General features: G+C 35.8%; 2 protein-coding genes and 1 long non-coding RNA gene across 13 annotated transcripts; 2 read left to right on the top strand and 1 right to left on the bottom strand.

Annotated features, from left to right (window-relative positions):
• Positions 1-21,341: 21,341 nt before the first annotated feature.
• Positions 21,342-26,420, bottom strand: LOC136232871 (uncharacterized). 3 transcript variants are annotated; one of them, XM_066022325.1, is made up of 17 exons: positions 26,154-26,420; positions 25,949-26,061; positions 25,757-25,865; positions 25,571-25,635; positions 24,856-24,894; positions 24,422-24,518; positions 24,242-24,338; positions 24,029-24,092; positions 23,878-23,954; positions 23,716-23,797; positions 23,550-23,629; positions 23,380-23,464; positions 23,204-23,272; positions 23,058-23,125; positions 22,925-22,970; positions 21,800-22,214; positions 21,342-21,652 (listed from the first exon to the last, which is right to left on the bottom strand). In XM_066022325.1, the coding sequence occupies exons 1-16, from the start codon at positions 26,203-26,205 to the stop codon at positions 21,837-21,839; spliced, it is 1,521 nt and encodes a 506-aa protein (XP_065878397.1). In that variant the 5' UTR covers positions 26,206-26,420; the 3' UTR covers positions 21,342-21,652; positions 21,800-21,836. The 3 variants fall into 3 exon arrangements, with proteins under 3 accessions (XP_065878397.1, XP_065878396.1, XP_065878395.1); XM_066022324.1 differs by having other exon boundaries at positions 21,343-21,652; positions 21,742-22,214; XM_066022323.1 differs by having other exon boundaries at positions 21,344-21,652; positions 21,742-22,214; positions 25,949-26,058.
• Positions 26,421-31,373: 4,953 nt separating this feature from the next.
• On the top strand, positions 31,374-34,686 carry LOC136232801 (uncharacterized). Of its 9 annotated transcripts, none has more exons than XR_010690622.1 (9): positions 31,375-31,607; positions 31,691-31,725; positions 31,823-31,881; positions 31,974-32,031; positions 32,121-32,287; positions 32,458-32,565; positions 32,740-32,844; positions 34,190-34,371; positions 34,454-34,686. It is a non-coding gene; the product is annotated as an uncharacterized lncRNA (long non-coding RNA). The 9 variants fall into 9 exon arrangements; XR_010690624.1 differs by having other exon boundaries at positions 31,376-31,607; positions 32,154-32,287; XR_010690625.1 differs by having other exon boundaries at positions 31,376-31,607; positions 32,190-32,287.
• Positions 34,687-65,062: 30,376 nt separating this feature from the next.
• On the top strand, positions 65,063-71,149 carry LOC136232925 (pescadillo homolog). The gene is made up of 13 exons (XM_066022409.1): positions 65,063-65,229; positions 65,338-65,423; positions 66,158-66,406; positions 66,531-66,656; positions 66,815-66,899; positions 66,983-67,093; positions 67,399-67,492; positions 67,612-67,898; positions 69,150-69,257; positions 69,422-69,543; positions 69,635-69,854; positions 70,192-70,407; positions 70,891-71,149. Exons 1-13 carry the CDS (start codon positions 65,197-65,199, stop codon positions 70,975-70,977), a joined length of 1,824 nt encoding a protein of 607 aa, XP_065878481.1. The 5' UTR covers positions 65,063-65,196; the 3' UTR covers positions 70,978-71,149.
• Positions 71,150-72,089: the final 940 nt, after the last annotated feature.

Here is a 72,089-nt window from a genome sequence, read left to right on the forward strand (position 1 = left end):
TGAAAGTAAAAAAACAAACTTAAATCTTAATTAAATTCTAAATTATACAAAATTATAAAACATTAAAAATATCTATATTGTTAGGCTGAACATGTTTTATTTTTTTAGCCTCAAAAACTTGATTAGCCTATCCAAAAGCTTGATTAACCTCTCTGAATGATTAGTCTATCCAAAAGTTTGATTAAATAGTCCCATAAAAATATCTAGATAGTCTTAAAATATAATAGTCTTTAAAGTCGGTGTAAAACAAAATAAGTTAAATATAAAAAACGTATTATGCATCTTAAAAAAATAAAACAAATAAAACGATAAAAATCAGTTTCAATATTAAAAAACGACAAGTTTTATATTCTTTATTCTTATTAAAAAAGACAAATTTTATATTCTTTTTAATCTATTCTTCAATCAGTTCAAATATTAAAAAAGACTTTAATATTCTTTATCACTTCAAATATTATCAATCTATTCTTGGAATTATTTTAGAAAGCAAATTTTATTTTCTTCAATCTAAAGTGATCAAATTGATTGCATTTTAAGTTCAGAAAGTGAACATTTAATGATAGACAGGAAACCAATCAAGGTTTTTTTTCCTAATGCCTAGTTCTATGCATGTGATGTGATTATTAGGGTGGATTTTTGAAGTCTTGAAAATTGGGCCATATGAAAAAACTAACCCCCTAGAGGCCTAGGATTAATCCTTTAATGGGGGTAATTTTTTAAAATAATTACCTCATTCCTGTCCACAACACTGCCCACAATTTTTTTAATAATTTTTTTAAATTCAATATTATAGAAATAAAAACAAGATTATATTATTGAAATATAAAATTTAAATGTGATTTTATTTGAAAATGTTAGAGCTAAATTTGCATAATTTTATATGTTAATATTAAATCTACACTTCGTTTAAAACGTTGAGGTTAAATTTTTAGTGCATTAAGCGTTTCAAGCGAAGTACAAATTTATCCCTAATGTATGAAATTGCACAAATTTATCCTAACGTTTTAAACGAAGTACAGATTTAGGCCTAATGTATGAAATTGTGTAAATTTAACCCTAATATTTCCAAACAAAATCAATTTTAACCACGTGCTACCGAAAATTTGAAAATACTTGTTTGGCTGTTATTTAACTATATCGAATCTTCTAAACCAGTTTGTCGATAAATTGAAGCAGTTTCATACTTTTTTTTTGTAACTATATTAATAACACAGTAAATTATTTTTGACAGTCCCAAAATTGTTAGTAATACACTAAATATTAAATATTTAACCTTAACGTTTCAAATGAAGTGCAGATTTAACCCTAACGTATAAAATTATGTAAATTTATGGGATTAGTCCCTTGTTTAACTGTTATTTAGCCACATCAGAATTTCTAAACCAGTTTTTTTTATAAATAACAGTAAACAAGTCTTTTCAAATTTTCGGTAACTTATGATTAAAATTGATCTTGCTTTGAAACTTTAAGGTTAAATATTTAATGCATTACTAATAAAAAAAATAGTGCATTAATAATACAATAAAATATTTTTAATAATTTTTTAAAAATTATAGTTTTTTTTTTAACTATCTAAAATATTTTACTGTGTTATTAATATAGTTATTAAAAAAAAAGGTATGAAACTGCTTCAATTTATCAATAAACTGGTTTAGAATGTCCAATGTAGGATTTAATAACAGTCAAACAAGTATTTTCAAATTTTCAATAGCACGTGGTTAAAATTGATTTTGTTTAAAAACATTAAGGTTAAATTTAGATAATTCTATACATTAGAGTTAAATCTATAGAGCTAAATCTGCACTTCACTTAAAACGATAAAATTAAATTTGTACAATTTCATATGTTAGCTTAAAACATTAGGGTTAAATTTACACAAATTTCTAACGTTAGTTATGCAGTAAATATTAATCTCAATGTTTCAAACAACAGTTTTGATCGTATGGACTTTAATAATCATGAAATTCAATTCTAACGTATAAAATTATACAAATTCAATCCTAACATCTCCAAATAAAATCAAATTTAAAATTTAAATAAAATTCTGTAAAACAATAATTTTATAATATAATTTTATTTTTATTTTTATAATATTAAATTTTAAAAAATTATTAAAAAAAATTGTGGGCAGTGGCGGATTCCTGTCAACAACATGCCCATATCCATTACATCGCCAATAGCACCGTAAAGGGTAATAAATTAATAAAAAAATGGTTTTCTTAACTCTGGTTGGGAAATAACCCTTGTTTTTTCAAAATTACCAAAAATAAGGGATTAATCCAGAGGCCTAAGGCTAAAATGAGATCCTCTCCCCTATCTTTCTGGGTGCGCTTGATCGTGGATCATGGTGTCACATTGAAGGTTTAGTGTGTGTGGCCTGAATCATTGCTATTTAGTTTCGTTAATTGTGGGTGTAGCATCAGCCTGAACTGTTGAATAGAAAAACAACAGGGTTTGGTGATGAGACATTTCCATTTTATTTTGTTGGTTGCTTTAAAAACATAAGTATATGTGAGAGTTTGATCGTGGTTAGAAAGAGTAGAATATAACTTGTTCCTTAATTAAAGTTAAAAAAAAGTTGGTACATGAAATGAAAAAGTAAGGCTTTATTGATGCGACTTCCTCTGGATTTCCTGTCCCACTTAGGCAGCCATATCCTGCATGCAAAAGAAGGAGAGGTGTAGGTTTAAGTGGCTTAGTTCATTGCTTATCTGGGAACCAGAAATGTCTCTTATTACCCCCCATCCTCAAACTAGAACTAGGCTGGGTAAATGTTGAGTTTGCTAACCAGAAAACTGTCTTATTACCCCAGGAGAGGGATGCCAAGCCAGTCAAGGCAAAAGCCCCAGAAACCAAAAAGGCCATAAGTGCAAGGCCAAGAAGAAAGGCAGCAGGGACAAGAATGGGGCTAAAGATGAAAAAAACAGGGGTTGAAATAGCCAAGCCAATAAGAGTAGCAACCAAGGTTATGGCTGCAAGAGCAACAAGTGTAACCCCCACCGGAAGTAGGGTGATCACAGCTACCACTTTTCCTGTTGAGGGTCCCTTCTGTTCGCCCTCATAGCGTTGTGTGTGGACTTGAACCTGCTGCGGTTGTGACTTATCAGCCATCTTTTAATTTTTCAAGACAAGAGATGAGAGTATGGTTAGAGTATTTGGTGTTTTAAAGGGGAAGTGGGAGCTCTAATATGATGACACCTAAGTTTTTTAGATGGTGAGTAAGGGCTTTGCATGACAAACAAGTTTCAACTCTCTCTCTCTCTCTTGCCACATATTCTTCTATTTTATCACCTTAATCTCAACCATTTTTAACTAAATTTACTCAAAACAAAACAATTTTAATCAAATCACATTTCGTATCCATAATAACATAAATACTCTTTTAATTCACTAATGTATCATCTTAACTTCATCTCCACCCTTCATTTAATTCCACGGCTAATATTTTAATTTTATAAATAAATCTTTTTTAATATTACTCTTACCCCTCTATTACATCGCCTATTGTGTTTATCCCAAACTCATCTCTTATTTTTTAACATGCACAACTTTTATGACACGACCATTAGGGGGTTTCGGATGTCCCAAGCAAAATCGGGGTCATTGGTTAGAGCAGGATGATTTCAAAAGGACACACTCCCAAAAAAACATTTGCAGCCCCTTAAAATTTGGGTAGAGACTGCGCAGTTCGCACCTTGGGTCAACGACCCACGCTTGTGTTGGGCGTAAATTTTTCAGCACTTGGTTGAAGCTCTCTTGCTTCTAGATTTGAAAATTATCGTGTTAATCTATTTTAGGTTAGTGTAGATTTCGCGTCATGTTTTCGGTTTCCATATAATTTTGTTATGCATATATATTAATGATAATTTTAAAAAATATAAAAAAAACATTGTTCTACTTTTAAATACTTTATGTCATTTTTAGAATAGTATGATAATACTAACCATAAAAAAAAAGTCCGCTAATATCATGTTAGAGGATCATGTAATGTGTTTATAAGGCTCGAATTATATTTGCAAGTAATAATCATAATTTTATTATATTTATTAATAATGTTACATGTAAAAACACGAGAGAATACGACAATAATTTTAAATATTCATATCATTTCGTGTCGTTTTTGGGTTAGCATATTGATGCTGGAACAAACATAACGTTATTCCTAGAGAGCAAGTGCACTCTATCGCATCTCATAATACAATTCGGAAGAACCGGTCGATCCCACTCATTTGTAACTTCTAAACTTTTATTGGTATCAAATGCTTCTTCAATTGCATCATTGATTGTTCATGAGTTAGAAGATGAGAGATTATTTTTTTCATAACCATTACACTTTGCCTCGTTAATTTATGACACTGTATGCGTAGTTCGTTCGACAGGGAAGGCGATACGCGTTTTATGTATACGTGCATGTGAAGGCAAGTGTACCTTAATCGTGTATCAAGTAATAAAGTGAAAGCAGAGTATCGTTCCCACGAGGATAATGATTATAAATACTAATCTCTTTGCTCACTATCTATTGTTTAAACAATCGAAAGGTAAAGTTTGTTGGACAACCAAGTTAAGACTTAAGCAAGAAATGAAATTATACAAATTAGGTGAGAGATTGCTTATATTGAAAGAAACTAAGACTTCTAGTTTCACTTAACCTCTTTCCTTGGTAATAACATTTAACCCCTTTTAAGTTGTTTTATCATTTTTAAGATGACCATTTTCCTTATTAACTAATAGATTCTCGAGATTGGCTCTAAACTCTTGATTAATTACTTTCTCTTGGTCCGGCTCAAGTAATTAATCTAGAGAAGCATTAAGTTTTATTAATCTAAACCTTTTTAAGCTACTTTACCTTGGTCCGGCTAAAGTGATTACTTAAAATTCAAGAAAAACCGTTCGAGTAATTAGTTCTAAACTTTCGATTAATTACTTTTCTTTGGTCCGGCTCAAGTAATTAATCCAAAGAAGCATTAAATTTTCTTAGTTCCAAATCTTCAATTTATTACTTTCCCTTGACCCATCTCAAGTAATAAATCTAAGATTTGTAATAAGATTCATGAAAAACCTTGAAAAACAATAAGCCACACTAAATGGTCATTAGGTCCAACTTATGAATTTTGATTAATCAATTTAATCACGATCAATATAAATGATTAATTATATTCAAGTAGGAATTTGATCCATCTCCTACAAGCATTAAGAATCATAAGTTAGTTCTAAAAAATGATAAACATAAGTTAAATAGGTTAAACGTAATTACCACATAATTAAGGTTAAGATCCGCTTTTAGCCTTAGTTAAGGGGGCTTTAGCCCATGATTAGATTAAAACACACCTTAGAAAGATAGATAATAGAGTTCATATTAATAAAAGAGATTAAAGTTTAGAATAAATCGTAATGATGATTGCCGAACGAACTTCTTCGGTAACTTGAAACTCACTTTTTATTGGATGAACTTTTGCACAAACAACACTTTGAGAACAATAACAACAATTGCAACAACAAGAACAACTGATTCTTGAAGAGAAGAATCCGCAAAATAACATTATAGAGGGAAGAATTAAGCCTAAGCTTGGTGTGTCTTCAAATGGCTCCCAATGTCTCCTTTTATAGTAAAATGGCACAAATGCTTTCAAAGACCAAGTCTCCTCATGTCCCATAACTCCTTAATCTTCCATACTTAGCTTTAAAGAGGGTGGTGGAAGACTTTCACAATTTAGGAGTTGAAATGAGCAAAGGTGGGAAAGGAATCATAGGCTTCAACATGTTCATCAACTTAGGATAATTTTTCTGAGCCTGTTACAGTTCGAATTTGGAGATGATTATTATTAGTCATTTGTACATCTTTCTCTTAGCTTTCCAATGCATTTTGAATCGCCTCAATCCGAGTCCGTATGAGGGAGATACATTGAAAATACAAAAATGTGTCAAATCTATCCTAGTGTGAACAATTGGACCTGTAATCTGTCAGCTCCATCTCGACGAGATGCATGCTAAATGTCACTGAAACTCATTTTTTTACTCGATTTTACTTCTGAGTTCTTGCCTTAAGCCCCGACTATGGTTATTTGTGCCGAAACCTTGCGAACGTGCCTGAAAAACACACGAAAATGACTTAGATACATAAAATGAAGAAAATATACAAAAAACCATTATTAAAACTTATGAAAATATAACTAAAAATGTATTAACTAAGTACGGAAAATGCTATAAATCACGATGATAATAGAAGGCAATGTTCACTCGGAAGATGAAAAGAATGTTTCGAAAGAGTGATCAATACAAAAAGCCATACAGAAGGTCTGAGAGACCAAGAGAACAAGCTGAAGGCAAAACTCGGTAGGACTCTTCAAAACCTCTCACCTGTTATGAGTGCCATCAACCTGGACACATCAAAACAAATTTTCCAGAGGTGAAGAAGGATAAGAAGTTTCAAAAGAAGGCTATAGTAGCCACCTGGAGCGACACCGATGAGTCCTCTTCCTCAAAAACAGAGGCTACTGAGACAGCACATGTATGCCTTATGGCAAATGAGACAGAGGAGAAAAGTGCAGACGAAGGAGAACCATGAATTACCTCTGAGAATGAAACTCAGAATCTTGAGGTAACTACTCTTCCTGTCTTTAGAAAGGAAATGATTAATGCCCTCTGTAATGTCTATACACTTGTCAAAAAGTGTAATAATGAAACCAAGGCACTTAACAGAAGATGTGATGAGATTGAGAAAGTCAAACTCTCTGACATCCGATATCTCCTTCAAGACAACACTAGGCAAGATGAGAATTTAAAAATCATACATAAGTTTGTCTCTGAAGTTCAGAAGGACTTTAAAAGCCTTCAGAGTGATATCACATTGATTCAGAGTCATCTGACTTCGAATCTGTATAGTCACCATTGCAAGTACTATGTGATATAGTGTATAATGAAGTTGGACCTCAAGTAGTTCTCAAAGGCCCATTAACCATACTTTTGGGCAGGCCCATCTAGGGTCCCCAAAGGTATGTGGAAGAAATAGAAGGAGTAATGACTTCGGATCTTAATTACACGCTAAAGCCATTTGGAACGGGAATGTAGATTCCGGACCAATATGGTGGTGACACGTGTATCTAAGCCTAAGCTCAAGTGTCTATAAATAGGAGCTTAATTGAAAGAGGAAGGTACTCAATTCTATACACTCAAACTTAATTGATATTCTCTAAGCTTGGTATTCCCATACTAACTTAGGCATCAGAGAGGGTTCGTCGGTCTCCAATCCCCTGTCTAATTGTATTCTGTTTTACAGGTCTTAAGGAGCTGTATTCCGGCATTCTGAGGATATTCCGATATCACTATTGAAGTAACTCTTCCAATAGGAAAGGATGGAAGCCATAGAAGACTGTCCAATGTGACTTCTGTGGGAAGTATGGTCACACCGCCAAGGCTTGTTGGCACAAAAATGACTATACCAAACATGAAGATATCAAACTAGTGAAAACTAACTCCAAAGGACCCAAAAAGACTTGGGTACCTAAAAAACCTTGATATTTATGCAGGTTGGCCTGAGATGTGCACAACGGTCAAAATTTTCGTATATTGATAGCGCATACTCCAAGCATATGATTGGTGATGAAACTCAATTCATCACATTCGAACATAAAAGAGGAGGTACTGTAAGTTTTGGAGATGAAAATAAAGGGAGGATAGTAGGCTCTGGATCCATCGGAACTAATACTACTATTGATGAAGTCTCCCTAGTTAAAGGCCTGAAGTTCAACCTACTGAGCGTGGCTCAACTCTGTGATGAAGACAGAAGGGTTATCCTCGATGCCTTTGGATGTCAAATTGTAAACAGTAAGACAAACTCTCTTATCCTTACTTCTCCTAGGATAGACAATGTTTTCATGTTGAATTTAGAAAAAAAAATTTCAAAAGAAATATGTCTTGTCTCAGAGGAAGAAAATTCATGGCTATGGCATAGAAGACTTTGTCATATGAGGATGGACCTTCTGGCCAAATTAGCAAGAAAGCAATTAGTTGAAGGATTGCCAACTCAAAAATTTGAAAAGAATCAATTGTGCAATACTTGTCAAGCTGGAAAACAGACTAGGAAATATTTTAAAAACAAAAACCTCGTGTCAACCAAACGTCATCTAGAACTACTACACTTAAATCTTTTTGGGCCTCCTCCGAGCTTGGGCGCAAGAAGATTTACACTTGTAGTAGTAGATGATTTTTCTTGGTATACATAGGTTATCTTGCTCAGTAGTAAGGATGATACATTTGAGAATTTTTCAAACCTCTATAAAAGGATTGAAAATGAAAATGACTTAAAAATCGCTCATATCAGAAGTGATAATGGTGGAGAATTCAAAAACTAAATGTTTAATGAATTCTGTGATACCAGAGGCACTAACCAGGACTTTTCTACTCCTAGAACTCCTCAACAAAAATGGGTAGTTAAAAGGAAGAATAGAACGTTAGTTGAAATAGCCAGAACAATGCTGAGTGAAAATAAGCTTCTGAAGTATTTTTAGGGAGAAGTTGTTAACATTGCATGTTACATTCTCAATAGGGCTCTAGTTAGACCTATACTGAAGAAAACTCCCTATGAACTATGAAAAGGGCAAAAATCTAAGATAGGGTACTTCCGAGCTTTTGGTTGCAAATGTTTTATTTTAAATACTAAAGATAATCTTGTAAAGTTTGATTCAAAGGTTGATGAAGCTTTGGTTCTACTGACGAGACACTCTGTAGAGAATTTAGCAAACAAATGCAAATAGAATTTGAAATGTCCATGATGGAAGAACATAGCTTCTTTCTGGGACTTCAAATTAAGCAATGCAAGAATGGAATCTTTATTATCTAAACCAAGTGTGCCAAGGAGATATTGAAGAAGTATGACATGGTAAATTGCAAGTCAATTTCCACACCTATGAGTACTGACAAAGTGCTTTCAGTAGATGAGTCTGGTAAGTCGCTTGACAGCAAATTGTACAGAGGTATGATTGGCTCCTTACTCTATCTCACTGCTAGCAGGCTAGATATTCAATTCTTTGTATGCTATTTTGCTAGATATCAATCTAATCCTAAGGAATCTCACTACATAGCACTAAAAATAAGCTTTAGATATTTGCAAGGTTCTGTGAATGTAAGTCTATGGTATCCTATTACCTCTGAGTTCACTCTTATGAGATATAGGGATGCTCACTATGGACGGGATAAGCTTGAGCAAAAAATTACTTTCGGAGGATGTCAATTTCGCAGAAGCAGCTTGGTATCCTGGTTCAGCAAGAAGCAATCCTCTGTAGCCTTGTCAACCACAGAAGCTGAGTACATTGTTGTTGGAAGTTGTGTTGCCCAAGTCCTCTGGATCAAGTAGCAGCTAGAAGATTTTGGATTGAAGATGAAGACTATTGATGCCATGTGTGACAATAAGAGTGCTATTGATGCCATGTGTGACAGCAAGAGTGTGACAACAAGAATCCAATCCAGCATAGCAGGATGAAACATGTCAGCATAAAACATCACGTCACCAGAGATCATGTACTTAAGGGAGAAATTAAATTGATCTATGTACCCTCAAAAGAACAATTTGTTGATATCTTCACTAAGCCTCTGGCATGAGAACAATTTTGTGCTCTGAGAGAATTAATAGGTATGTTCAATCCTCTTTAATAAATCTGAGTTATGTGCATGCCTCTGAATGATAACTTGTTTACATGCTATGTGTCGCCTCTATATAACATGCCACGTCATCTAGGGTTAGCATGCATAGTTAACTTAGTGACTAGTATGACATCACCTTAATCATTAACATTGGCTAAAACACATGCGCAGTCAGATAATAGGCTATTAATGGGTCTAGTACAGACTTTTCAAATTATGACCTTTCATCTGCCCTAACCTTACCTATAAAAAGAGGCCAAATCTCCTCTTCTTCTTTTTACGCCTAAAGAATTCTGCTCTTATTCTCTCTCTCTCTCTCTTTCTAAATATCTGAAGCTCAAATTCTTCATCATTCTAAGTTCTTCAAAAGTTTTTTTTAACGACAATGTCAATCGAAGAACTTTCCTCAAGCAATTCTAAGGAACTTTCCTCTAAACAAAGCTCTTCATCTAGTGAGGATAATCATGAGGTTACTCCTCAAATTCAAATCATCAAACAATCCACTAAGGTTAATGAAGAACATGCCCAAAAAAATCAAAGGCCAAGCACCTCAGTCACTTGTTCCACAGTTTATCCTGGACTATATAAAGTGAAGAATCATGTGATTCATAAATCACGGTATTTCTCTGCTTCCTTCCTAAAAAGTGTTGAGCCCTTCTATAGATGGATATCTCAGCAACAATGGGACAAATTCTTTGCTCTTCCAAGCATAATTTACCCAAACCTTGTGCAAGAATTTTGCGTGAATCTCAAGGTTGCTGAAGACGATTGTGATTATCTCATCAGCTCTGTTAACAAACTGGAGATAATCATATGTCTAAAGCTATTGGTCAAGCTTCTGGATTTAAAGAATAAAGGCTCAGAACTTCGAAACATTAGCAACGAGAGAAACATCAAAGCCTTTCTAGGAGACTTCTGCAAGCCTAAAGGATATGTTGGTGAACTTCGTGCCACCTTCATGACTCAGTCCCATCGACAATATCACTATCTTATAACAAATTACCTATTCCCTAAGAAGAGCTCTATCAACTCAGTATCTAAGTTCGAGTAGTGCATCATCTGGCATATAACTAAAAACAAGCCTCTGAATCTCCCAATCTTCTTGATTGGAGCTCTTTAAAGGTGCTCTGTGCAGTACGTCCATGGCGCCCTCATCACACAAATCCTTAAACACTACAAGATCAGATTTGGTGAAAAGGAGTCAGTCGCTGGAAGTGAAATAACTGTAGATGTGCTGAATGGCTTGGTACATAGCAAGGTACAAGAACCTGCTGAAGGAGCTACAGAAGAAGAAGATTATGATGTACACCAGCAGAAAGGAAAAGGGAGGAAACGCAAGGTTGCTGAGCAAAAGTTGACCAGAACCTCTGAATCTCTAAATCCCTCTAAGAGAATTGGTTCTGAGATTTCATCTAACGAACAGCCCCTCACCAAGAAATACACAACAGTAAGGCTCAAGCCGCTTAGTGATGTTGTTGGGGTTTATGTCCTATAGACAATTATTTTAGGATATAAATATTAATGAATAAATTGTTTATTTAATCATTTGTTTAATCATATATATAGCATTAAAATGTAACTATATATAAAGGCACAAATCTTTCATAAAGAAAGTAACCCTAAGTTTATTTAAGTAGTTATAAAGTGTTCATACAAGCATGAAGAGAGACTGTACTTTATAATAGACCAATAGACTTAAAGTAAACCCAAGTCAAGTAATATGTTATAAGGGTTGGCATATTACTGTTGAGACTTGCATGTAACAGTGTCTTCTGTCGAGACAGAAAGCTGATCTCACAAGCTTTAGATATTCAGATATCTAGACAGTTACATGGATTCGGTGAAGGAGTTCATTAGGATTGGGACCCGACTTGAGATAACAAAATGGATTGATTTATCAATCTGTCAACTGTTCATCTCATAGTCCTCAGACTCAAACATTCGTTAATTAATGATTCTGGATTATGGAGTCTGATACTTTGATTCTGTGAGAGCATGATCCAACAGGTGAGAGCCTAGGGTGTGTGAGAGCAGGGTTGGGTATCACACGAAGTAATTGCAGAATAGTTAATGTCAGATTGAGCATTCGTCACTCCCGATAAGTGGGAGATATATCCAAATGGCCGCTTGTGGTGAATTGACTGAAATCCTTGCAAGGTGATAAAGTTAAGAGTAGAAATGAACATTTCACTTAACTTATCTTTCAGAGTGAATTCAACCTGTACAAGTAAAACTGGACTCTTTGTTATATGTAACCTTGACACGTTCCATGGTTATAAGGAATTGACCGACAGGATATAGTTGATGAAGGATCGTATTATACTGTACCTAATGCAGAAAGGTTAACGTCAGTTATCAACCTGACTTCTTAATTGCTCTGGGTTAATATCATAGGTTATGCTAGTAACAGCTCGCGACGGTATTCCGTTATATATATGTTGGAATTAATCATAATGAATTAATTTCAAAGGATATATACGACTAGTGGTAATAAAGGACCTAATGGGTCGCATATGGGACTTGGAATCGGAGGACGAAAGTGTAAATTAATGAGACACAATATATGGGCCGAAATTCATTAATTAAATAGGGATATTAATTTGATTTAATAATTATAATTAAATTATGATTATAAATTAAATTAAAGTATTATCTGATAATATTAATTAGAAGTTTTTATGTGATTGAAACTCTAATTAATTATCCCTAACAATAATTAAATTATTAATTTGATTAATAATATTATCTAGATATAATTAGTTATTATTTAGATAATAATAAAGTGTTTATTTAATTATCTAATTAGTAATCCTATTTCGAATAAGATTCTAATTAATTAATTACCTAACACAACTAGGATTAGGGTTTTGAGAAGTCTATAAATAGACTCCCTAGCCTACATATTTCGCCTAACACAATAAGAAATGAGGGGGAACCGTTTCGTCTTCGTCTCGGCTAATCTACATTATTTCTTACTCTCTCTTTGATCTCCTATCGATTTCTGTTAGAGGCAATCATTGCGATTGCTATTATTAAGGTTGATTACTGATTAGTTATTCTTTTCTGTGTTATTTGTTTTGTTGTTCTCATGAAAGAAGAAAAGACAAACAAAAGGAGAAATTCGTTTTGCTCCTCCTACATCAGGTCAGTTCACATTTTCGCGGATTTCCGGAGATTGAACCGTCGGATCGTCACGATTTTTGGACAGGAGCTTCTAGACATATTCTTCCTTGTTTTCACCGTTGAGATTTTCATTCAGAGGTCTGGAAGGTCTGTTCGGGTAGGGGGCAGATTCTTTGACAGATTCTATTCTTTTGAAGTTGTGGGCACTTCGTTTGCAACGGTAGATAGATCGTCATAAAGGTATTTCGTTCTATTCCTCTTTATATGAAATAACAATTAACAGATCTTGGAAAAGGGAAATAGATAAAATAGATAAAAATTTATTATTCCGCTGCGTCTAAGCTTGTCTATTTTCCTACAGATGCCCCTCTGAGAATTGCTGAAGCAACTCCAGCAACCTCTAAGAACAAAGGGAAGGGGAAGAAGTATGATGAAACTCTTGAAGGAAAATAGGCAATCATAGGGCAGTTGAAATACAAAATTTTTTACCTATTTCCTTAAACCAAGATCCGTTAATCGTTATTTCATACAAAGAATGATAGAATGAAATACTTTATTTGACGTACTATCTACCGTTGCTAACGAAGTGCCCTCAACTCTAGTTCCGAGTTCACGAGCACAAAGAAAAACACAAGAACAAATCAGTCAGAATCTCAACCAAAAGAAAACAATCACTAAAGATTGTCTCTAACAAATCAACACAAGATCAAAGATAAAAATGAAGAGATAGAATTAATCGGATGGGAGCAAACGGAACGATTTCTTCCTCTACGGTAGGGGGGTCGAAATTCTCTCTCTCCGGTGGATTAGGGTTGGCCGAAATTCTCCTATAAAGGGGATATAAATAGCCTCTTGTATCTAAACCCTAGTTAGATAGAATTAGGTTACTTATTTAGAGTTTTATTCTAAATAATACTCTATAAATATTATCTATAATTATATCTAAATATAAAGATAATATTTAGTTGTTTGATAGAATAATAATTAGAAGAAATATAATCACATTAAACCTTCTAATTTAATTATCTTATAATTAATTTAACCACAATTATAATCTAATCATAATTGTCTAAATAAATTAATTCCCACATGTATTTAATACATGTAATTTTCGTCCCCCCTCATTATTGGGTCTTAATGGACTATATTGGGCTTCCATCTATTAATTACTATTCATTCCTCTTTTGGTTCTAAGTATTATGTATGACCCACTAGGTTCTTATTACTACTAGCCATATATAACCATTAAATTAATTTCCCAAAATTACATTTAATCTTTGTATGACGGAATGAGTGCAAGGACTGTGAATAGCAGAACCATAAACATTTCCCCAAAGTTATAAGAAGATAGGTTGATTCCGTTGTTGACCTTTCCGTATTAGTTACAGTATAATTCGATCCTTTATCAACTACATCCTTGAACTGAATCTTATGACTATAGATTATGTCAAGTCATATATAGTGAGACGTTCGTTTTACTTGTACAGGCCGAGTTAACTCCGAATAGATAGGTTAAGTGAAATCTCTATTTCAATTCTTCAGCTATCACCTTGCAAGGATTTAGAGTCAAGTCTTCCACAAGCGATCCTTGGACATATCTCCCATTTATCAGGAGTGACAAATGCTCGATCCAATGTTAACTATTCTGCAATTACTTCCTGTGATACCCAACGCCTGCCTGCACACACCCTAGAGTCATCTCTGTTATGGATCGTGTTTGAACAGAGTCAAAGTATCACATTCCATAATCCAGAATCACTAATTAAAATTCCTTTGAGTCTGGGGATTACTTATACCTATTAATACCAATGTGATGAACAGGTGACATAGGATAAATCCATCCATCCTGTTATCTCAAGTCGGGTCCCCAATCCTAATGAACTCCTTCACTAGATCCATGTAACTGTCCAGATATCCATATATCTGAAGCTTATGAGATCAGCTCTCTGTCTCGATAGAAAACATTGTTACATGCAAGTCTCTACAGTATTATGTCAATCCTTATTCAAAACATATTACTTGACTTGGGGTGGTTTTAAGTTTATTAGTTTATTATTCATGCTTGTATGGACACTTTATAATCACTTTAAATAAACTTAGGGATTTCCTTTTATTAGACTTATTTAGTTCTTAAAACTAATTGTCTTTATATAGTTGAAAACCATATCTTATTAAAAGAAATGATATAAAAGAACAATTCATTTACAGCTGGTTTATTTCCTAGAACAATTGACTATAGGACACTAAACCCCAACAACTCTTGCTGAAGAAAAATTACCTGCAGAAGAGACTGCAGCTCTGAAAAAGATGCTCAATTTGAGCAAGGCTGATCTTCCCGATGCCTTTGTCAGTAACTCCTTTGGGCCAAACAACCAGCTCAATCAGGTCGATAGCATGTGGCCTTCACAGTTGCATAAGGTACCTTCATTTTATGGCACAAGGCAAGCAACTCCTCCACCTCCGACATCACCTACTCTCAAAATCAGCTTTGTTGAAGAAATCTCCTCCGATCAAGACTCTGAGCTTGATCCTGATTCTATAGAAATTCCTTTCCATTCTTTCCAAACTGATGAGCAACAAAAGGAAAATCAAGCCTCTATTCCTAACTCTGAGGAACAAGCCTGCTCTGAACACAACTTGGGCACAAATCCTCAAAATTCTGCCTCTTCTTAAAAGATTTCCCATCCTTCTAAGCAAGATTCTGACAAAAATGAGGCTCATGCCTCTAGTTTGGATACCTCTCCTAAAATTTCTCTACCATCCTCATCCAAATAGCCAGAACAAGTTAAGGCACCGGACTCTAAGACGGGCTCTAACCCAATCCAGACCCCCACCAACTACTGCCAACATCCAACACCTAGCCTTTTCTCCCTCATTTTTGAATGCAACCTCCGAAGGGAACAAGATATTGGAAGTTGCCTTTGCTTTGGTAGTAGATATGGCTAAGTCTCACGCTTCTGCCTCCTCAAACTCTGATCCTCCTGCTGAGTCAAATCCAGTCAGCGAGACAATGCAGCTGTTGAATGAGATGGCCAGCATCAAATCTCTTTTCAACACAATTGATGCTTTGACCTCTCAGCAAGGCTCTCACAACTTTTCTAATCAAATGGCAGCAATCCAACTCATGATGATCCGGCACATGGATCTTCTTGAAGCTAAAATTCAAGCTCTTCTAACCAATGTGCCATCTGTTGAAGACATCTCTAAAAGACTATCTTCTCAATTCCAGCATATGAACTCTGAGCTGATCAAGGCCCAATAGCAAATTGGTTCAGCCCCAACTACTGTTGTTGATCAACTTACTGAATCCATACGGCTTTTAACAATCAACAAAACTGCCATGAAAACTTTGGACCAGAAGACCTCTGCCATTTACAAGCAAAACGTCGATACTTTCCGACACGTGCAGACTCTGGCCAATCAATAGAGGAATCAGGATAGTGCCCTCCCGAACATCCACCAACAGTATAATACTGCTCTTGTTGATTGTGTTGTTTGGAGCACTGATAGGGGTCAAAACCCCCTATCTTTAGGTACGGTTTTTAGGTTAGTTTTTATTAGTTTTTATTCAATAAGCGAGCAATTCTCGCATTTTTATGCATGTGTGCGTGATTATTAGTTTTAGTATATGTTTTATTTACTTTTGTACTTTCTAGCCGTTTTTTATTGTTTTCAGGCGAAATATTGCCAAAATAGCACACACGTGAACTTCACTTCATTTATTTCGGCTAATTGATCCATCAAAGGTCACACTAAATGGAGTTTTCACTCAAATCTAACTACTGGTGGGTCAATTTAGCCTTTAGATTAACATTTTTTGGAGTTTGTGTGCATGTGCAGGTTAAAACTGGATCAATTTCGGGGGAAAATCGCGTCTCGGGGACCCCCGACAGTCGCTCAGCGAACAGGGCATTATCAGCCGCTGAACTGGCCTCTGCAGGCCAGCTTGGCGAGCTGGCCTGCGAGAATCAGTAAAAATATTAATTCCCGACCCCATGACTCCATGTTTGTGCCCCACTTCTTCCACCTGCATTGGGAAACAAGTTAGATTAGGTTTAGACACGAAATTATAACTATAAATAGGACATTGTATCTTTATTTTTAGATATTTCTTGACTTTGTAAAGAAACCCTAGCCTCCATCCTTGAAGAATCCTCTTTCTTCCTCTGTCTGCCATTGAAGAACACCAACCTCCGTGCTCTAGAGGATTATTCAAGGCTTCCATCCTTCAAGTCCTAGGAAGATGTCTGCATTAGTCGACAGGTTCCCTGAAAGGGATTTCTTTCTCTTTTACATTCTGTTTGCCTTTGATCCATTCTATGAATCCTAGGCGAAATGTATCATCATGACAATATTCTTCATCTTTAATATTAATTCAAGTTTTATTTTGTTCAATTGATTGTTATTATTATTCTGAGTCTTACGCTTTGCTTTGCTGGATTAACTCATTCATAAATCCAAACATTAGCTTGGCACATATTGCGAGCTGAATCTGACCTAGTCAGACCCTATAAGATTGACAACCTTATGGAAGAGTAAGCCCAAATTTTTTAGCCTTGGAGCTAGTTTCGGCCTTACAGGGGAATCACGCGCTAAGAACCATAGAAGGATAAGTAGGTTTAATCGCCTTAGGCACAAGTGACTCGGATTAGTTTTACAATTGTATGATAAAATAGGATTGAAATTGGTACTATCGTATCACCCTATATCATTCCAGGTTAATTTACATTGTTAAGTATCACTTAGGAGTAGGTTTAACTTAATTAGGAGTAACTTTAATCTAATTAGGAGTAGTTTAACTTACAAACCATCAATCTCAAACCCCCCATAGCCTAGATAACACTAAAAGCCTAGTAGTTTGGTACTTGCGGTATAAATCTGATGGATTTGATACCTGGACTTGTCCAGATTATTACTTGGTAACGACGGGATACACTTATCCCTTAGTGAGTCTCTTGGTAACGACAGGGCGCACCAGAGCCTTTTAATTCATCATCAGCATCACGTGTAACTCTAGTGATGTTCCTCCGGAGCAACTTCGCACTGATCCTTCTATCTTCAATGGTCTGACCCAAAGCTCTCAAAAGCTTCAGGCCTATACTGAGCAGCTTAACTCCCGAAGTGCTGGTAGTCATGCCTCTCTTTTTCGTTCTTTCCCCATCTCTGATGTTGGCAAAAAGGGGGAGAAAACTGAGGAAGAACTTAAAGCAAAACAAGATAAGGCTGCCATCTCTAGAAAAGCTGCAGTATTAACCCAGCAACATCCACCCAGACGTTAAACCTTAGTAGATATTGACTTGTATGTTTTGTGTTTGATATGCTTATAGACTGTTTAGTCTTATTTTATTATCTCTGTTTACTGAGTTATGTATATCTTACTTCTATCTTTTCCAATACTGCCTCTATGTGTTTAATGCTTCTAATTAGTATCTCTCACTCTAATCTTACATATTTGACTTTAACTAATCAACACTTAACCTAAAAATAAATCTAAGGACGCTACAACTAAACTCTGGGTATCATTATGCTACATTCTTGATATATATTTCACTCTGATTAGCATGCTTCTGACTCTGAATTTAATTTTTTACTATTGAACTTAAAATGTCTAACATTCTTTCTCTCTTAAGTAAAATTATTTTCAGTAGTTCAACCATTACGAGGGAGAATCTAGAAGCAATGTAAGTTCAACTATTATGGGGGAGTTTAACACTTTAATTCTTAACCTCTAAATTTTTGCCTACATCAAAATAGGGGAGTTTGTTGAAACACATTTCCACACTAATTTTGATTATGACAAAAATATTAAAGGAAATTAATATTCCCATAATAAGTAACACATTAAATTTAAATGTTGATTTATTTGGACTAATGTGTTTGTTAAATGTTTTATTAAATTAAAGTGTAAGATTAAAAGAAATAGTCAAAGGCCTTAGAAGATGGATCAAAGGTCCATGGATCAATTCTAGCCTTATAGCAAGAAGGATCCAGAAGCTCAAATACCATGCTTCAAGAGAAGACTTATTCAGAGGACAGAAGATCAAGGCGCAAAAGACAAGATCATACGTTGACTCTGTACGACTGACATTGTATAACTAAATAAGAAAAGTATTAGAAGCTCCAAACGGTGTGTCCCCTGGTCAACTTGAAAACTTTGCCTGGTTTGGTTGGACAAACAGATTGCCTCTGTCGAAGATCAGAAGTGTGGCACCTCGGATAAAATAACGGAAAAGAGAAAGAAGATCATTGGCTTAGGACACTAAGCTCTGAGGATGAAAGGGACAGAAGAGTTGTTTCCCTCCAACAGTTATTTCGAAATTCGAATTAGCCAGCCCTCAAGGTGTCACTATAAAAGCCCCATCATTTGCTACATTTCAAGTGGACAATCAACGCTAAAATTCAAAGAGAATCTCTATTGAAGTCCCAAAAGCAAAGCAAAAATCATATACACACTCATTGTATTTATTTGTGGGGTTAATACACATATTTGCCCTTGTGTTTTCTCGGAAAAACAGATTTGCCCTTAAATCAAATAAACCCACAAAACTATCCCTGAATTTTCCATAAACATGCAATTATACCTTAATCTGACGGAGCTGCTAAACGGCGATGACATCAAACCTTCTTATTTCCAGAAAAACTTCAGAAAAGAACAACCAATCACAAACAGAAAAAAAATATGCACATTCAATTTCGATTAAAAGCAAGTTAGAAGAACAGATTGGTCAAAATTCATTTTCATAAAAACTCAATCAACCTAATAAAATGGCGTCTAAACCTCCTAATTAATCCAAAAGCAATAGCAATAGAAAACAATAAGAAACCAAATGAATTTTGATTGTCGTCATCCAATTTTTTTGGAGACAATAAGGTTTGATGTCATCGCCGTTTAGCAGCTCCGTCATATTAGGGTATAATTGCAGGTTTATGGAAAATTCAGGGATATTTTTGTGGGTTTATTTGATTTAAGGGTAAATCTGTTTTTCCGCGAAAACACATGGGCAAATATGTGTATTAACCCTTATTTGTGTAAAAAGTCCTAAGTTCACACATTCTGTTTTGTGTTAGACCAAAAATTATCAATAGCTTAAAAAGTTCAGAAGCTCTTTTGTTTGCTTCGGTTATAAGTAGACAGAAAGATAGGAGAATAGATAGCTGAGTGTGGAGTGTAAATGAATGTACTTTACAAAACCTTTGTATCTATTGTAAGGGTTTGTGCTCTACTTGTGAAAGAGTTTGCTAGTGGATTAAAGCTCAGAGGAAGGTACTCTGGGAACTTAATGTAGGCAGGAGGCCAAACCAGGATAAATCGTTGCGTGATAATTTCTCTAACCCTTTACTTTTGATATAACTATATTGCTTGCTTCTTTGCGAAATTATATAACTTGTGATTATGACTGATATACTCAATAGCATACTTAATTAAGTCACACAGAGGCTCCAAACAGTTGCGCAGCCTAAGTGTTCAAGTCCAGAAGCAGAATCAAGCTTAGCTTCTGTTCAAAATAGTAAATTAAGTTTGCCTCTAATTCTGAATGCCTCGTGCTATAAAATGAATTGTAAGAAAATTTATAAATTTATTTTTAGTTCCATTCATCCCCCCTCCTTTGGAAAGAGATTCTACCTCACAAGGGACCAATAAAAATATCATTTTCAAGTGTTTTTTTCTTCACAAACTTCACATATTCTCTCTCTTCGAAGCATTTCTTTCATTATTTCCCTAAAATGATTTAATTTTTGTGAAGGCTGAATACAAAAACATGAATCATAGTGATCTGTTTATCTTGAATACAAATGCATCAATCAGAGTGAAAAGTGATTGGGATGTGATGAAGATGGTGAACCTGCCGATTTTTCTTGCTTCTAAAAGACAAATCACAATTATCATACCAAAAGCCATTAATTCTGTATGACACTACCGATTTTTCTTGCTTCTGTAAAGCTTGGAAGCACTCCAATGTTCTAGTTCTTTCTGTTTCTGAACTTCCTTTTGCTTCTAAACTTCTTAGCAAAATGTTCTCGATCACATTGTGCTAATCATTCTATTCTGGGCATATTCCTAGGGTTTAGGATTTGAATTATTATTGCAATATTGTTGTAAATTTTGATAATATTATGATTTTAATGTTATAGTTATTGTTGCAATCTTGTTATGATTTTAATGTTATATACGACTTCGCATTTCTAAGTAAACTGCGAAGCCTGCGAAAATAATATTACTTAAGTACATGACATTCTGCGAAATATTATTATCTTCACAGGCTTCGCAGTTTGCAAAAAATGCAAAGAAAAAATCATGTACTTAAGTAATATTATCTTCGTAGGATTCACAATTTGGAAACTGCGAAGTAAAATCATGTACTGAAAGTATTATTCTAAGAAAAACATACAAAATAAAAAAAACGAAATGCCAAGTTTGCAAGAAGAAAGATTTTACGTATATATAAGTCGATAACTAAAAATGAAATGCCAAATTCACAAACCAAGAAGAATCAAAGAGAGAAAGAAAAAGAATAAAAAATTTCTAAGCGGCTATATATATATGAATAATATTTTAGAAAAGTCACAAATATATAGTCTAGATAAGTAATTGTTTAAATAATTAGTCTAAATATGTAAATGGGTCTCCCATTTGTACCAATTTTGTAATTTTACCTTAGAATTTACAATCGTTCTAATGCTGTGAATGGAGGAGCACCTGAACTTATGATCTTTAAAGTGTTGCCGGAAGAAATCAAACAAGAGCAATTTACTTATAAATTTGCAATCACTACAAGCTACAAATCTACATAATTTCATTTTTATACTTATATCACAAGAAGAAAAGGCACAAAAAAATTCACTGCCCAAAAAATCCTCTTGTTCGTCCGTATACATTTTACATCCAACCCTGCAAAATGAAAACGCAAAAATATCAACCCTGCATTACAGTCAGTGCAAATTCTTCAGAGATAAATTAGAGGGATAAAGAAATCTAACCTATATAATCTGAAGAAAAAAAAGAATTGGGAAACACTCTGCTCGATCAAAAAAACACCTTTGCATGGGCTGTCACATTCTGGAGAGTATCAATGTTATGTTGCTACAAAGTAATCCCGGATGGTTTTTCTTCTCAGGGAAGAAGGTGGGTTCAAAACCGAAGATGGGCTCCTCATTGCTGCTTCTGGTGTTCTCTCAAATGTCTCCATTGAATCAGAAGTTAATGAGAATTTTCGTTTCTGAGATTCAGGAGTACTTGCTGTTGGCATTGCAATAGAGTTTCGCAAGTCAATTTGAGGGGATGCTTCATCTAAAGAATGCAAACCACTTGCACGTTTTTTAGGACTTGTCATTTCTTCATCCATTTTAAGCCTTCTACACTCCTCCGTCGGAATTGCCATTATTCTCCTTCGGATAGAAGATGGAGATCTTGAGTTTGAAGAATTATTGTTTTGGATGTTCCAAATGCGAACCTATCCATAAATGATTGGTTAAAGTAAATGACATACAATAAATCTGTCATTTGATGCATTAAGCATGAAATACAATAAGTCTGTCATTTGATGCATTAAGCATGAAAATAATGTGGAATAGCAGGTGAAAAAAAAAATCTCTGTGAAGGAAAGTTGAGATAAGGCTAGACGTACCCATTCCCAAGGTCAAGGGTAAACCACAAATTTCAATAAGGATTTAAAATAGAATTTATAGATTACCTTGCAAAGCATGTTAAGCATATTAATCTTAGGGTTAATTACATATTGATGCCTTATGGTTTCGCTGATTTGCAGTTGCATACTTATGTTTTTTTTTTTGCAAATGCAACCCCATTATTTGCAAATTTTTACGTTTGGATTCACTTTTTAGGTTTGAGATCATTTAGGGGCTGTTTAGTGAGAGAAAACTCAAAAAATGATAATTTTGAAAAATTAAAAATATGGTTTCATAGTAAATATGATACTAAACAACTTTAATTCTTGAAAATTTTCATTTTGGAGTCATTATGGGCCAAATTTGGCAAAGTAAAAAAAAATGCAAAATTTTGCGACCACAAGGTTGCATTGTAAAGAAAAATAGCACAAATACTCATCTGCAAATCCGTGTAACCACAGTGCATCTACTTGTAATTAACCCTTAATCTTATACAGAAGTCATTAAACTCAAAACTTTTCTAGAGATATCTTACAGTGAAATCGTCTGAAGAAGTAGCTATCTTTCCATCATATTGACACCTGAAACAGATGTTTGAGGAAACTAGTTAGCACTTGTTGGAGAATGATCTTTGATAAGAACTGCCATTTGACAGAGAGAAGGTATACCAATTTACTGCTGTAACTTCTCCAACATGGCTTTTCAATGGGATGGGATCTCTGTCAGGCTTGTTCACCTGATACAGGATGCTACTTGTTAATACACAGATCAAGACTAAAAGTATAATAAAACCATCGCATAAAAGATACAAGACCTGCCATATGTAAGCATTTCCATCGCTAGAACCACTCAGAATGTGTGTTGCATCAGGACTGATAGCTGACTGCAAGTTACACGAGTCAAATTAAAAAATTTGCCAAAACATCTTCATTTAATGCTTTAACTTGTAAAGAGCAGCATCATTTTGGAGCGATGAGAATCACTGCATACCTTTACAAAAAAGGATTCAATCCGGCAGCCAGAGAATGACTGCTTTGGACCCTTTTCAAGCTGAAGTACATTATACAAGTAGATTCTGTAGGGAGGGAAATATGACTTTAAATGCATTACATGATATTTGGATAATATTGCAAGAGATACTCATCAAACTTGGAAAATACCTATTATCCATGCATGAAGCTGTAATGTTTGCTCCACTTAAATCCTGGGAAAGGCTAGATATACCATGCAATCTTCTCTCCTGAAATAGAAGGATGCATCATATTATTTATGTCATAAATTCCAAGTGTAACTAGTAAGTTAGCATCCTTTTAACGGCGTACAGACCTTCTCAGTTGATGATTTAGGATGAGGGCACGCCTGAGTGAACTGGGCCTTTAAATTTCTGGTATCCCAAAACTTTAGAATGCTGAAACATAAACCAATATATGATTGTTTAGTATATCTTGTATCTAGATTCAGCTCAGAGTGTAGGTGTTTTAGCCAGACCTGTCCACTGCTCCAGCAGTAGCGATGGAAATCTCATCTCTAAGATAAAGAACAGATGTAATGCTCATGGAAGCAGCCTGAGAAAAAAAATTGACATTAGTAGAATGAAGGACACTTCAGTTCAAAGAAATTAATATACAAATAGACAAACCTTGCCCCGCCTAACCCGCTTTGCTTGAAGTGAAGGATGAGCTCTTTTGACCATGGCAATTGAACTGGATGAAGACATGAAGTATATTAAAAAAATAGTTAAGTACATTAAAACAAAAACCAAAGTAATGAATAGACAAATTGGCTTGGGAAAATGAAAAACCTCATAGCAATGAAACATGCCCAATTAAATGAAAAATAAAATGTGACTCACGTTACGGTACCCTCATTGCATCTACTTGCTGAAGAATTCTTACATCTCAGGTCCCATATGGCAAAGGACCCATCCCGTGAACCAGAAACAAGAACATCTGAAAGAAAATTGGAAGTTATATGACGCAATAAGAAGGGATTAATCCATCCCTACTGATAAAATGATTTGTAACAAACCCACCTGAATTTGTTGGATGGGAACATATAGATTTAATACTTCCTGTATGCCCCATCAAAACTCCAGTGCATTTCTTCTCCTGTACGTCCCATAGCTTTATCTGTATACGAGCCACGAAGTATGCTATTTGAATTAAAGGAGTAAATATGGAAAATACATGAAAAGACTGAACCTTCCTTAGACAGCTGTTCTTCAGAAGTTAACCCTCTAGTGTGAAACCACAGTATTTGTGTTTAGTAATGGGTAATTGTAATCTAAAACATTATAAATACTGCAAAGTATACCAAATTGATTGTAGCTGTCTTTTGGTTATAATGTACATAGTTCTTTATAAGACTAAGGCAAGGAAAACAAGAAGGCCCAAGAATTTGATGTGCGAGAGCAGAGTCAAATAACCAGAAGATGGGACGAATCCATTTTAATATGTGATCACTTACAGTTTGATCACCAGAAGCTGTGAGCATATTAGTATCTTCCTGAAAGAAAGTAGAGAAAAAACTTTTATTAGCATCATCTGAAGATCAAAATCAATAATTTGAATCCATATATCTAACATGATGACCATCAAAAACTAAATCTTAACCCTCACAATTTAAGCACTGAGTTACTTAAATAAAACTCACCGAGCATAATTCAAGTGTCAAAATTAAGTTAATTTTCTAGCTGTAGGCATGGTATTTATTTGAATAAGTCACATGGAAAGGAACAAAAGTGCAGAGCTGCAAACTAAAAAGCATAGTTTTACTATTCATCTTGTGGAACTTTTCTGTTTTAGCTTTCCACATTAATCAACTTGTGGAAAATTGATCAGTTTGGCAGAGTAATCACCGCCATGATAAAATAAAATTTAGTTGTACTATAGTTCATACTGATGGGAACAGACACCATCCACTTATTCAATTTATAGAATCAGTGGTCACCGGGCAAATCGGCAGCGGCTTTAAGCACAAAATCAATTACTAAACGAGACATAGATTCTGGCAGATAATCAATGAAAAGGAAAATGGAAAGACATAAACTAGCTTAAATTCTACAAATATCAAATTTATTTCTTGGCATGGATCAGTTTAGATTTATAAACTAGAAAACTAAATGTTGATCCATTTAACAATAGAGCATGTTTATCTATAAGGTCTAGAAATGTTAAAGCACCTTTATCCAACATATATCGAATATAGCGTTCTGATGAGCCACCCAGTCGCTGATTCTTGCTTTGTCTGCACAAATTAATCGAAAGAAATGTCGGACAAAAAATCCCCAGAAAAAAATATAAAAAGAAAAAAGCATTCATAGATCTAAAATTGGGGGTATAAAGAAAAAAATTAATCAGCAAAATACCTGAACATTCTTTATGAGAGGCTTGAGAAGGGAACTTCTTACGAGTGTCAAACAAACTCACGTACCCATCCTCATCAGATACAGCTAAAATATCGGAACATTTGCTTGTCTAGAAAATTTTAAAAGAAAAAAGATTATAATTATAGCGGCAGCATCAGTAAGAACTGTAACTCAAATCTACAAAAGTAGTACCTTGCCGAAACAAATAGCTAAAGGAGGAGTCTCTTCAGCATTGTGTTCGACTGCTAAGGCCCCGAATTCAACAAAATCAGATGGCATATCACCTATATATGGGCGTTTCCCTACTAATTGGAAAAAAAAAATCATAAATTAAGTAAAATAATAATAATCACAATAACAATCAAGAGCGGTGAGGTGGAGAAAAGAGAGACAGAACCTGAGAATCCGTTGAGTTCTCTGGACCTGATGGCCTGAAAGAAGGAATTCATGGCGGAAGAGAGAAGAGAGAGATGAGAGGAGAGAGGCTGGCAGTGGGTTTTGAAATGATTTTAAGGAATTCAGTTTGGCGCGAGCTCAAACAATGTCGTATCTACCACGCGGGAAACTCTAACTTTTTCCTCTCTTTTTTAGATTTTGGTGAATTGAATGCTTAATTTCTCATGTCAATATACGAATTTCTTTGGACATCTTTTGGAATTGAATCTTTATGGTGGATGGTTTTTAACCATATCATATCACCCTAAAAAAATATTCTACATTAAAAACACACTTCCAACAAAAAAAAAAAAAAAAAAACACTTTTTTTTGGTAGGAAAAAAAAAAAAAAAAAACTTTTAATGATTGGATAAGTTTATATTATTTTAGTGGATGTCTCACATTTGAAAAAAATCCAAACAAACTTAACATATTAAACTAAAACGATGAAATATATAATTAAAAGAGCGAAATTTTTTATAATGCAACGACATAGCTTTTTTAGAGTTAATTGTAAATAACTATTTTATGGTTTGGCCGATTTGTAGACCTTTATTTATGATATTGTTTGTTCAAACGCAATCCTGTGGTTTGTAAAATTTTGCATTTTAGGTCACTTTGTCATAATTTGGTCGATAACGATTTCGAAATAAAAAAAAAATCAAGAGTTAAAATAATATTTTAAGCAACTTTAATTTTTCAACTTTGTAGGTTTCAGATCATTTAGGTGTTGTTTTTTTATGAGAGAGAAAAATAATGTTTAGAGAGAGAAAACTCCAAGGATGATTACTTTGAAAAATTAAGAATATGGTTTATAGTAAATATGATTACTAAACAAGTTTAATTCTTGAAAATTTTTATTTTGAGGTCATTATCGACCAAATTTGGTAAAGTAAAAAAACATGTAAAATTTTGCAACCACATGGTTGTGTTTGAAAAAAAATACTACAAATACTGGTTTGCAAATCGATCAAACCACACAGTAGCCCATTTTTTATATTTGTAACTTTTTTTTCAAAAAATAATAATACAATATTGTTTTTTTTTTTTAAAAATCAATTCAAAATATATATCTTCAATATCAAGTTTTTTATATCTATAATACAATATATTTTGAAAGCTGCTATATATTGATTTTATTTTCTCCAATGTGATTTTCATTTTTAATTGTTACTTTTTTTTGTTGTTGTTTTTTTGGTTTAGTAGTAGTTTCACATGTCACAAAAACATTCTCCATACCTAGAAATTGTCCGGTTAGAGACCTTCAAAACTCGTCATTTTAGTGGTTGTACACTATTTTTAATTTTTTAAAAATTGCAAAATAGTCCTTGGCGCAACGGTAAACGTTGTTGTCGTGTGACCAAGAGGTCACGGGTTCGAGTCTTAGGAGCGGCCTCTTGCCAAAATAAATTGGTAGGGGAAGGCTTGCCCCCAGTACACCCTTGTGGTGGGACCCCTCCCCGGACCCTCGCTCAGCGGGGACGCGTAGTGCGACCGGGCCGCCCTTTTTTTTTTTTAGTCCTTCTTTAAAACTACTAGAGGTGCTTTTAACATCTTTTATTTTTGGATAAGGTATCAAAATAGGCGTAAAGTTTTTGGGGAAGTACCAATTTAGGCTCAACGTTCAAAATAGCGTTAATATAGGCTTAACGTTTACAACATAATATCAATTTAGGCTTAACGTTTACAATATAGCATCAATTTAAGCCTCACGTACAAAATAGCATTAATATAGGCATGACGTTTACAAAATAATATGCATTTAAGTTTAAGGTTTACAAAATATATCCAATTTAAGATAAACGTCACAATTAAATTAACCATATTATATTATTTTCCTATTAACTTTGTATGTTATCTTTTTATTTAGTTCTATTTTTTTTATTTATTATAATATAATTAATTAGTATTCTTGCCCATTAAAATCTTATATTTGTTTTTCATCAATCATTCCATGATCCTAAATTTCATAGCTCATGTAATATATGCAAACTAAAAGTAATTGAATATTTCGAACACTAGTTAAAATAATATTGATATATGTCATTGACTATCCACAATATTTCGAACACTAGTGTTCGAAATATTGTGGATATTCAATTACTTTTAGCTTGCATATATTACATAAGCAATGAAATTTAGGAGTCATGGAATCATTGATGAAAAACAAATATAAGATCTTAATGGGCAAGAATATAATATGATTAATTTAATTATGACGTGTAGCTTAATTTGGATATATTTTGTAAACGCTAAACTTAAATTCGTATTATTTTGTAAACGTTGAGCCTATATTGGTGCTATTTTGTACGTGAGGCCTAAATTGATGCTATATTGTAAACGTTAAGCCTAAATTGATATTATGTTGTAAATGTTAAGCCTATATTGGTGCTATTGTGAATGTTGAGCCTAAATTAGTACTTCCCCAAAAACCTTAAGCCTATTTTGGTACCTTAGCCCTTTTTTTTTTTTTTGCCTAACGTTTCCTTGTGTAAAACTTCAACTACTCTCCGAACTTTTAAACATTTCAAAATATCTTATATTTTTATCTAATTATATTCAATAACCTCATATTTGAATTTGCTAAATGCATTAAATGGGAGACATATCCTGTCGCATGTCAAATAGACAAATAATAAGAAACTTTTGAAAGTTAAGAGTGCAGTTGAAGTTTTTGGTTGTGGAATGCAATTTGACAAATATATGAGATTATTGAATACAATTACATAAGAATATGAGATTATTGGACAATAATATGAGATTATTGAATGCAATTTTATAAGAATAAAGAGTTTGAAACTTTTGAAAATTCAATGTAGCATTTGAAGTTTTCGACCAATTATATGGGCAACATATGTATTAAGCCTTTATTTGTAGTCATGTTAAGCCTCAAAGACTATAAAAGTTAGTTTTGGCCATGAAACTTTTTTTAAAAGAATGTTATTCCCTCCGTCTTTTTTATATATCGTTTAACGTTATTCATCAAAATCAATGCAATATTTAAGGGTGTTAACGAGCCGAGACCGAACCCTGCCAGGCTCGGCTCGGCTCGATTAAATTTTTACTCGAGCTCGGCTCGGCTCGAAACTTGACGAGTCTTGAAATTTCAGGCTCGGCTCGATCTCGAGTCAGATTCGGCTTGAGCTCGAAAAGCTCGTGAGCTTGAAATTTTTAGGCTCAAATCGAGCTTTACACATGCCCGGCTCGAAAAAAACTTGCGAGCTCGATTCATCTGTATTCAAAAGTGTTTTTTTTTCACATTTTCTGAATTAATTTGAGCCCAAAAACTTAGGGTTAGCTTAGCAGGTTACGAATGGGTTTTTGGGTTGGGTGGGTATTATGTATTTGGGCCCAAAAACTATTATTAGGTACTACTTAAAAAATGCTATTTATTACAATTTTTCACATTTATCAATAATAAAATATATAACATATTATAAATTAAATATTAATAAAATATATTAATTAAAATATTCGAGCCGACTCGCGAGCTTTCAAGCCGAACCTCTCTAAGCTTGGTATTGGCTCGTTAATGTCTCGAGCCGGTCGCGAGCTCGAGTCGAGCTTTGAGCGAGTTTTGACCGAGCCGAGCTCGAATAGCTCGCAAGCCACCCTAGCTCATTAACACCCCTAGCAATATTAATGAGAATATTAAAATTAATAATTTACCCTTAATATTTTCCTCCTAACTCCCTATTTTCTATGTAGAACTTCCCTCTCTTCTTAATTTTTATGGCTTAATTAAGATTATTTGCATTAATAATTATATACCTCTCTTACCATAAATAGGGGCAAGTTAGAGAAAATATAATCAAAAGTTTATTGGTAATACAAAACGACATTTATAAAAATGAATAAATAAAAAAATCTGAAACGGATTATAATAAAAAAAACGGAAGGAGTATTTATTTTACCGACATTCAAAATTTACATTTATAACAATTCAAAAAAATATTTTTTTGTAGGGTTAATTTAAAAAAACCTATGATTTTACAGTTTTTTATATTAGATCTTATAGTAATTTTTGTAGAAAAAAATGTAGTTATCGATGTTAGCAAGTAAAAGATTTTCACCTAACCGTTATTTTTTCTTACGTGACAAAAAACAATTTTGTCCAAACAAAATTTATCTACTTCAACTTTTCAAATGATATAAAATAATTATTATATAATATATTTTTCTCTCACTTTTCTCTCTCATCCGCTTCTTCCATCCTTCCTATCCTCTCCGACATCATTTTCCTTTTCCTCCTTCCTCTTTTTTTTTCTCCTTCTTTTATCTGTCTAGTTCAAAATTTGTAAATTCCATAAATTTTGGAATTTCGAGAATTCAAAATTTAGAAATTCTAAAAATTCTAGAATTCGGATAGAATATAATTATAAGCAAAACAGATTCAACCTCTTAATTCGAAGAACTCCTCTAAAAGTATGTGTTTTTTTAATAATTTGAATTCATATCATTTGATAAGTTTCTCTTAATTGAGCAATAAGATGGAATCATATCAATTCGTATTATAGTTATGCGTTACAAATTTCGGAGATTAAGACAATGCAAAAGCTTTAACAAATTTTTGGATATGTGCTTTAGTATTTGCTCATATCCTATCTTGCCTCCATTTGATTTATTGGAGGAATTTGAATTCTTCAATTGACTGATGTCAGCTTCAAAAGAATTGAGGAGATATTCTTCAACATATGCTTGGAATCGGAAGCCATGCACTTTTAGGGTGTTCCTGGAAATGTCATTGCTTCAAAATTATTTTCGTACATGTTACAATATATGGATATAAGAGGTTTTTTATGTTTAAAGATTAATGGAGAATGGGGAATTTAGGAGGGAGATGCGAAAAAAAAATGAAAAAGGGAAATATGGAAATATGGGGGTTGTTGTGACGAAAAACATAAGTATCAATACGATTATATAAAGATGAATCCGATAAGGAACAGTGAATTCCAATTGATTCAACATAGTGTTTTTTTTTCAATTTTTCCAATTTAGCCCCTCATTCCTTCTATTTCTGCCTTAAATGATGTCATTTTAAGCAATTTCGGTTATCCTTTAAATTCAATTTCAGTCTTCCTCCCATTGCATTGCGAAACGACATCGTTCAAGATGGGCAACTCAGTAATTTCAGCCTCCAACTTTAGGGTTTGATTACTGACTCCTCGTTTTTCCTTATCTCATTATTATCGCATTTTGCCCCTTCTTGATAGATATGTCCTTCTCTCTCTAGATTTCATCTTCTTTCTTCTTCAGTTTGAGATTTCTGGAACTCCTTCCTCTACCCATCGCGATCCTTTCTTGCCCAATACCTTTCCATTTAAGTGATGAGAAATCGAAAATAAAGACAAACAACAATTTCGCTACCTGCGGCTTGTGGATATTGACGCTGATGATGCCTTAATCCGAGTCTCCCGTTAGTTCATTTCCCTTTTCTCTTTTTCTTCATTTTTTATTTCTCTGTTTTCTTTTAGTCTTATTGATATGTTTGTGTTGAAGGATTGTGAGATCTGGAGATTCTTATGGTTCTTCTGGTGAGTATTTCGTTCTTTATTCTTAGTTTTTCCCCGATCCAGTTTCTTCTCCTGCTTTTTGGGTCTTACTGATCTATTTTTGTTCATGGATCTTAAGGCGTGGAGAAAAATGTGATTCCTTGATGCTTCTTCCTGTGGCCGTTGCTTCTTCTCCTGGTGAGTAGTTCTTCCTCTGTTCATATTTTTTTCCCCATTCCATTTCATCTCCTGCTTTTTTGGCGCTCACTGATCTGTTTGTGTTCATGTAGCATTCATGTTTTTTTTTTCAGATTTAGAGCCATTTTTGTAACCTTATATCTTGGAAAGGTAAATCTGGCGTATATTTATTCTTAAATAGACATGGATGTTTTTCTTTTATTTTTTTGCTTGATTCTTCTAGTATGTTGGTGATTTAGTTGTGATTTTTTCAATCACGATGTGTTGGCTAGACTTCAATCAAAGTTTGGGCTTATGATATTTTATAGACTTCAAAATCCGGGCTGGTTTGAATTTTTTTCCTTTGGTGCATGAGGTTTAAAGATCACATATTTGGTGGTTTCGGCTGATGCTCTCGAAACTCTTGGTAAGGTGATCTTACTATTCTTTTGTATCTATGATGCCTTTAGTTGCTTTTAAATTTTTTAATTTTGTGGTCGATCTGGTCCTGATTACCAGCCACACTTTTCGCTATCTGTTTGTTTTACTATACATATGTGTTCTTTAGGTGACTTTTTCCCTTTTGTTTTGCTTTAGATCTGCGTTTCTTTCGGTTGAACCAATCGTTTTCTTCAGACTTCAAGTTAAAGTTTAGATGTTGGTTCATGGTATATGACAAATGGACTCTCGAAGCTCTTTCATAAGGTAATCTTACTATTCATTTTTTCCAATTTACCTTGCCTTTAATTTCTTTTAAATTGTTTGCTTTTCTTCTTGATTTGGATCATTGGAGTTATCTGAGATCCTGATTACTTTCTGTTCCTTTTGCTACACATCTGTGTTCTTTTCGTGACCCTTTTCCCATTTGTTTTGCTGTAGATCGATGTTTCTTTTAGTTGGAACAGGTTTTTTCTTCAGATTTGAAGTGGATTTTTGACGTCAATTTCATGTTATCAGATATGAACTCTCGAAGCTCTTCACAAGGTAATCCTTAGTTCAATGGTCTTTGGTTCTGTTATACCTTTTCTCTTGGTTACCTATAATATTAATTTCTGTATTTTTCTCTAAATCACTATGGATTATTTGGAGAGTTTAATTGTTGATCATAATCGAAATGACTGTAAAGGAAGTGTTTACAACCAGTTAAAGAACTTTAAAACTGTTACCATTATACATTTCATCCCCCTGCTCTGGCAATAAACATTTGATGTGCCTGAATGGGAACTTCAATTTGCAATTTAGAAATATTGAAGTTATCTCTGTCATTCTTTAATACATTGCAGTAATTTAATAGGATCCCACTAAATAATTGATTTAGCAATGCCTAAAAAAGGAAGAGTTTTTGTTCCGAGAGTAGTTGGTTGTTTGATTCACTATTTTTCTTAAATGTTCAGATTCATTATTAATTATATGCTTACTCAATTAACCAATAAAGGTTCCCAAACAAATAAATTAAGGAAATTCTAAAAAAAACAAAGAAATTAAGGATAATAAAGCTATAATGGCTTAATCGGAATTCTAATGTAATTTAATAGGATCCCACTAAATAATTAATTTAGCAATGCTAAAAAAGGAAGAGTTTTTGTTCCAAGTGAAGATGGTTGTTAAATTCACTGCTTTTCTTAAATGTTCAGATTCATTATTAATTATGTGCTTGCTCAATTAACCAATAAAGGTTCCCAAACAAAAAAAACTGAGGATAATAAAGCTATAATGGCTTAATCAGATTCTTAATTACTCAAGTCTATGGAATTTAGTATCATCCGACTCAAGTCTATAATAGCTTTCATTTTTCGGTTTTGTTCGGTACCGAACCAAACATTGAATTTATGTTGAAATAGAAACCGAACCAAACCGAACAACAGTTTTTTTTTTTCAATTTCCGGTTTGATTTTTCTCACCCCTATTGTTAGATACCATAACACGAACTTCCTTAGTAGAAATCCCCAATTGATGCATATCAACTTTGGATAAGTAGGTTTAATTCTTTTACTGTGTTTATTTGTGTTTATCTATCCTAGGCCTTTTTTAGTAATTACTACAAAACAAAAAAACATGCCGCATTTTTTTCTAATAATGAGCACTTTTAGAAACTTTTTGTTGTTCAATTCACTCAAACCAAGTTTAAAATAGATTCTCTTATTAAATGTCATGTGTTGCTCATATCGCTCGCTCTACCGTTTGAAACTCATTTCCATGCATTCTTAATAGCTAAATATTTTTGTTGTTGTTTGATGCTTTTGTTTTCGTCCTGGCTAATTGAACGATGGCTTTCTTTCCTTTTTTTGCTTGCGATTTTTTCTAATAATGATCATTTTTGGAAACTTAGATCATTATATACGGTACAAGGAATATTGATCTCCCGAGTAAAAAGGACCTCTCTATGGATGCATTTCAGTTTGATCGTGAAGGCTTCACATGTTATTGCCAAACCTGCTCGCAAAATGATTCAGTTTACAGACGTAAGTAAGACAGGCGAAACAGATATTCAACCACCAACGAAAAAGAAATGTACGTTTGTTTAAGAACTTCCTAATTTTTTTGTTCACCCAGTGCATTGAAATTGAAATTTTAACTTCATTCACTTTTGTAGGGCATGGACGTCTTCATCCTGGCAGCTTTAACCATAGAAAAAAAAACTGACGTCATCTCCACTGCCAATCTTTATGCGCCTAAAATACTGTTATATGCCTTTAATGTATTGTTTGCCTTTCCATTTTCATTATTTATTGTTAGCTTCAACTTATGTAAACCTTTATTAAATTGCTATCCTTATGAAGTTTAAATATTAGTTCCATTCTAATATTTATCCACTACACTTGTGCTTTTTCAAGTCCCATTCAATATAATATATATATATTGTTTCGATTTCATGTAATTGAAGGCCCCGAAGCAAAGCGAGGGTTTTATCCTTAGTATTATATATAACTGAAGTTAGTGGTAATGGACCAACAACTCCAAAACAAAATTTTGTAGGTATATGCCACAGAAATGAAGAAAGAGGAAGGAAGAGGAATGGCAACAGGTACTGTACCTACGGGTATCTGACACTATCTGATCCTAATGGAATGGGTATGGATCAAAATCCTTACTTGTTAGGGTAATGGAATGGGTATGAGAATACCCCAACGTACCTGGTACCCGTTATCCGTCATAACTTGTTTATATATTAAAAAATATTATTGTTTTTTAGATGTAAGATATAAGATTTGAACCCCAACCTTTTGTTCTTCAACCATTGAGTGATACCAATAAGCTATTTTATTCTTAGCCATTAAAGTTCAATTTGTTCAATTTTTAGATAGATGATTTATTAACTTTGTAATATTTTTTGTTTTATTTATTAATTCTTAATGGGTGAAGGTACCCGCGGGTACCCATGAATTAAATAGGATGGATATGTGATGCAAAAGGTATGCCCATTAGGGTAATTTAAAAGTTAAACTGGTAGGGGTTTAGGATTGTCATTACCCGTTGTCAGTCGTATGAAGGAATGTGGGAGATAAAAGAAATATTCTACGAACATCAAATTATGACATTTGAAAAGTCAAAATAGAGAAAAAAAATTGAATAAAATTGTTATTTGTCACGTGAGCAAATTTTACGATATTAGATGAAAATCCTTTATTGCTAGTGGTGATAACCATTGTCATTTTTACAACAAAAACTACCACAATGACGGATATGAAAATTCGTGAAACCATGAGGGCATTTCTTTTTAGTTAATCTTTTTTTATATGTGTGATGTGGCTATAGAAAATTAAATCTTTAAAAAATACAATTTCAAATATAAATAAAATGAATAAAACACTCTTTTAACCAACTTTGATCTTCACGGTTAACAAATTTGGCAAACAAGGTTTAATGTGAACAAAAATGAACTATCAAGTGATAAGGGAAGTCCTAAAATTGTAAGGCGCATATATTCATATTTTAATAAAAGGACAATCTCATATTTAGATTAAGAGTTCCTTCTTGCACATCAACTAGGTATATGTACTTCTATTTAGAAGATGACTATAGAAACTTATATATATATATATATATATATATATATATATATATATATATATATATATATGCTCTTAAGCTTCAAAGGTATGAAAATCGTAACTTAAACTCTAAGAGAGATATCAATATTAAAAAGATACGACCAAACTTGAAATAAATTTATATTCTGCTTTTCACATTAGCATGTTTGATCCATATACTAACTTGGGTGAGTGTCTATTCTGTTTTGTAAATCTCACAAATTCGAGTTAAGTATGTTCAACCTCGAATTAGGAATGTTCAGCCTCGAACATACACTATGCCATTTTCCCTTTCACATGACACAAGATACATGACAAACATTTGTTTTCATGTCGTCTCGATTTTTTTCGTGACAGTATTTTAACATTATGTCATCTGAAGGCGTAATTAAAAACTCGCTCGATTCTCAGACGATGTTACTATTACAGTCTTCTCTCATCTCAAAAAAACACGATTTTGATAGAAAAGTCACTTAACCATCAAACGACACTCGTGCAAATGACTGTTGTTCTTATACGAAAATAAAAAAAGCGGCAACCAAATATTAGAAAAGCGGATGAGCAAAAAGGCTGACTTTCATTTTGCGCGCTTAAAAAAGAAAGGGGTATTTAAGGCCAATTCTGTATAAACCCATTATTTGGAACTCATCTTCTCCTTCAAGCTTTACCTCTACAGACCCTAAACATAATTCATCTTCCCCTTCGAGCTTTACCTTTGTGAATCATCTTCGACCTCGTGAATTCTTCATCTCGGTAAGGTATTTATTAGGGTTTATTTAAGTCATTACGCTGTGTTCAAACGATTAGTTCTTGAAATTATTCTACTATCTGCATATTAGTTGTGACCTAATCCACTGCATATTCAATCTATAATTTGAAGTTTGTTTGCTTAACATTAGGTATTTACATTTTGAAATAAAGGTTTTTATCTCGTTTTAGTATATCTGTTTATTTTTTCATATTTAGTTGGTTTTATGACAATGGTGTTCGCATTGGATGATTCTTTCATGTACTTTTGATGTTGGGTTCATAGTCTTGCAGATACATTTACATATTGGGTTTCTTTGTTGTTTGTCAATGTATGTGTTTATTGTTATTAGTTAGAATAAAACTGATTATAGATTATGTTTGTTTAAGATGGATAAATCATGGATGGTGGCTGATCGAAAATCACTACAGTTTAGGATAGGCTTACAAGAGTTTCTGAAGTTTGCAACTGATAATGCTACAAACCCAAACTATATTTTCTCTCGTTGTGTCAAATATTGTAACCACAGAGGTGGTAGTATTGACTTCATTAAGGATCATTTAATCTGTAATGGAATTATGAAAACATATACAACTTGGGTATGCCACGGTGAGTGTTCTATTGCAGACTCAAATCATATAAGTTACGGTTCTGAAACAGTTGAAATGAACCATGACTTAGGGAGAGATTTAGAAGAAGATGGGTGCTCACTATAGTCCGATGAATTTATGCATTTCGTTCATGATAGAGACAAGCCTTTGTATCCCGGTTGTACTAAATCCACCAAGATGAATGGTTTAATACAAACCTTTAATATGAAAGCTAAACATGGTCTGATCGAGTCTTGTTATACTGATATTTTATTGTTGTTTCACGCCCTTCTGCCTGATGGGAATGAAATGCCAATGTCTGCCAATTAGTCAAAAAAAACTCTTCATGCTTTAGGGATGAAATATAAGAAGATTGATGCATGTCCTAATGACTACATTTTGTATAGAGATGTTAATAAAGGTGTTACACGCTGTCCATCTTGTAATGTCTTTAGGTGGAAACTAGCTAGGGATAATACAGAGAAGGTAGGGGTAACAGTTAAGACTTTATGGTATTTTCCACCAATCCCATGGTTTAGAAGAATGTTTTAGTCTACAGTTACCGATAAGGAACTTACTTGGAACTTGATTGGTAGGAAAAAGGATGGATTGATGAGACATCCAACTGATTCCCCAACTTGGCAAATAATTGACACTAAGTGGCCAGATTTTGGTAGCGAACCTAGGAACCTTGATAGGACTATCTTCAGATGGGTTTAACCCATTTGGCAATCTTAGCAGCACATACTCGTGTTGGCCAGTCATAATGGTTGTTTATAACCTTCCGCCATGGTTATGCATGAAACGAAAGTACACGATGTTAACTTTGTTAATTTCTAGACCCAAGCAGTCTGGAAATGATATTGATGTGTACTTGCAGCCTTTAATAGATGACCTAAAAGTCTTGTGGGATGATGGAATTGATCGGGTGTATGATGCAGTGAGAGGAGAATACTTTAGGTTGAGAGGGGTCTTGTTATAGACTATTAACGATTTTCCCGCTTATGGGAACTTATCAGGGAGCATTGTTAAAGGGTATAATGCATGTCTTATATACATTGACCAGACCAAACCGATAAGGTTGAAGTATTCTAAAAAGATGGCTTATATAAGGACTCATAGGTGGACTGCAAGAAACCATCCTTATAGGAAGCAAGCTTCTGCTTTTGATAACACTATAGAAAAGGATGATCCTCCTAAACCATTAACTAGAGAGGAGTTATATGAAAGAGTTTAATTCTTGCCCAAAGCTAGTGGGAAGGGAGAGAAATTTGTTCCGTATAAGGGTAACCCTGAGTGTAGACCATGCTGGAAGAAGAAGTTTGTATTCTACGAACTAGAATAGTGCAAATTCTTTCCAGTTAGACATAATCTAGATGTAATGCATATTGAAAAGAATTGTTGTGAGTCTATTCTTGGGACACTATTGAACATACCGGGTAAAACAAAGGAATGGAGTTGCAGCTAGAAATGATACGATTGATATGGGAATCCGTACTGACTTGAGACCCGCATCTGGTGAAAAGAGAGACAAGATGTCTATGAGTCAGATCAACTTATATGCGAAAGAACGAAATGTTGGTCCCGTGTAACGTGACAATATTAGTTCCAAGGGGGGGTTAGGAACTATTTAAAAAATTTGTCCGTTAAGGCTGACTTCTTTTCTTAAAAGACTTTAACTTAGTCTTTAAGCACAGTGGTGCTGAGTAGTTTTAGACACAAGCTTAGTCAACTAGTGACTAAGTCTGTTTTTATCCTTGAGTCAGGAAATAGCACTTAAGTCTATTCCTGAACTCAGCTTCTCAGTTCACTCAACTCAGCGTGTGTTCGTTTTAGTGTTTTACTAGGCAGTATTTAAGCAAGCAAGATATAAAGGAGTTAAGGGTTAGAAAGATATTACTCAGCAGACGTATCCTGGTTCGGCCTCTCCGCCTATGTCCAGTCCCCGGAATTCCTTCCGAGCTTTTCAGAATCCTCTACTGAGCTCTTTAAAGGTAGAGCACAAACCTTTTACAATAGCAAATGAGTATACAAGAGTACCTTCCTTTATTCCTCTACTCAATCCTATTTCTACCGCTGAGTACTATGACCGAGTACTCAGTTTCTCCTTTCTATACTTCTAGAAACGATAAGTGTTTGTTTGTCTCAAACAACAATTGCTAAGACACTTTAGATGAATAAGATCACTCTAGACTTTTACACAGAATTGGAATTGGTGTAAGATTTGCTTTGCTTTTCTCACAGAACTTCGAATATCAATTTGGTCAGCGTTTCGACTTGATTGAATATCTGCATCGAATGAAATGTTTGAGTGGCCTATTTATAGTGACACTTGATGCACTAGTGATTTCGAATTTCGAAATAACCGTTGGAGGGAAACGGCTTCCTGTCACTCTCACTCAGTACGGGCTCATCGTCCTTGGCCAATCAAATTCTTGTATCTTCTGTCTTCGACAGTGCTCGGCAGCTTTTCTTCAGGCTGGACAGAATGTTTCCACATTTATGGCAAAGTCTTCCCGCGCCTTCTGATCTTTACCCAAAGTAGAAATATTTTATCTTCAAGTTTGTTCAGGTCAATCGCTGACCTGACTTCCTTGTCGCACAACTCAACAGCTTCGTCTTGAAGCTTTTGGTCGAAGGCTTCTCGATCCTTCTCCTCATTGGGCTTGCGTTTCATTCAGCTTGAGCTGCGTTTTGATCTGCTTGGGCCGTGTGGCTTTCATCCGTTGACTTGGGCTTGACTTTATTTTGTGGGACTTTGGGCCTTACAACTTAATGTCTTATAAATTGAATAACTCAACATTGGATAAACACATTAGTACAAATAAATCAAAGCATTTAAATTTAATGTGATAGAATATTTTTATCATGGAGATTTAATTTTTATTAAATAATTTTATCAAATCAAAATCATGTGGAAAGGTGTTTCAACAAACTCCCCCATTTTGATGTTGGCAAAAATATTCAATAAGGAACTCAGTGTTGAGCTCCCCCATGATAGTTGACCTTTTCTTAACTTCTTAAGATTCTCCCCCGTAAGGGTTGAACCACTGATTTAGTTTTACTTTAAATATTTTAAGGTTTAATCAAGTAAGTCTAAGGTCAGCTTTAAAGCAAGGTCAGCACTTGGAACATTTTGACTTTACTCAGTTTTGAGACTTAGTTAAGCGGAAGATTAAGTTCAATTATCAAAGTGGAAGTAAGCTAAGTAAATTAGTTGGGGCTGAGTAGTTTTACTCAGTGGCCTAGTACTTGTTTAATATTTATGTTCACAAGTTTCAGATTACATTATTCAAGGAGCTTTAAGTAAGAAGACATGTGAGAAAGGTCATGCATTAGATCAACACAGCAGATAAGCACAAAGCGATAAATAAATAACACAGTTGTTTGAAAGAAGATACGATTAATATATAGACTCAGCACAAACAAGACTCATAGCAGCAAACATCAGGATTTACACAAGTTAAAAAAACTATTTCCTAATGTTGACTTGAACATGGTTTGATTTAGGTTTGGTTTGCTGACTAGGCTCCGTTTGTCTTGACGCTGAGTCTGTGTGCTGGGAGGGACAACAGAAGTTGATCCGAGATGTTTCTTCTGTTGAGTTCCTTCTGCCGTTTGTTTACCTTTCTCCCCCGTTTTGCCAGCATCACCGGGCTGAGGGGCAATATCATAAAATTGCCCTCGTTCAACAGCACGAGTCAGCAAAGTGGAGTACTACTGGAGTTGACTCGTACTTTGTTGTAGCCCTTCAAAGACCCTTATACCACCAGCCATGTTAGATGCAAGAATTTGCATGTGAGAGCTTATGACACTGAGTATAAACTCAAGTGATTTTCCCATCCAAGTCATGGAGTCTTTCATTTTGGCAAAGGACTGATGGTACATCTTAAGCAGAGAAGCATCATAGGTATGGCACTGAACGTTGTGATGTTTGACATGCTCATAGGTTGTCTTGGCGAGTTGAAAAATTTCACTCCACTTCGCCTGTTCAGTTTGCATCTCTTCTCTAGTTAGGCTGAGCATTCAGACACTTCAACTATCTGTTCTATTATGCACTGAGAGGAAGAGGAAACAAGTTTGCGAGTGGCAGTCAGCTCAGTGTACAACTGGGTTAAGTGTTGAGTCACTTCAATGGATTGAGCTACAGTTGAGTTCGCGACGGATATAGCATTCAACATCCCTTCAATTGTGTCCATGTGTTGAACCATGTGTAGGTGAAGGTTAGCCATTCTTGTAGCGAACTCCTGTTTTGGCTGCTAAGCAACCATTTTAGTTAGCACACACATGAGCTCCTTAAGACCTTTAAGTTCGGTCAGAAGTTATGTGATGGTGCTTAGTTGAGTGGGCTCAGCAGTTGGACACTCAACATCAGGTGCATGAGTTCGTTGAATGTCCGCAATCGGGTCTTGGGCAGCTTGAAGGATTCTTTTTCCAGAGTTTGAGGTAGTGAGAAAGCTCAGAGGATCAGCTGCAAAAGACTGAGGGGCGTAATTCTGGTTAGCAAGAGGTGTTTGGATATTTGGTTGCTGACTAGAAGTGGAGGTGCCCTCTTGATGAAGTGATGGTTGAGCAATGGGAGTGGCAACCTTGGAAGTTGGTCTGTCAGTGGGAGTTGACTTGTTGACCAGCTGCTCAGTTTGAGTAGGAGTGGTTTGCGTAGCAGCAGTATCTACCTGCTCAATGTCATTCTAGAGCTAAGTATTGACTTGTGGAGGAGTCAGCCCGAGATCGTCCTGAACAGGAGTTTGTTCAGGTACATGTTCATTTAGTTGAGCAGCAGGTTCTTTAATCACTTGCTCAGTAGAGGCTTGAGCAGCGGTGTTGGCAGAGATGGGGCCCTTAGTGGCTTTGGCTTCGACATGTTCCTGTTGGCCAGAAACAGAGGCTTATTTTTCCTTGACTCGTGGAGTTGGTTCAATTGGTTTCGAGAAGAAGTTGAATTCCAACACAGCCAGGTCAACAATTGGGTCCCTGAGCGGAGAGTCATCTAGAATGTCAATTAATTGAGGTTTGCATGATGTCCGCTTGAACCATTTTTCACTGCTCTTCTTGTGATGTTTGGATGTTGGAGAGAGATCAGCAGTGATAGGATAAGTGTCCTCAGTTGCTTCCTCAACATTCGTGTTGTTTTCAGGAGACTCAGTTCCTTGCTCATCAGTCTGCACTTCGACAGCTGAGTTAGAGGGTTCATCAGGTCGGGTCTTCTCAGCAGAGATGGGTTTGTCCTGTTGAGCACTGAGTGGTTCCTCAATGTCGAGTTCCTGAGCTCACAGGAAGAATGAGTCTTTTGGAATTGAAAAATCCAAGGGTAGAGCATCTAACGGTTTCATTCCAGCAGATTTCTTCCTCTTTAGGGGTTGCTCAAATTCCTCAGGTTCTTCCTCAACCTTTTTCACAAGAGCTGGTCTTTTCTAGGCAGACTTAGCAGGTTCAGCTTTCTTCTTAGCTGACTCAGCTGGAGAAGGTTTGGTCAGCACCACTTTAATTCTCTTGGCAGTCTGAACCGCTGGTTTAGCTTTCTGTTCAACTGATGAGTCTGTTTGTCTCTTTTTCCCTTTACTGGGAACCTCAACTTGCTCTTCCTCTTCTATCACTATTTCCTTTCCTTTCTTTGACTTGGATTTGAAGGGAAGGCTGTGTGCTAATCGAGTAAGGATTTCAACAGAGATTTCTGTGCCCACTGTACTCACTTCACCTTTGAAGCTGATCTTATGATCTTTTAGGATCGCCGTGATAAGTGAGCCCATTCAAAGAACCCCAATGCTTCGTTGAATAGCCCCAATCAGAAATATGGGCATATTCAGGGGTTTGTAATTCAGCATGTGCCAGATGAAGCACTGCTCGAAGTTAGACGTGGAAGATGTGGCGTTGACCTTTGGGAAAAGGTAGTTGGTCAGAATATAGTGAGTCTGTCTTTGCTGTTGACTGAGTGAGGTGCATGAGACTTCACCTATATGCCCTTCTGGCTTACAAAACTCGGCATTGTACTTGACTCATTTATAGTCATTGGTTTTCATTACTCAGTTCCTTCCTCCTTTAAGTCTAAAAGTACGGCCAGGTATGAAGGGTTGATGATGATTTGTTTGTCATTAACGTAGGTTACCATGAAGTCAACATCGTCTTTTGCAATTAGCAAGTTAGAGTAGAACTCAGTCACTAGCCTTGGATAGGTTGGGCCATTGACGGAGAAGAGTTTCGTCCAACCGTTCTTAGAAATCTAGTCGTAATAGGGTTTCTCAGCTTCAACGAAGCTCTTTGAGAACCAACGCGAGGGGATGATGTCAAGGTCATCAACGTATGTGAATGCAGACAATAAGGTTCTTTCCTTAGGCTTTTTGTCCTTGTTCTTCTTCTTCTTCTTTGAAGGAGTTGAGTGTTTAGTGTTAGGGTCCACACCAAGGATGTTGACTTCATCCATGGGTTGGTCGTGCTGACCATGACCGTGTTAAGTTTCTTCTCCTGAGGTTTCGTCACACTCCTGCTCAGGTGGAGAAGCAGGGTTGATATCTGATCGGTTGTCTTCGTAATGATCATCAGAAAGGTCTTGGGAATCATACATGGTGTTCTTGAAGGTTTCTTAAGAAATGCATAGAGATTTAGGATTTGAGAGAGAGAGTTCGAGTGCGAAAATCAAGCGTAGAAGTGAATAGTGAGAAATCTTTCACTATTTATAGCCGGTAAGTGTTGATTTGATAGGTCAGGGAAACGGTGGGAATTTGAACCATCGATAGTCAGTTATTACTGACATTAATTGCGAGAAACGGCGCATGGTTTTACTAATGACGATGCTTACGTCATTCTAGAGGCTACTTAAATACGCGTGCAAACCTTAATTATGCAAGTTGCTCTACTCAGCAATGAAGGTACTCAGCAGTTCAAGCGTTGAGTATATAAGTCGGATTTATAAATTTGCATAGTAAAAGCACCCAGCATACATAACAACTCAGCATGTAATAATCACTCAGCATGAATAGTACTTGGAACTTTATTGAAGAGGATTAAACATACCGATAGCTTCTCTTAATGTGCAAAACTGCTCACGGGCCAGTGGCTTCGTGAAGATATCAACAAGTTGCTCATCTGTTGGGACGTAGGTCAACTTTATCTCACCTTTGAGTACATGATCTCTGATGAAGTGATGTCTGATGCTGACATGCTTCATCCTGATGTGCTCGATTGGGTTCTTTGATAGGTCAATGGCGCTTTTGTTGTCACATTTGACTTCAATTACTTTAGTTTGAACACCATAATCCTCCAACTGTTGTTTGATCCAAAGGACTTGGGCAACACAGCTTCTAGCAGCTATGTACTCAACTTTAGTGGTTGATAAGGCTACTGACGACTGCTTCTTACTGAACCAAGACACAAGACAGCTTCCAAGGAAATGACATCGTACGGAAGTGCTTTTCTTCTCAAGCTTGTCTCGTCCGTAGTCAGCGTCAGTGTATATGAGAAGTGTAAAATCACGAGTGTTGGGATACCATAAACATGCATTCACTGAGCCTTGCAAATATCTAAGGATTCTTTTTACAGCTATGTAATAAGATTCCTTAGTGTTAGATTGATATCTAGCACAATAGCATACAAAGAACTGAATGTCTGGCCTGCTGGCTGGTAGATAAAGTAGAGAGCCAATCATACCTCGATATAATTTGCTATCCACTGACTTACCATTTTCGTCAGCATAGAGGACAATGTCCGTGCCCATTGGAGTTGATATTGACTTACAACTGTCCATTTCATATTTCTTCAATATCTCCTTTGCATACTTAGTCTGACTGATGGAGATGCCATTTTTACCTTGTTTGATTTGAATTTCAAGGAAGAAGTTGAGTTCCCCCATCATTGACATTTCAAACTCAGTCTGCATCTGCTTACTAAATTCTTTGCACATAGACTCATTAGTAGCACCAAAAATAATGTCATCAACATATATTTGCGCCAGCAGGGTATCATTACCCTTTCTCTTAATGAATAAGGTTGTATCGGCTTTTCCTCTGACATAATTTCTAGTCAACAGGAAACTGGTCAGAGCCTTTTTGAGTTTATAAACATGGTTTGGGAACTTAGGATCCTCAAACCCTGGAGGCTGATTGACATAGACTTCCTCATTTATGACTCCATTAAGAAATGCACTTTTGACATCCATTTGAAACAATTTAAAATTCATAAAACTGGTATATGCATATAATATTCTAATTGCTTCAAGCCTTGCCACTGTGGCGAAGGTCTCACCGCAGTCAATACCTTCCTGCTGACTGTAGCCCTGAGCTACAAGTCTTGCTTTGTTTCTGACTACATTCCCTTGTTCATCCATCTTGTTGCGAAAGACCCATCTTGTTCCTATGGTCTTCTGGCTTCTTGGATTTGGCACTAAGTCCCATACTTCATTCCTCTTGAACTGATCAAGCTCCTCTTGCATTGCACCCATCCAGAACTCGTCGTTCTCAGCTTCTGAAAAGTTCTTTGGTTCCAGAACTGAGATAAATGCTACATTGCTGAGGTATCTCCTGAGTTGATTTCTTGTCATCAGGGTATTCTCAGCAGCATCGAAAATGGCGCTTTCAAAGTGTCCTCTTGGGATTCTGATTTCTTTCGGTAGTGTAATGTCTTGAGCTGGTTATGTTTCAACAATCTCTGCAGGTATAGATTGGTCAGTGAAAACAATTTGAGTTTCACTTTTACCTTTAGTCAGCCCTTGAAGTGGTAACTCAGCGGCTGCATTTTGATCAGCGGATGCTGAGTATGGATCATCCTCATTCGGTTGATTGACATTCCCTGTAGGGTTAGTTTCATCGAACTCAATATGTACTGACTCTTCTAAGACCTGAGTTCGTTTATTGAAAACTCTATATGCTTTGTTGTTTGTTGAGTAGCCTAAAAAGATAGCTTCATCAGCTTTTGAATCAAACTTAGCAAGGTTGTCTTTTGTATTTAGAATAAAACATTTGCAACCGAAGGCACGAAAGTATCCAATGTTGGGTTTTCGTCCTTGCCAAATTTCATAGGTGGTTTTCTTCAATATGGGTCTAACTATAGTCATATTGAGTATATAGCAAGCTATGTGATAGCTCCTATTTGTATAGGGTTTTTAGACCCCTTTTAGTTCATTTTTGTTTTATTTCCTTTTAACTTTAGCATCGTTTTGTTACATTTTAGTTTAAATTAGTAATTTCTAGTATTTATGACGTTTTCTGTGTTTTCAGGTATTTTTAGGCCTATTTGAGCATTTCCGAACCAACCCAAGCTTATTGGAGCATTTCCGGATCATTCAGGGACCATCAGAGCACTTTTGAGATTCATCAGGGACCATTAGAGCACTTTTCGGAAGCCCATAGACCTAAAGGGATAAAAGCCGGAGCAAAATCTCCCCATTTAGGACCTGTCTCGTCGAGACAGGCCCTCATCTCGTCGAGACACTTCTTGTCTTGACGAGACGAGGCGGGGAAAGGCGTACTAGTGCCTTCCCCCTTGCTGAAATGTGCGGATCGGGCCCTAAAGCCCCTTAAAAACACTTTGTAAAAGCCTATATTGCCCCCGGAGACATTAGGGTTTCTCCCTAACTCTATAAATAGGGAGCTAATCTCCATTATTCGGGGGGAGGGGGATTAGCCACTCGATAAATCAGAGAGCCGCTAGGGCTTTCTCTCCTCCATTATGTAGGTTTATATTTTTGTTTAGATTAGATTTCCTGCTTTCTAGATTAGGTTTATTTTCAGTTTTTATTTCTTATTCAAGAACAATTGATGGGATAAGCTCCAGATCTTCTATTTTTGTGATCAGAATCGACAAAGCGGGTTTTGGATTTCTATATCTCCCTCTTATCTTTTCCTTTTATATTCAATTGAAGATGTTTTTCCATTATTCATGATTTCCTCCTATTTTGATTAGTTTGTCTATGAACTGATCCCCATCCAATTTGGGATGGGGATGAAATTGATTGTATGAATATGTGTGATTAGGAATCTAGGACCTTTGATTGATCAGTTTATGCATGCTTAATGCCTAGAAATTGTTAAGAACAGGATTTATGCCAGAATGAACATTGATAATGATCAACTAGCCTGTTTATGTATATAATGTGCTTAATGTCTGTGACCCTGACATTAAATAGGATTATAGATAGATGAGAACCTGACCATGGAATCGTCTATACCAAATTTGTATTAACCTGACTTCGCTAGAGACCACTAGGAATGAGGCTTTGTGGCTGGGCTACGGCTTTAGCCTTAGTTGTCAATGAACCTAATGCTTTGCATGACCTAGGGTATATGCCTAATCAAGCCATCACCCGAATGCATGTGAATAGGAAGGACAATACTGATCACATTAGTCTTTCACTTAGGACAATTACCTTCAATCATTGGTAAAACATAAATCTGAACTCCCTAAACCCATACATAGGATTTAATCAAAGGATTCCTCAGCCTAAATTGTGTCATCCATTAATTCACCTTCTACCCTGTCAATTGTTCACTTTATTATGTTATCTTTATTGCTTTCAATTAGTTGATTAGTAATTACAAAAACCCAAATCTTTATCCAACCCTCTAAACAATTAGACCATTCTAGGTAGATTTGCTAGTTATAACAAATAGTCTTTGTGGTTCGATCTAATGCTTAGCACAATATTACTTGTTGCGATAGGATACACTTGTCCTATTAAATGTTATATACTTTACGAGCATCACTGTGTTGACAGCTTCTCCCCAAAAGTTCTTTGGAAGCCTATTCTCACTCAGCATTGTCCTGGCTATTTCAACCAAGGTTTTGTTCTTCCTCTCAACTACCCCATTCTTTTGAGCAGTTATAGGAGCAGAGAAGTTATGGTTAATGTCGCTGGCTTCACAGAACTCAACAAACTGTTGGTTTTTGAATTCTCCACCATTATCACTTCGGATGTGAGCTAATTTTAGGTCTTTATCATTTTCAAGTTTTCTAACCGATGCTCATAAAATATATAGCAATAAATAGGACAAGTGTATCCTATCGCAACAAGTAATATAGTGCTTAAGCACGAGATCGAACCACAAGGACTATTTATCACAACTAGTCGACCTAAGATAGGAAACGCAATTGTTCGGAAGGTTGAATATGTTGTGGAGTGATTAAGGAGATAAATTTCTAAAATAAAAGATAAAAGCGTTTGTCAGGGGAAGATTCGAATTAATTGATGAAACAATCTAAGATGGGGATTCCCTTAATTGGATTCTGTGTATGATTTACTGGGATTCAGGTTTATATCATAATGATAATTGACGGTAATCACCCTAATTAACCACGTGAAGATGGCCAATCTAATGTAGTCTATTCACATGAACTCGGTTGGCGGCTTGATTAGGCATATAACCTAGGTCATGCAAAGCATTAGGTTCTTTAATGATTAAGGCTAAGGCCGTAGCCCAGCCACAGGCCCGCACTCCTAGTGGTCTCTAACGAGGTCAGATTATGCTAATTCGGATTAGATAGTTCCTTGGTCAGGTAACTATCTATTTGTAATCCTATATTTGTCAGACTCAAGGCATTAGGTTCAGCATTGTCAGGCTAGTTGATCATCATCGAGTCTCATTCTAGCAAAGATCCTATTTCTTATAAATCTAGGACATTAAGCCTGCATAATCTAATCAATTGGGAAACAAACCCATAAACCTAAACCCCTTATCATACAAGGTCACGCAATCAATCTCATCCCCATCCCAGATTGGATGGGGATTAGTTCATAATCAAATCTACTAAATAATTAAAGCACAAATTACCAACATGAATCATCATTAATATTAATAAGCACAGAGTAAGAGATAGATTAAGGAATTAGAAATCTAAAACCCGGCTTGTCTGATTCTGATTACAAATGTTGATTGAACTTTTCTCTACGAATCTTCAAGAAGCTCCCAAATAATTACTAAATCAAAAGTATCAAATAAACAAAAGCTGATACAAGCAAAAGGGAAGAACGAAAAGAAGTAGGAACCCTAACAAAGATGACATAATGTTCTATTTATAGTGCAGACTTAGTTAGGGGTAGTTTGGGCATTTTCCAGGTCAAAATTCACGACTTGGGAGTGAGGAGACGTAGGGAATTGCTTCCCAGCGTCTCGCCTCATCAAGACAACAGGTGTCTCGATGAGACATGAGGGTGTCTCGACGAGACACTAGGTGTCTCGTCGAGACACCACGCGATGGTTCCTTTTTGGGAACCATCGGCCCGCCTCGTCTCATCGAGACGGGCTGTGTCTCGACGAGACAGGCACTGTCTCGGCGAGATAGGCACTAAAATGGGGATGAGTCCGGTTTTCCTTCGTCTTGGTCCATGGGCTTCCGAAATTTGCTCTAATGGTCCCTGACGAATCCCAAAAGTGCTTCGACGGTCCCTGAATTATCCGAAAATGCTCCAACAGGCACGGGTTTGGTTTGGAAATGCTCAAACAGTCCAAAAAACACCTAAAAACACCGAAAATGCCATAAATAACGAGAATTACTAATTTTAGCCAAAAGATAACAAAACGATACTGAAATTAAATGGAAATAAAGCAAAAACAAACGAAAACGATCCTAAAATCACTATATAAACGAAAACACTCTACAGTTTATTGCACAAAATGGTCACATTAGAATTGCATCATCCATCCGGTCGAAATTACGTACCACAATTAAACAAGATTATAGGTCTTAAAAGGGTTGTAACATAGGCTAAATGTTTGGGGGTAGGAAAAATGGAATTTAGGCGAAAAATTAATGACTCAACTAGCTAGAATTTTTGTAAAAAGGGCACTTTTTCCGCTACGTATGATATAAATAAAGCTCAAGGTAACAAAATGCGCACTAATTAATAACTCAACTAGCTATAATTAATGACTGAACTAGCTAGAATTTTTGTAAAAAGGGCACTAATTTTAGCTAAAAGATAACAAAACGATACTAAAATTAAATGGAAATAAAGCAAAAACAAACGAAAATGATCCTAAAATCACTATATAAATGGGAGCTATCACTAACCAATGTTGAAAACATCTCAAAAGTTTCATCCTTACTACTCAGCAAGATGACCCAAGTGTACCTTGAAAAGTCATTTACAATGACAACGGAAAATCTCCTACCACCCAAGCTCAGCGGCTGGACTGGTACCTTGAAAAGTCATTTACAATGTCAACACAGTGATGCTCGTAAAGTATATAGCATTTAATAGGACAAGTGTATCCTATCGTAACAAGTAATATTGTGCTAAGCACGAGATCGAACCACAAAGACTATTCGTTATAACTAGTAAATCTACCTAGAATTATCTAATTGTTTAGAGGGTTGGATAAATGTTGGGTTTTTGAATAACTAAATAACTAAATTGAAAGCAGTAATAAGATAAAGCGAACAATTGACAGGGTAGAAGGTGGACAATCTAGGCTGAGGAATCCTTTGATTAAATCCTATGTATGGGTTTAGGGAGTTCAGAATTATGTTTTACTAGTGATTTGATGGTAATTGCCCTAAATGAAAGACTAATGTGATCAGTATTGTCCTTCCTATTCACATGCATTTGGGTGACGGCTTGATTAGGCATATACCCTAAGTCATGCAAAGCATTAGGTTCATTGGCAACTAAGGCTAAAGCCGTAGCCCAGCCACGAAGCCGCACTCCTAGTGGTCTCTAGCGAGGTCAAGTTTACACAGATTCAGCATAGACAATTCCGTGGTCAGGTTCTCATCTATCTATAATCCTATTTAATGTCAGGGTCACAGGCATTAAGCATATTATATACATAAACAGGCTAGTTGATCATTATCAATGTTCATTCTAGCATAAATCCTGTTCCTAACAATATCTAGGCATTAAGCATGCATAAACTGATCAATCAAAGGTCCTAAATCCCTAGTCATACATATTCATACAATCAATTTCATCCCCATCCCAAATTGGATGGGGATCAGTTCATAGACAAACCAATCATAGCAATAGGAATAATGGAAAAGACCTTCAATTGAATATAAAGGTAAAAGACAAAAGGGAAAGAGAGAAGAAATCTAGAACCCGTTTGTCGATTCCAATTACAAAATAGAAGATCAAGCGCTTCCCCCATCAATCGTTCTTAAAAGGAAAGACAAAACTGGAATTAAACCTAATCTAGAAAACAAGGAACAAGCTAAAAATTCTACATTACGATGGCTCCCTATTGAATCCGTCCCCGAATAACTGAGAGGAGCTCCCTATTTATAGAGATAGGGCGAAACCCTAGTGTCTCCGGGGGTACAAAGGTCGTTTTCTATATTAATAGGGGCTTTTGGGCATATTAGTTCGACATTCCAGCAAGGGAGTGGCGTTTTTGTGCCTCTCCCGCCTCGTCTCGTCGAGACAGGCAGTGTCTCGTCGAGACGAGGACCTGTCTCGTCGAGACACTTATGTGTCTCGTCGAGACAGGCCTTGTCTCGCCGAGACGCTTTTGTGTCTCGTCGAGACAAGTGCCAAAATGGGGCAGAACTCTGGTTTTTATCCGTTTTGGTCCCTGGGCTTCCGAAATATGCTCTAATGGTCCCTGGCGAGTCCTAAAAGTGCTCCGACGGTCCCTGAATTGTCCAGAATTGCTCCAAAAGGCCTGGTCTGGTTCGGGAATGCTCAAATAGGCCCAAAAACACCTGAAAACACAGAAAATGCCATAAATAACAGAAATTACTAATTCTAACTAAAAGACAATAAAACGATAATAAAACTGAAAGGAAATAAAGCAAAAGGAAGCTAAAAGGGGCCTAAAAACCCTATACAAATGGGAGCTATCAACCTCCCCACACTTGAATCTTGCTTGTCCTCAAGCAAGACAGAATCTAAAGCAGAGAAAAATCAACAAATAGCTCCCTTACAAAAACAAGAATCTACTACACTTTATTATTCACAACAGTTCAGACTACTCATTTTGCAATTAAAAACATAATGAACCTCAGATGAGTCTCCAAAACTGATTAATTGGTTTTATCAATCAACACTTCATGAAAACGAAGGAAAAAGGACTAAAATTGATAGCTCACAAGTGGTCATTCTAACGCTCAAGTGTTTGGGTGAAATTTTTTTTGTAAACGCTCTACATTTAATTGCACAAAGTGGTCACATTGGGATTGCATCATCCATCCGGTCAAAATTAATGCATTAAAATTAAACAAAATCATAGGTCTTTAAAGGGTTGTAACATTGGCTAAGGGTTGGGGTAGGAAAAAGGGAATTTATAGGCAAAAAGTTAATGACTCAAATAGTTAAAATTTTTGCAAAAAGGACAAATTTTCAGCATTAGGGAGCTATAAACCACCTCCCCACACTTAAAATCTTGCTTGTCCTCAAGCAAGTCGAAATCCAAAAGGGACACGTTTTCCGCTATGTAAAACAAGGTTTAAGCTCAAGGTTGTGTTTGTGAATCAGTGAAGTATTCGGGAAGCAACTAAAAATATAAACACGTCGTTTATCCTTTCCTCTTTTTTTTTTTTTGATTTGGTTTTAACCTTCTTTTTTTTTTTTGAATAGAGGGGATAAAGAGTGAAAATCAAATGGGTAATGGTTGCTTCTTCTATTAAAATTACAACCTTTTAATGATTGCTAGCGAGAATTTGAAGGAGATGTGTGTCTAAGGATTTATCAAAACTAAATTGAGTCGATTAACTTGGGTGAGAAAGGATATTTAAGAAGGCTAAGGTTTGTAACATGGTTGATCAAAGAAAGGGATAAAAGGCTCAAAGGGGCTTATCCAGGGGAATTGTTAAGGGATTTTGGCTAAACAAAGAAATAGGCTAAATTTCACAAAGGGCTATACCTAGGTTGCCTAATCATTTCAAGTTTAATAGAAACACAAAATTCAACCAGTATTGGATGCAATTCCTATGAGCACAAACACAATAAATGTAATCCCACACCTAAGAGATCAATTGTTCCTAATCATGAGTCTAAAATATTGATCTTTCTGGCTCTAACTCACAATTTAAGGGTTATTTGTATCAATCCTAGCCTCAACTAACGTTCCGTTCCATGTCAATTTTAGGCAAACAATACTCTTTGGAGACTCAAACGTTGTTCAAGATTTTTCTCATGCATCAATTTCATTTAGAATGTGCAAATTTTTAAGCGCATTGTCAACTGTATTGCGGGATAGCTAAATGTATCAAATTCAACTGCCTAGGATTCTTTTTATTCCTAGAATCAAAATAAAAAGCAAACAAAAACAGAAAGCATGAAATCCTAAAATTTAAAACAAAAACATAAGAAATTAATGGCAAGAATCTAAAGCCATTCTATCCTATTATCTCCTCCCCACACTTACCCATGCATTTACTTCATAAAATCCATAAAAGCAAAACATAAAGTGCAGAAAAGAAATATGATAGAAAAAATCCCTCAGGGGTGGCTGTCACTCCAACCCCGAATGTCCGATGCTAAGCTTTGAAATCCAAACGAATGTCATAGAAATCAATTTAGCGTTGGCGAGTGTTTTGCTTATAGGGTCCTGCCATTAGAAAAAAAAGAAAGAAATAAGCATAAAAAGAAAACAACGAAAGAGAAAAAGAAAAAAATTAATGATTTTTTTTTATACAAATCTAAACAATCATTTCAACCTATTCAATTTACACAGATTATAATCGAATTAGTCCCGGCAACATTTAATCAAAAACTTGATGGTGTTGTTGTCGGGTATTTCGAAATATAATCTAATTATAAATAAAATAGTTCCAAGCAAATTTAATCTAATTATAATCAAAATAGTCCCCGGCAACGGCGCCAAAACCTTGATGGTGGTGTTGTCGGGTATTTCGAAAATTAAATCTAGTTATAAACAAAATAGTCCCCGGCAACGGCGCTAAAAACTTGATGCTCGTAAAGTATATAGCATTTAATAGGACAAGTGTATCCTATCGCAACAAGTAATATTGTGCTAAGCACGAGATCGAACCACAAAGACTATTCGTTATAACTAGTAAATCTACCTAGAATGATCTAATTGTTTAGAGGGTTGGATAAATGTTGGGTTTTTGAATAACTAAATAACTAAATTGAAAGCAATAATAAGATAAAGCGAACAATTGACAGGGTAGAAGGTGGACAATCTAGGCTGAGGAATCCTTTGATTAAATCCTATGTATGGGTTTAGGGAGTTCAGAATTATATTTTACCAGTGATTTGACAGTAATTGCCCTAAATGAAAGACTAATGTGATCAGTATTGTCCTTCCTATTCACATGCATTTGGGTGACGGCTTGATTAGGCATATACCCTAGGTCATGCAAAGCATTAGGTTCATTGGCAACTAAGGCTAAAGCCGTAGCCCAGCCACGAAGCCGCACTCCTAGTGGTCTCTAGCGAGGCCAAGTTTACACAGATTCAGCATAGACAATTCCGTGGTCAGGTTCTCATCTATCTATAATCCTATTTAATGTCAGGGTCACAGGCATTAAGCATATTATATACATAAACAGGCTAGTTGATCATTATCAATGTTCATTCTAGCATAAATCCTGTTCCTAACAATATCTAGGCATTAAGCATGCATAAACTGATCAATCAAAGGTCCTAACTCCCTAATCATACATATTCATACAATCAATTTCATCCCCATCCCAAATTGGATGGGGATCAGTTCATAGACAAACCAATCATAGCAATAGGAATAATGGAAAAGACCTTCAATTGAATATAAAGGTAAAAGACAAAAGGGAAAGAGAGAAGAAATCTAGAACCCGTTTGTCGATTCCAATTACAAAATAGAAGATCAAGCGCTTCCCCCATCAATCGTTCTTAAAAGGAAAGACAAAACTGGAAGTAAACCTAATCTAGAAAACAAGGAACAAGCTAAAAATTCTACATTACGACGGCTCCCTATTGAATCCGTCCCCGAATAACTGAGAGGAGCTCCCTATTTATAGAGATAGGGCGAAACCCTAGTGTCTCCGGGGGTACAAAGGTCGTTTTCTATATTAACAGGGGCTTTTTGGGCATATTAGTTCGACATTCCAGCAAGGGAGAGGCATTTTTGTGCCTCTCCCGCCTCGTCTCGTCGAGACAGGCAGTGTCTCGTCGAGACGAGGACCTGTCTCGTCGAGACACTTATGTGTCTCGTCGAGACAGGCCTTGTCTCGCCGAGACGCTTTTGTGTCTCGTCGAGACAAGTGCCAAAATGGGGCAGAACTCTGGTTTTTATCCGTTTTGGTCCATGGGCTTCTGAAATATGCTCTAATGGTCCCTGGCGAGTCCCAAAAGTGCTCTGACGGTCCTTGAATTGTCCAGAATTGCTCCAAAAGGCTCGGTCTGGTTCGGGAATGCTCAAATAGGCCCAAAAACACCTGAAAACACAGAAAATGCCATAAATAACAGAAATTACTAATTCTAACTAAAAGACAATAAAACGATAATAAAACTGAAAGGAAATAAAGCAAAAGGAAGCTAAAAGGGGCCTAAAAACCCTATACAAATGGGAGCTATCAACCTTACGCTTCCTCCTCGTTTAAGCTCAAGTGTGATGAACTGAGTTTCATCACCAGTCATATGCCTCAAGCATGTGCTGTCAATGTACCACAACTTTAACTTCTCAGCACACCTCAGGCCTACCTGCAATATAACTAGTTATCTTTAGGTACCCAAGTCTTTTTGGGTCCCCGTTTGTTAGGCTCAGCAAGTGATACATCATACTTAATTTTATGACGGCACACTTTGGTAATGTGGCCAGTCTTCCCATAAAAGTCACAGTGGACCTTCCTTTGGGGATGCATTATTGGCGGGTCAGCACCATTGTGCTGAGCATGCCAACACACCTTTGTGGTGTGTCCTTTCTTGCCACAAAAGTCACATTGGACGTTTCGCTGGGGAGTCCATTTCCGCTGACTAGTACCTGAGTACTCAGCGTACTGATGGAAATTTTTCTTATTCGGAACCTTGAGCTGGTTCTGAATAGATGTGATGTCCTTCATCAGTTTCCTAGAATCTGATTGGACCTCAGTGATATACCTATGCATGATTTTTAGATTTTCATCTTGCCTGGTATTGTGTTGGAGGAGATGACGAAGGTCACTGAGTTTGACCTCCTCAATCTCATCACATCGCCTACCGAGTACTCGTACTTTCTTGTTACACTTTTTGGCAAGTGTGTAGAGATCACTCAGGGCGTTAATCATTTCATTTCTGAGGAGGGGTAGAGTTGTTACCTCAGTTGATTGTTCCTTATTGTCAGATGCACATGAGGGGTCAGCTTGCTCAGACGGGTAGGGGTCAACAAACTCATCGGCCATGAAGCAGATGTTTGCTGACTCAGTGGCTTCAGCTCCTGATGAAGATGATTCATCGCTATCGCTCCAGGTGGCCACCATTGCATTTCTACTGCCCTTCTTGTCCTTTTTCAGGGTAGGACAACTTGACTTGATATGGCCAGTTTGATGACATTCAAAGCATGTGATGGGCTTTGAGCTTTCCTTCTTGTATTTGTTGTCGCTTGACTCAGCTTTGTATTTATCATTTCTCTTAAATGGCTTCCTACTGTATTTGTCATTCTTGTGAAATAGCTTCTTCATCTTTCTAGTGAACATGGCCATTTCTTCATGACAAGAGACTTTTGCTTCTTGTCCTCAGCCTTTTCCTTCACCTCAAAGTTCTTCATTGAGATCTCATGGGTCAGTAGAGATCCAATAAGCTCATCGTACTTGTAGGTGGTCAGGTCTTGGGCTTCCTTAACGGCTGTCTTATTTGCTTGCCAGCTTTGGGGAAGACTCCTCAGTATTTTCTTCACTTGCTATTCCTCAGTGAAGTTCTTTCCGAGCCTCTTGAGTTCATTGATAATGTTGGTGAACCTTGAGTTCATTTCAGAGATTCCTTCACCGTCATTCATCTTGAACAGCTCATACAACCTCATGTGCTGGTTCACCCTGGATTCCTTTACCTTGCTGGTTCCTTCATAGGTGACCTCTAGCTTCTTCCAAATCTCATGTGCTGACTCGCAACCTGAGATTTTATTGTACTATGCAGCATCTAACGCACAGTGAAGCATGTTTATAGCCGATGCATGATTTTGTAGCTTCTTAAGGTCATCCTCTGACCATTTAGCCTCAACTTTGACAAGTGTTTGGCCATCAACAGTTTCAACAGGAACAAATGGGCCTTGGACTATAGAAAGCCATGCACTCATATTTGTTGCCTGAATGAAGTTTTTCATTTTGTTCTTCCAAAAGGTGTAGTTGGACCCGAAGAACAAAGAAGGCCTAGTAATGGACAATCCCTCAAGAAGAATCTGAGTTGTCTGATTTTCTGGGAGAAAACGAGTGCTATTCTCAGCCATTGTGGGGATCAGCTCAAGATAGTTATATCTTGTTTAGTGAGTTGTTAAGCTCTGATACCACTTACTGCTCCCGTGTAACGTGACAATATTAGTTCCAAGGGGGGGGGGGTTAGGAACTATTTAAAATTTTTGTCCGTTAAGGCTGACTTCTTTTCTTAAAAGATTTTAACTTAGTCTTTAAGCACAGTGGTGCTGAGTAGTTTTAGACACAAGCTTAGTCAACTAGTGACTAAGTCTGTTTCTATCCTTGAGTCAGGAAATAGCACTTAAGTCTATTCCTGAACTCAACTTCATAGTTCACTCAACTCAGTGTGTGTTCGTTTTAGTGTTTTACTAGGAAGTATTTAAGCAAGACAGATATAAAGGAGTTAAGGGTTAGAAAGATATTACTCAGCAGACGTATCCTAGTTCGGCCTCTCCGCCTACATCCAGTCCCCATAATTCCTTCCGAGCTTTCCAGAATCCTCTACTGGGCTCTTTAAAGGTAGAGCACAAACCTTTTACAATAGCAACTGAGTATACAATAGTACCTTCCTCTATTCCTCTACTCAATCCTATTTCTACCGTTGAGTACTATGACCGAGTACTCAGCTTCTCCTTTCTATACTTCTAGAAATGATAAGTGTTTGTTTGTCCTAAACAATAATTGCTAAGACACTTTAGATGAATAAGATCACTCTAAACTTTTACCCAGAATTGGAATTGGTGTAATATTTGCTTTGCTTTTCTCACAGAACTTCGAATATCAATTTGGTTAGCGTTTCGATTTGATTGAAGATCTGCATCGAATGAAGCGTTTGAGTGGCCTATTTATAGTGACACTTGATGCACCAATGATTTCGAATTTCGAAATAACCGTTGGAGGGAAACAGCTTCCTGTCGCTTTCACTCAATACGTGCTCATCGTCCTTGGCCAATCAAATTCTTGTATCTTCTGTCTTCGACAATGCTCGGCAGCTTTTCTTCAGGCTGGACAGAATGTTTCCATATTTATGGCAAAGTCTTCCAGACAGCTTCCTGCGCCTTCTGATCTTTACCTAAAGTAGAAATACTTTGTCTTCAAGTTTGTTTAGGTCAGCCGCTGACCTGACTTCCTTATCGCACAACTCAGCAGCTTCGTCTTGAAGCTTTTGGTCGAAGGCTTCTCGATCCTTCTCCTCACTGAGCTTGCGTTTCATTCAGCTTGAGCTGCGTTTTGATTTGCTTGGGGCCGTGTGGCTTTTATCCGTTGACTTGGGCTTGACTTTCTCTTGTGGGCCTTTGGGCCTTACAACTTAATGTCTTATAAATTGAATAACTCAACATTGGACAAACACATTAGTACAAATAAATCAAAGCATTTAAATTTAATGTGATAGAATATTTTTATCATGGAGATTTGATTTTTGTTAAATAATTTTGTCAAATCAAAATCATGTGGAAAAGTGTTTCAACACGAAAGATTGTCTGTAATTCATTTGTAAATATGAAGACTCCCTCTCACTTTTCATCTAATGTACAAAACCTAGTTTCGTTAAAAGATTCTAGAATAAGTAATTTATAATCTCATGATTGACATGTTATAATGCAATTGCTCATGCCCATTGTATTGCGTCCAGTGTTGGGCAAACCTCTTAGAATTGCCATCATTCGATTCTGCTTATTCTTTAAATATGTTTGCACTAAAGTAATCGACATTTCAGTCATTCACAAAGTCCAAAGTGAGCTTGTCAATACCCTTTGTTTGTTTGAAAAGTTTTCCTTACCCTCTTTTTTTGACATAATGATTCACTTAACCCTACACCTTGTAAGAGAAGTCGAGTTGTGCGGTCCGGTATTTTATAGATGGATGTACCCCTTTGAGATTTATATGAAAGTGTTTAAAGGAATGGTTCGTAAGACAATTTCCTGAGGGTTGCATTGCGGAGTACTACATTGTTGAAGAAGCCGTAGAATTTGTTCAAGAGCATATGAGTAATGGAGATGTTTCAACTATAGGGCTTCCTAGAAGAAACATGAAGGAACTAGTAAATGGATGCAAGTCTTTATCTGCCCCTACTATTGTACAGGTGGACACAGAACAACTACATAAGGCACATTTAACCATTTTGCAAAACTGTGAAGGTGTACAACCTTATTTTTTGTAAGTACTATCGTGTATACCTTGTCAAGTTGCTTTTTTCTGCTTGTTTGTAGAATAAGTAATTATTGCTTATCTATGAAATATGTATGAATTACAGGGAGCATATGAAGTTTTTAGAGTTGAGTTATCCCAACCAAAAAAATACTCCTAACTGGATGAGAGATAAACAAAACAAGACATTTCCCGATTGGCTTAAAATAAGGGTTATTTATATATGAATTCAATTGCTGATATTTATGCATCTCCGGTTGAAGTAATGGGTTATTGTGTACTAACTATAAATGATTTCATTTGTCAGGTTTCAAATGAAATAAGAGTTGACAAGTCTGCCATTTTTGAGACCTTGAGGTGACTTGCTTCTGGACCGAATAGTCACGTTCCTACATATCAGGGTTATCATGTCAACGACCTTGATTTCAACACAAAAGCACGGGACGTTACCAGATTAGTTCAAAACAGTGGTGTCTTCTTAGTTGCCGATGCTATGCAGTTTGCAAGCGCAAAGGATAAACACCTGAGACTATGGACATGAATTTTTATGGCCGTATTAGTGCGATTTGGGAGGTGGACTACTGCCACTTTAGGATTCTAGTATTCCTGTGTGATTGGGTTGAGTCAGCTAGAGGGGTGAAAGTAGACGATCTAGGATTTACTTTGGTCAAACTGGATAGAATTGGTCGTTTGAACAATCCATTCGTGTTAGCTACTCATGTAAAGCAAATAGTTTAAATTAAGGACCCCTTGGATCTTGAATGGTCGGTTGTCGTGATGTGCCCGAATAAATATTTCAAATGTGATGACGAAGATGAAGCTGATGTGGTTGATGATGATTATTATGATGATAAGAACAACATGATATTATGAACAACCTCTGAATGTGCCTAGCTATGATGATGTTGACGCCGATTATACAGTTTCATATGCCAGACCAGGAGAAGAAGCAATATGGATTGATAATTGAAATTATGATGAAATTGTTTGTGTGCTTGTTCTTGTACTATGTATTTCAATCTGGATTCATTTCGTACTTTGTACACTTTGGAATAAATGTTGTTTGATGAAATCAATGTGATTTACTTGAGTTATTGTGTGTTTACTTGCTTTGGTTATAATGCGATTGATTTGAGTTATTATGCATACTCCTAATGTCATGTACCTACAAGTTTTCTTCATGTATGTTTAATTGATGCAACTTCAGGAATATCATTATGGCACCCAGCTCTAATACGAGAGGAGCACCACCAAGAACGCGTGCACAACTTGTTGCAAAAAAATAAAGGAAGCTTCTCAGAGGTCAATGGAACGAAAGAGAGAGAAAAGTGTGTGTGGGAGAGAACATAAAGGGTCACCCACCAATAATGATACAACGATCACAACCCTCAGTAAGCGTTAATTAACATCACCTGCCTCTGAACCGTCAACTGTTATCGATGAACCTGAAGTCACAAATGTGACTGGTGGCTGATCCAAGCCATGATTCGTGCAAAGAAGATGAACATTAAGTATAATTGCCATGGAGATCTGATTGGCAAAGAGTTTGGGTGGATGCAATCGTATATAGGAGTATTAGCACGCACGAGGATATCTATTGCGTACAAAGATTGGAGACAGGTGTCGTCTAATGCAAAAAAACAACTTTGGGAAGTATACCTATACTTGTATGTTGTTCTTTAGACGTTATTTGTATGATGTTCTTTAGACGTTATTTGTATGCTATTCTTTAGATGTTACTTGTATGCTGTTCTTTAGATGTTATTTATGCTATCACCGAGTCAAAAGAAGGAGGTCCTGGTCTCTACTGCAACCAAATGGAGGAACTTCAAGTCTTTACTTACGTCCAAATATATCATGCCCTACAAGAATGATGTTGAAGTCTTGCAAAAGGTTCATGATGACTACCGGTTCCTGAATAAGGAGGAATGACATCAGTTTGTATCTGACCGGCTTACAAATCAACACATGGTTTTCCATTTGATTTACGTATATGCTTTAATTTGAATTTTTTAGTTTGTATCTACCGTGCTTACAAATACACATATATGACTTTATTGTTTAGGAAATCCGCCAAGTGCAGATATCCAAGCGGCAAAAGAACAAGTATAACCACCAGATGTCTCGTAAGGGATACAAAGGAATCCAGGTTAAAATGGTATGGTCGTTTATTGTGTATTTTTCAGAATTCGGATTTATATGATTATTGATATTATTCGTACTATGTGGCAGACCTCAGAGTTATCAAAAGAGGAAGTCGAAAAAATCAGCAGGCACACATACTGGATAAAGGCAAGGCAAGACAAGTTGGGAAATTATAAGGACACTGAAGTAGAGGAGGCTGTTAAAAAATTGTAAGTAGCATTTATTCAAATACACAATGTAATTCAAAAAACGTATATGTAACTGATGTATCTTCGTTATTTGCATAATTGAAGCTGGAGAATAAGGAGGCCGAATGTGTGTTTAAAGCCAATGGTAGTAATGATGTGCTAACTGAGGTACTGGGGAATCCAGAACACAGTGACAGAGTTAGATGAGTGGGTGTTATGAAGCCGGTAGTATTCTTCAAGCTACCAGGTCAGAATAAGGGAAGAAAGAAGCAAGTCGAGGAGTTCCAAGAATTGCTTGCAAAAGAAAGGGAAAAGTGGGAGGAAGAGTCAACAAGGAAACATGATGAAGAATCGAATAAGCTGCATGAGATGTATTAAGAGGAGTTAAAGAAGTCTGTTTAGAAAATGGGCCAAAAACTAGATCGAATGGAGAAACTTGTGTCCAAGGGGATTACGACTGAGGAAGTTGTTGGTGAAGGCGCAAGATATGAGAATCCAATGATCTCAGAGGTAAATGGTTAAAATGATTGTCAGTTTGTTGAAATAATTACTTATAATTAGTTAATTAGTTGTATTTGAAATTGTTGAATCAGGATAATGTACTTGACATTGAGGTTGGATTGTCAGTGGAAGAGAGTGGGAAGATTGTTGCCCATGGCAGATTGCCACAATCAGACATTGACCCAGAAAAGTAGACAATCCATGGGCGGCCACTAGGAAAAGATAATTATAGAGTGGAGATTGTGTCATTTGATGATGGAGCTGCATGTCTGCCATACACGATAAAAGGTGAAATGGAAGTTGTTAGGGAGGCAATAGGGTCTATTGTAGTATGGACAAAGGTGCTATGTAGTGTCAAATCTGTTGAGGTAATATTCGTTTATTTGGTGGTTGTATTCTGTGTTCCGATTATTTCGTTGGTTGTATTATGCGTGTTTAATTATTGCAATCAAGAGGCGAACAAGGCGGCAAAAGTTTTTGAGAAGGCATTGAAGAAAGTAAACAGTCAGACTGATGCAATTGATTTCATTAAGCTGCCACCAAATTTACCACGTCCATTGATGAAGTTGTGCAGCTGGGCAAGAAGCAATATGGATGAAGGTAAATGTATAAAAACTATGTTTGAACCTGAGTTGTTCGGCGCAGAACGATTGCAAGCATTGATGCCTACAGATTTATATGCAATGGCACACCTACTTTAGCTGACCGCAGGCACAATTACATATTACATGAGGTACATAAGTGAAATACACAAATGTATTATTTGGATATCTATTTCATCAATACTTATACATGTATTTGCCCAATCATCTATCCCAACTACTGAAAAAAGCATGAATGGAGGAAATGTGTTATTTGTTGATCCATGTACCACTTTTGCAATTGGAACTAAGAAAACTCCAACGGACTGGCCGAAGGAGTTGATGGATCGGTTCAAACAGGGTGATGTTAATTCTTTATTCCTTATTCATTACAACTCAGGGTAGCTATGAATACTTTGTACTGTGTGTTTATCAGTTGATTATCTGATATTGATACAGCTGAAATGGTTATTGTTTGTAGATCACATTGGACTCTGACCATTGTTGACATTGAGAAGAAAATACCATATTGGTTAGATCCATTGAAAAGGAGATTGCCAAATTCAACAGAATGGACGAATGTTGTCAGCAAGTAAGTTATAAAATGCGTCTAATGTGTACACATTCAAATAGTCTTGTTCCTCACATACATACATGTTGTTACACTTGTTGCCGTGCGATGAAGTTCTACTATGCTCAGAAAGACCCAAAGAATGTGACAAAGATCAAACTGAAGATGACACCGCTTCTAGTGAGTTTTACAGTTACATGAGCAAGTGTATATTGTATTTTTTGAGGTCTAACCATTATATTCCGTGCCACAGGGCATACCTGAGCAACGAGATGATAAAACATGTGGTTTTTGGGTAATGATGCACATGAGAGAGATCGTCATGGATAAGGACTTAAAGTTTGTTGAAAAGGTACCATCCTCAGACTGTATATAATTTATTACCATAATTTTGTGTTGAGGTCTATGTAGTTGTTCTAGCTATCACTTATAGAGCAAATTCCTAATAGTAAAATATTTATATTTTGTAATGGATAAACAAGTGTGGATTGAGTTATAAACATTCAGATTTGGACGAACTCCGTAAAGAATGGGCAGATCATGTGCTTCACTTGAAGTGACAATGGATTGTGTATGTAATGTTTTCGTACAATATGATTATCGGTTTGTGGTACAATTGTTGTGCATATTTTGGGTCTGGCTTTGTTGTAAGTGAAGTATTACTATTATGTAATTTCAATGACAGTATGTACATGTGCATGAAAGGTTTACAGGTTATGCGACACAATTGGTAAAAAAAGTTTGGCGTCTAATGCAATATTGAATGAGCGCTAAATTAAAAAAAAATGTCATATTATGATGTGTGACACGGTACTAGATTAATGAAATACTGTCATGTCTAAAACATTAAGATGACATAAACAAAAAAAATAGGACTGCCGTCTAACAATTAATGTAGTCAAATATGAATAATTTTTGTGACAGTTGATTAAATGAAAATGTCATGTGAAACTGTCATTTCTCTTTGAGAGTTTGAAGGTTATAAACTCCCAAACAAGGTTATACACAATCAAAGTTAGCCACGTTCGTCTAACAATTAACCTAGTCAAATTTGAAGGTTAATGGAGGTGAGAGTTAAAGGAAGTAATGTAAAGAGAAGAGAAGTGATTGAAAGAAAAGTTAAAAATTAACCTTGTTTAAGAGTTTATAGAATATAAATGAGGTTAAATGTTTAACTTCGTTTAAAAATAGAGGGGAAGAAAATTTAAATTTACTTTGTAGAGACATAAAATTTTAAAAAACTTTACGTTACTTTTATTGATCTCCAATTTGAAAGTTAGAAAAAGTAAACATTTAACTTCTATTAACCTTTATTTTTCATTTACTCTCAAAAAATAACTCCCAAACAATGTTAACTTGATATTTAACTTTCAATTACTTCTATTTACTTCTATTAATTTCAAATTTCACTTTTGATGCAGCTATTGAGGAAACCCGAGAAAAGAATTTGAAAACAGCCCCGACAAATTGGTCACCGGTTGGATCCAATTCTAAATCACTTAAACCCTAAATCCTTACATAAGTTCTCTGCGGCCTCTCCCTTTCTTCTATTCTTCCCTAGCTGAAGTTTTTCTGCAGCCATGACGAGGAAGATTAAGCACTACAGACCTCCTGTAAGCTGTCCGAATTCGCGGATGACCAATCCACTAATTGTCATGTTTAACTAACAACGATCTCTCTCTATTTCGTGCATTCCCCTTGATTCTCTTTTGCATTTTCAGGGAAAGAAGAAGGAAGGCAACGCCGCCAGGTTCATCACTAGGTCACAAGCCGTCAAGCAGCTCCAGTGCAGTCTTACTCTTTTCAGGTGCGCTTCTCAATTCATGTTTTTGCTATTTGTACCGCTTATGCGCACTAGTTGTGACATTCACGTGTCAGACTAAAATCGTTTTTAGTGTTTTTGTTCAATGGGTTGAGTTAGTTATTTTTTTTTTTTGTCATTTTGAATAGGGACGTAAATGATATTATGATTGTTTTATACCGTTATTATGTTGAATTGAGTTTGGCTGCGCGGACAGGGAAATGAAAGGCTTGAAGTTTTCTTTTCCGTGCGTGTAACTTAATGATTTCTCAATGGAATTTATATTTTTACTATTTTAGATTGCAGTTTAAGGTTTTTCTATTTGTTATAGTTGCTCGCTCATGTATAGGGTTATATAGACTCTGGATAAGCAGTACTAATTGTGAACTATTCATTTGGTCCAAACTGCCTTTTTGCTTAATTGGAATGGAGAATGGAGACATCAACTAATATTGTCAAGCTGCTTCCTCCAGTGGTTAGATTTGCTTGTTTAAATGCTGATTCAGTGGTTCTGTCCTTCACTGCATTTCTTTTGTTACCTTCTCTATTTAACGACTTAGTGTGACTAATAGAAGTTTCTAACTGAGTGAAAATGTCCATCAATCTCTTCTGGGCCTTTTGGGTCATGTTTTTGGCAATCAAATTGGAAGTCAAGTGAAGCACTGGTTTTGTCATTCTCAACTTTCGATATATATATGTGTGTGTATGTATGTACTCATTGTTTATTGCTTTAATTGTAGGAAACTATGCATTCTCAAAGGCATTTTCCCTCGGGAGCCAAAGAAAAAGGTGAAGGGAAATAACCACACTTACTATCATGTGAAGGATATAGCATACCTTCAACATGAGCCATTGCTTGAGAAGTTTAGAGAAATAAGGGCATATCAGAAGAAGATAAAGAAAGCTTTGGCTAAGAAGGATAAAGATCAGGCAGCTCGTCTTGAGACTCGTCAACCTACACCCAGTTTTGACAGGGTTATTTTACAAAGGTTTGCAAAAGTCAGAAAAACTCGCTCTTAGTCTTGTGTTATCTGGTATTCTTTTGTTAGTGGTTGTTATTGTTGATTTGGTGGAATTCATTCTGATCTGTATTTCTTTTCCCTGGTAATTTAGGTATCCAAAATTTGTTGATGCACTCAGAGACTTGGATGATTGTCTTACAATGGTACACCTATTTGCAGTATTGCCTGCCATGGAGAGGTTGAAAATTGATGTGGAATGTGTGCATAATTGTAGGAGGTGGTACTCAAATCTTGAATTAATCAAAATTTTAACAAGTTGTTTCAGTGTAGTAAACATGGTGTTAGCTGTCTGTTCTATTATATCCTTAATGCTGTGACCAACTTCAATTGTTATTTTGATTGGATAATATATCTTTTGCCATTGTACTTTACTAGGTTGAGTCATGAATGGCAAGCCTACATTGTCCGCACTCATAAATTACGAAAAGTTTTTGTATCTGTCAAGGGAATATATTATCAGGTAGACTAATCATTGATCTTATTGTCTTTAAGTGTAGTTGGCGGTTAAATCAAACTTATTTATTACATTTCCTATTTGTGTAGGCTGAGGTTGAGGGTCAAACAATCACATGGCTGACTCCTCATGCAATGCAGCAAGTTTTGCCTGAGGATGTCAACTACAGTGTCATGTTAACATTCGTGGAACTTTACCAGGTAACTTTTCAATGGCCTCTGGGCTTGTTCTTTCTTGATATCATATTTCTATTATACTGCCATGGTTCTTCTGATAGTTGATTATATATGCAAAATAGATGAGTGACTTTAGCATGAAATATATTAAATGCTGGCACCGATTAGAAGTTATAACTTTTTCTAATAGTAACATCCTTGATAAAGACTAGAAAGTGCCATCATTGATCAATTTTCTTTAAATCTCTCAGCAGTGAAATTGGCTTGTCATGTTCAGTTTTTACTCTGATTTACTTGACCGTGCTTAATTTGGAAGTACTTTGCTGCAGAATCTTCTTGGCTTTGTCAACTTTAGGCTTTATCATACATTAAATTTGGAGTATCCTCCGATCCTTGATCCCCAATTGGAAGCTTTAGCAGCAGGTGTGCACATATAATTTTATATTTTTCAACCCTGCATTTTTTTTACTATTTTAGTTCTTAGCTCTTATTCTCTTAGCTAGTGCTTGCTCACATGAATGCTTTCTTGCAACGTTCTGCAGGTCTTTATGCACTGTCAAGATATATTGATGTTCATTCTAGCAGACCAATGGAAGGATCTAAAGCTTCCGGTTCATCAGTTACAGAGCCAGTTAAGGTCAATGTTGAAGGGACAGAAGTTGAGGAGTCTGAAGTAAGACTTGCCCAACTTCAGCATCAACTCACTTCCAATGAACCTGGTGCTCTGATGCGCCTTGTTCAGGATACTGTGCATGAAGAGGAAGATGATCAAGATACAAAGGATTGCAAGAACCTCTTTAGGAATATGAAATTCTTCCTAAGTCGTGAGGTGAGATAACTATTTAATTGCTGAAATTATAAGATTCATTGGTGTCATTTATTGAACTGTTGGCTTGCATATTGTTAGGTTGATTGTCCAATGTCCTACAGTTAAAGCATGTTTCTGCATAAGTTGTGGACAGGATGAGGGTAGACAATTTCCATTATCCCATGCCAACTGCTCGTTTTAGATAGTTCTCATCATGGAATAATATTGAAGTTACTATTACTATGTTATGGGCACGAATAGGATGTCATCATAAGTATATTCACAGGAAAACCCTCTTATTTCTTCCTGTTTTTTGAGGAACCTATCTTTGAGCCTCAACTCAATAGTGATTTTTAAGAGATCACCTAACTCCTTTAGTTATTAACTTGAAATTGATGATGATGATATTTATTTATGAACTCTGCCTCTTATAGGAGACATAAGCCGAATACAATATGGAAAAGAAAAACTACCAGCAGACTAATTAAAATAGAAAACTATTCCAACTAGGAAAACCTGACCTAACTGGGAAAACTGATAATTTAGTACTTAAATAGAACCTAAATAGCAATAGGCAGTTAAATAATTAATTGACAGCTAGCAACTAGGAATTAAATAATAATATAGGATCGTCAAACTAAAAAGTAAAGATTTAAATTGGTTGTATGGTGTCCGCAACATACTAAATTGACCTGTACAATCTTGTATTGCTTTAAGGTAGTGGTGTTTCTTTCCTTAGGATTTATGAAGTTTTTTAAGCTTCAGAAAAATTCTTGTCTGCTGTTTTTTTCCTTGTGGATGGCTATTTTTTCTTCACTAGTGGCCATGAATTTTTATCTGAAAATAGTTTTATGGCATCTCCTTAGATACTAGACCCTTTTTTTCCCCTTCATCTGTTATCCTTAAACTCGAACATGTATACGTCTATTTCTTGAGTATTCTCTCACTTTTCTCTCTTGGAGATAGCAAGTTAAGGAATTTATTGTAGAATAAATAGCCGGGGACCTATTTTCTACTTCTATGCTTCATATATATAAATTTTTTCTACATTCTCATTCATGTCCAAGTATCTTTCTTTTAATCTTATTGATTAATTTTCAGTTTGTCTAGAATTTGTTTGTTTAAGAAGACAAACAATAGTCTAGTATTTATACCCTAGTCATTTCATGTGAATGGTTTTTTGAGATTGATAAGGTCTAATTCTTTCTTCTTATATGTACCTATTATACATCTTATTTTGAAATGCTCAATGGGGAATGATATCTTGCTCAGGTTCCTCGAGAGTCCTTACTCTTTGTCATTCCTTCTTTCGGTGGTGTTGTTTCTTGGGATGGAGATGGAGCTCCATTTAAGGAAGCTGACCAGAGCATTACTTATCAGGTAAGCCGACTGGAGCATTACTCATCAGGTTTGCTATCTAGCACATTAAGGCTCTTGTGCTAGAAACAAAGATGTTATTATGGACACTTGCACCCTTGCTTGTCTCTTTTTGACTTAAGTGAATGTACTTTTAACAAATATTGATAGTTCTCTTTGCTGTGCAGATTGTTGATAGGCCAACCCAAGGACATAAATATCTTTCAAGACATTATGTCCAACCACAATGGATTTATGATTGTGTAAATGCAAGGATCATATTGCCAACCGGTGAATATTTAGTGGGGAGGTAAATTACAGTGGATTTATGATAGTTCTCTCTTTTTGGTCATAATATAACCCGCCTGCTTAGTGATATTAAATTATGGTTCGTGTAACAGGATTCCTCCACCACACCTATCACCTTTTGTTGATAATGAGGCTGAAGGCTATGTTCCCGAATATGCAGAGACCATCAAACGTTTGCAGGCTGCTATCATAAATGAAGTTCTTCCAATTACAGGTGTTGGAAAGGAAGACATTGAGGATCCCAAAAATTTATTAGCTGAAAATTACATCAGTCGGACAGAAGCTATTGAAGCTGCTGAGAGAAAGAGAAAGGTGTGTAGTTCGTTTGAGTAATTAGGTATTATTATTCAATGGATGGCAAATTTTGAGGAGTAACTGGAGTTCATGTGAGTGTATGAGCATATTTGTGTTTGTACTGACCCAATGGCCAGGACATACTTTTGGCATAAACTTCCTCCTATCTGCTCTTCTCACCACTCCAATCCCAATAAGATATAATCCTAGGACTTCAGATTTTATGGTTAAGATTCAAATTGTCCTGAATCTAATCTTTGTTGTGGGTTTGAATATTATTTGGTTTTACTTCTTTCCATTACATGCCTACTTTCCCAATGATCTTGTTGACCTGACTGCATTTTGAGCATTGCAGACTGAAGCCCTCGAGAAGCAATATCATGAAGAGCTAAAAGCGGAGCTTCAGGGTCGATCTTCTTCATCAGTGTCGAAGAAAAGTAAGCAGAGTTATGATGAGGACACAGATGGTAAGGTGTCTCACCCGGATTTTCAGCAGACTGTTGAGGATTCTGAGAGAATGTCAGAAGTAGTTATGTCACGTAAACGGAAGGGCCTTCTTGAAGCTATGAGGGTAAATGATAACATTCTGATGCTCCATTTCCGCTTTCTTGATAATTTAATTTATGTAGGGTATGCATGGTGAGCGCATGAACTATCAAAAGACAGTTTCATTGTGCTTTCATAAAGTTTGTATTCTTGGTTTTCAGAAAAGTCGTTTTTTAGTCCACGTGCTCTTGGTCTAGAGTACAGTTAAATGTTTAGCTCAGTTTGCTGGTACCTTTTACTCTAGAAGCTTAGGTTTATATTCTGAATACGGAAATGGTTACATTTTCCTTCTTGAATTTCGTTGTCCATTTTGTATTGTCATGCGATTATAATTGATATTTGTTGAATAGATGTTCACTTGGCTTCTATTTGTATAATAATGTAGAGTACCTCATTTGGCCTGTAAGCATTTCTTTTTGTAGGTGTTTACAGTGCTATCTGCAGTGTCTCAAAAGCAAATGCTATTTATCTAACTGATACGCTACTTCCTTTATTATCATCTGTGCAGAAACACCATGATCGAAAGGATGCCCGAAATAATAAACTGAGGGAGCGTAAGAAAGCAAATGATGCTGAGAAATCTGGGAAGAAATAAATATTGCCGACAGATTTTTCCTTATTTTTGAAGTTGGCTTACCAAATTTTGTAATCTTCATCTGGTATTGGTCTATATTTTGTCAAAAATGTGCTCAACCTTTTCAAATTTATATTTGATCGACCTGAATTTCTGAGTTTCTGCATATATGGATTTTTCTCAATTCCATGTCTTTGTTAGAGATTGAATGTATTCAAAGTGATCCATGTGTTGTGAGGGTTTCTATAGGCTATACAAAAACTAACTAATCAATTTGAAAAATAGATTAACTGAAATTGATGAATGATTTTTTTTTATTTTTAAAGTTAATATTTAACTAAAATTAGTCTATTATATATATATATATAGTTAATATAAATATCTATAATATTATTTGATAGGAATTTTATAAAAATCAAGGAAAGATTACATCATTATCATTATGCAAAGAACTAACAAAATAAGGACTGTGGTTAGGGATGTAAATGGGTTGGGAATTTTCTGTCTCCAATGGGGATAGTTTTGTCTCTTGTGCTGGTATTCTCACCCCGTGGGATCTCCACACCTGATAGAGGATCCTTCACTATTCTCCGTGATAATTGACTTTTTTTGGATGATTTAAGTACATTTTAATTCGGTGATGGATTGTTTTCAATTTTTAGTTTTTTATGGTTTGGAAAATTTGAGGATGATTGATGATGTTTGTTATTATTAGCTAATGATTCTTAAAAGTTTTAGGTATTACTATTTTTTTAAAACATAAATCGTGATTTCCCATGAGAAATGGGGAAATGTTTTTGAAACATATGTAAACGGGGAACGGGGATCCCTGTGGGGATTGGGATTCCTTGCGAGACGGGGATGGGGACAAATATCACTGTGTAACTCGTGGAGTCGGGGATGAGGAATCTTCGACTAGTTAGAGAACGGGGATGAGAAATGCATTCTTTGTTCCCTCCCGTGCCGTTTGCATCCCTAACTGTGGTGTCAATGGGTTGGACTGCTTTGAGAACGTGCTCTAGCAAGACCTAGGGAAAAAAAATAGCTTTAAACTAATACAATGGTTAGCAAGAGCTCCAACTATGAATATTATTTCCAAAATCAGAGAAGTCTTCAACAATGATATGCAGGCT

Source organism: Euphorbia lathyris, chromosome 6 (genome assembly GCF_963576675.1).
Source record: "Euphorbia lathyris chromosome 6, ddEupLath1.1, whole genome shotgun sequence".
Classification (NCBI taxonomy): domain Eukaryota; kingdom Viridiplantae; phylum Streptophyta; class Magnoliopsida; order Malpighiales; family Euphorbiaceae; genus Euphorbia; species Euphorbia lathyris.

Coding starts and splice junctions, on each gene's coding strand:
- LOC136232925 (XM_066022409.1), top strand. CDS start 65,197: ATGACGAGGAAGATTAAGCACTACAGACCTCCT. Junction 67,094..67,398: donor CATTCGTGGAACTTTACCAG/GTAACTTTTCAA, acceptor ACTTTGCTGCAG/AATCTTCTTGGCTTTGTCAA. Junction 69,544..69,634: donor GGTGAATATTTAGTGGGGAG/GTAAATTACAGT, acceptor TTCGTGTAACAG/GATTCCTCCACCACACCTAT.
- LOC136232871 (XM_066022325.1), bottom strand. CDS start 26,205: ATGAATTCCTTCTTTCAGGCCATCAGGTCCAGAGAACTCAACGGATTC. Junction 25,866..25,948: donor TAGCTATTTGTTTCGGCAAG/GTACTACTTTTG, acceptor AAAATTTTCTAG/ACAAGCAAATGTTCCGATAT. Junction 24,895..25,570: donor TCGATATATGTTGGATAAAG/GTGCTTTAACAT, acceptor ACTTTCTTTCAG/GAAGATACTAATATGCTCAC.